At 42.8% G+C, this 71,450-nt stretch overlaps 3 protein-coding genes and 1 pseudogene across 6 annotated transcripts in view; 2 read left to right on the forward strand and 2 right to left on the reverse strand.

Annotated features, from left to right (window-relative positions):
- Window positions 1–8,759: 8,759 nt before the first annotated feature.
- On the reverse strand, window positions 8,760–18,047 carry DEFB123 (defensin beta 123). The gene is made up of 2 exons (XM_003273485.2): window positions 17,899–18,047; window positions 8,760–8,988 (listed from the first exon to the last, which is right to left on the reverse strand). Exons 1-2 carry the CDS (start codon window positions 17,954–17,956, stop codon window positions 8,843–8,845), a joined length of 204 nt encoding a protein of 67 aa, XP_003273533.1. The 5' UTR covers window positions 17,957–18,047; the 3' UTR covers window positions 8,760–8,842.
- Window positions 18,048–24,966: 6,919 nt separating this feature from the next.
- On the reverse strand, window positions 24,967–34,213 carry LOC100594983 (annotated as a pseudogene).
- Window positions 34,214–46,719: 12,506 nt separating this feature from the next.
- DEFB121 (defensin beta 121) lies at window positions 46,720–54,695 on the forward strand. Of its 2 annotated transcripts, none has more exons than XM_030826576.1 (2): window positions 46,720–46,936; window positions 54,455–54,695. In XM_030826576.1, exons 1-2 carry the CDS (start codon window positions 46,915–46,917, stop codon window positions 54,625–54,627), a joined length of 195 nt encoding a protein of 64 aa, XP_030682436.1. In that variant the 5' UTR covers window positions 46,720–46,914; the 3' UTR covers window positions 54,628–54,695. The 2 variants fall into 2 exon arrangements, with proteins under 2 accessions (XP_030682436.1, XP_003273532.1); XM_003273484.1 differs by lacking the exon at window positions 46,720–46,936 and adding an exon at window positions 53,289–53,460.
- A 14,193-nt stretch (window positions 54,696–68,888) lies between these two features.
- DEFB119 (defensin beta 119) overlaps window positions 68,889–71,450 on the forward strand; it is a 13,456-nt gene continuing 10,894 nt past the window's right edge. The window contains exons 1-2 of one of the 3 annotated variants that reach the window (XM_012511741.2): window positions 68,902–69,069; window positions 70,266–70,528. In XM_012511741.2, the coding sequence (XP_012367195.1) occupies window positions 69,009–69,069; window positions 70,266–70,471 (267 nt within the window). In that variant the 5' untranslated portion in view covers window positions 68,902–69,008 and the 3' untranslated portion in view covers window positions 70,472–70,528. Of the gene's footprint in view, window positions 69,070–70,265; window positions 70,529–71,450 lie in introns of those variants that run through there. The other 2 variants (XM_012511742.2, XM_012511743.2) reach the window with 2 other exon arrangements.

The following is a 71,450-nucleotide window of genomic DNA, read 5'->3' on the forward strand; positions in this document are numbered from 1 at the left end:
GATGTTGCCCAGGCTGGACTTGAACTCCTGGGCTCAAGTGGTCTTCTTGCCTCAGCCTCTCAAGTAGCTTGAATTATAGGTGCATACCACCATGCCTGGCAATTTTAAAATTTTTATTAAAAATGAAAAAAATATAATATTTATACATATTTATGGGGTACATATGATATCTTGATACATACAATGTGTAATGGTCAAATAAGGGTATTTAGCATATTCATCACCTTTATTATTTCTTTATATTGGGAATATGAAATTACTTTGTTGTTTCTTTTTTTTTTCTTTTTCTGAGACAGGGCCTCATTCTGTCATCCAGGCAGCTGGAGTGCACTGATGTGATCTCTGTTCACTGAAGCCTCAACCTCCTGGGCTCAAGCAGTCCAACTTCAGCCTCCCAAGTATCTGGGACCACAGGCACATGCCACAATGCCCGGGTAATTTTTTAATTATTATTATTATTTTTTTGGTAGAGATGAGGTCTGCCTATGTTGCCCAGGCTGGTCTGGAACTCCTGGGCTCAGGAAACTCTCCTGCCTCAGCCTGTCAAAGTGCTGCAATTACAGGCGTAAGCCACCACATATAGCCAAATTCATTTTCTTTAGTTACATTATTCCATGACTGAAGAAGTTAGTGGATGTTGAAACTGAGCATCTATTTAGTACAGCAAATAGCATCTATTTAGTACAGCATCTATTTAGTACAGCAACTCCTTCACTTCAAGACCAGCCTGGGCAACATAAAGAGACTTCATCTCTATTAAAAAAAATTAGCCAGGCATGGTGGCACATGCCTGTGGTCCCAGCTACTGTGGAGGCTGAAGTAGGAGTATTGCTTGAGCCCAGGAGGTTGAGGCCACAGTGAACTGAGATGAGCAGGGCAGTGACTGCAGGGGTAATTGTTCCTGCATTCTAATATTAAACCTTTAAAATGTGACTTCTAGAATTTGTAATAATTAATACTGATGATTGCTTTTTTGGGATGTTACTTCAGATTTATACTTACATCTCAGAAGTTAAATGGTGTGCCAGTGCGGCCTCAAGCCCAGCCCTCTATATTCTGCTCTGTGCTGCTGGGGCGGGGAGTCTGATATTACCATTTCCCAGACTCCTTCACCAGGTGGCTTCCTGCTAAGAGTATGCTAATTGCAGACAATGGTGGGAGGGGAGACAAAAGTGGGAGACAAAAGTGGGAGGGGAGGGGAGAAGGCATTCACTCTCTGCTTTGGATTCCATCTGTATCCTCCCAGCAGCTTAGGTAGCTATGGGTTTATTGCCAGAACTGCGATGTCCTTCAGAGGCACCAGCTCCAATCATAAGGTACCCCCCTCCCCAAGCACTAAACTGGCACATAGGTGCTCAGTAAATTTGTAGTTGAATAAACAAATGAATACATACATATTCATATATATGCATTCATCTGGGAAGGCAATATGTATTTATTCAATATATATGAATAAATCATGTTCCATGTACTGTATCAGTCATGATCTAGCTAGAAAACAAAAGCCATACTAGGTATTTCAATGGAGGGAATTTTACATGAGGAACCCCAAATTTATTTGGGAAGCTGGATCTCAAATTTATTTATATATATTGGATAAATATATGTTGAAATATATATTGTCTCCTCAGATATATATAAAAATATATATTCACACATATACATATATATATGCATCTGCGGAGGCAATATAATATATACTTATTCATATACATTGAATAATATGTTTATTCATAGATATTTATTCATATATATCAATACATCCAACATTAAATAAATCCGCAGCGGATGGGGAGACAAGAAACACAATCAAGAAAAAAATAGCATATTAGATGCTGATAAATACTATGGAGAAATGCAAGCAAAAAAGGAAGTAAGGGAGAGTAGATTTTTTTTTTTTTTTTCTGAGATGGAGTCTTGCTGTGTTGCCCAGGCTGGAGTGCATTGGTGCGATCTCGGCTCACTGCAAGCTCCGCCTCCCTGGTTCACGCCATTCTCCTGCTTCAGCCTCCCGAGTAGCTGGGAGTACAGGCGCCCACCACCACGCCTGGCTAATTTTTTGTATTTTTAGTAGAGATGGGGTTTCACCGTGTTAGCCAGGATGGTCTCGATCTCCTGACCTCGTGATCCGCCCGCCTTGGCCTCCCAAAGTGCTGGGATTACAGGCGTGAGCCAGCGCGCCTGGCCGAGAGTAGCTTTTTTTTTTTTTTTTTAAAGATTAAAAATCGCATATTCAGAGAAGTTTTCAGTGACGTGGAGATATTTGAACAAACCCAAAGAATGTTAGAGAGTGAGTCTTGCATATCGGAGGATGACAGTTCCAGACAGAATGAATAGCAAGTGCAAACGCCCTGAGGTGGAACCATGCTTGGTGTGTTTGACAAACGGCTAGGAGGCCAGCATAGTTTAAGTGGAGTGAGCCAGGGCAAGAATAGTTGGAGATGAGATTCAAGAATTAATGGGATCCAGGCCAGGCAGGTTGCTCATGCCTGTAATCCCAGCATTTTGGGAGGCTGAGTCAGGTGGATCACCTGAGGTCAGGAGTTAAAGACCAGCCTGGCCAACATGGTGAAATCCCATCTCCACTAATAATACAAAAAAATTAGCCAGGCATGGTGGTGCATGGCTGTAATCCCAGCTATTCAGAGGCTGAGGCAGGAGAATCGCTTGAACCCGGGAGGCAGAAGTTGCAGTGAGCCGAGATCACGCCATTGAACTCCAGCCTGGGTGACAACAGCGAAACTCTGTCTCAAAAAAAAAAAAAAAAAGGAAAAGAGAAAAAGTAAAACATAAATGAGCTAGATGATCCAACCATTCCACACCTAGGTATTTATCCAGGAGAAACATATGTCCACAAAAACATGTGTATGTGAGTGTTTATAGCAGCTTTATTTGTAATAGCCAAAAACTGGAAACACCCAAATGTCCACCAACAGGTGAATGGACTAACAAATGGACTATTACAATGAAATATCAGTCAGAGATAAAAAGCAATGAACTATTGATAATCACAACAAGGATGACTCTCCAATTTTGCTGAGTGACAGAAGTCACACAAAAAAAGAGTACAGACAGTATGATTCCATTTGTTAAACATTCTAGAAAATGTAAACTAATCTATGGTAGAGTTCATCAGTGCAGTGAGAGTTCATCAGTGCTCGGGACAGTATGCAGAGGGAAAACAGAAAGCAGTATTAAGAAAGGATTACAGGCTGGGTGCGGTGGCTCATGCCTGTAATCCCAGCACTTTGGGAGGTCGAGGGGGACAGATCACCTGAGGTGAGTTCGAGACCAGCCTGACCAACATGGAGAAACCCTGTATCTACTAAAAATACAAAATTAGCCGGGTGTGGTGGCGCATGCCTGTAATCCCAGCTACTCGGGAGGCAGCAGGAGAATCGCTTGAATCTGGAAGGTGGAGGTTGCAGTGAGCTGAGATTGTGCCATTGCACTCCAGCCTGGGCAAAAAAAATCTCAAAAAAAAAAAAAAAAAGAAAGAAAGGATTACAAAGAAGCAGAAGAAAACTTTTGAGGGGGACAGATATGTTTATTATCTTGATTTTGGTGATAATTTCATGGGTGCACACATGACAAAACTTAGAAACTTTTACACTTTAAATATGTGCAGTTTACTGAATGTTAATTATACCTTGAAAGACTGCATGGGGTGGCTCATGCCTGTGATCCCAACACTTTGGGAGATCGAGGCAGGAGGATCATTTGAAGCCAGGAATTCAAGACTAGCCTATGCAACATGGAGAAACCCTGTCTCGATAAAAAATACAAAAAAGTTAGCTGGGTGTGGTGGTGCACGCCTGTATTCCCAGGTACTTGGGAAGCTGAGGTGGGAGGATCACTCGAGCTCAGAAGGCTGATGCTGCAGTGAGTTATGATTGCAACACTGCACCCTAGTCTGGGCAACAGAGCAAGATCCCTCTCAAAAAAAATTATACCTCAATAAAGCTATTAAATAAAGAACCTAGGAGGTGAAAAATAAACTATGTTTTTCTTTTTTTGGGGGGCGGAAGCTAAAGGAAAACAGAAATTAAAGGGAAGAGATGGAGTAACTGAGTTGTGTGTGATGAAACCAAAGAGGCTGGGCGTGGTGACTCATGCCTGTAATCCCAGCACTTTGGGAGGCTGAGGTGGGCAGATGACGAGGTCAGGAGATGGAGACCATCCTGGCTAACACGGTGAAACCCCGTCTCTACTAAACATACAAAAAAAAGAAAAAAAACAAATTAGCCGGGAGTGGTGGTGGGCGCCTGTAGTCCCAGCTACTCAGGGGGCTGAGGCAGGAGAATGACATGAACCCGGGAGGCGGAGCTTGCAGTCAGCCGAGATCGCGCCACTGCACTCCAGCGTGGGCGACAGAGCGAGACTCTGTGTCAAAAAAAGGAAAAAAAAGGCAACCAAAGAGATGGACAAGGGCTAGATCTCAGAGGAACTCCCAGATTAACAAATCCTTTTGCACGTGGAGATAGCAGATCCATCCCCAAGTCCTCAATGTTCTCACAGGCCAATCTCCCATGCATCTTTTGCCCATTTAGTTATTGGGTGCCATTAACTGGAAGACTCCAGGAATCACTGCTGACATCCTGGAAGATTCATCCAGCCCTTCCCTCCCACCTCCCCATCCAGGATCCTAAATATTTAAACTGCAGCACTATTGCCTCCAGGTGGCTCAATAATACTAGCTATCACAAAGACAAATTTGAACCTTACATCCAGAACACTTCACTGTCTACTGTGCAGATAAAAAAATCACCATTACCCCTTCCTATTGCTATATTCTTAGAGGTAACTGTCATCTTAAATTTGTATTTAATATCTCCTTAGCTTTCACTGAAAGTTTTATTATATATGTTTAGGTCCCTAACAAAATATTTGTTTACATATACACAATTTTGAACAAGTTATGAACAAATCTTATTGGAATTTTATAGAATCTAGGGAATAATTAGTATAGAATTGACATCTTTAAGATATCGAGACTTCTAATTCATAAGCATGATATGTTTCTCTGTTAATTTAGGCTTTCTATATTGTATTTCAATAAGGTTTTCTAACTTTTTCCACAAATTCTTGAACATGTTTTGTATGAAATGTTCATAGGTACTGAGAAGCACTTTTTCTTTTAATTGTTAGCAGTTTGACTATGATCTGTTTAGGTTTGATTTCTTTCCTTTCCTTTTTTTTGAGACAGAGTTTCATTCTGGAGTGCAGTGGCAGGATCTCGCCTCACAGCAACCTCCGGCCTCCCAGGTTCAAGCGATTCTCCTGCCACAGCCTCCTTAGTAGCTGGGTTTATAGGCAGGTGCCACCACGCCCAGCTAATTTTTGTATTATTAGTAGAGCTGAGGTTTCACCATGTTGGCCAGGCTGGTGTTGAACTCTTAACCTCAGGTGATCAGCCAGCCTCGGCCTCCCAAAGTGCTGGGATTACACACTTGAGCCACCATGCCTAGCAGGTTTGATTTTCTTTGTGTCTATGCTGCTTTGGAGTTCACTGAATTTCTTGTGGATTGATGTCTTTCAACAATTTTGGAAAATTTTCAGCTATTATCTTTTCAAAATATTTCTTCTTCCTCATTCCCCTCTTTAATTTTTTTTTAATAGAGGTGGGTGGGGGTTGGGCATGGTGGCTCATTCCTGTAATCCCAGCATTTTAGGAGGCTGAGGCAGGCCAAATTGCTTGAGCCCAGGAGCTCACGACCAACATGGTGAGACCCCATCTGGAAAAAAAAAAAAAAATAGACAGGAGGTCTCATTATGATGTCCAGGCTGGTCGTGAACTCTTGGATTCATGTGATCCTCCTGCCTCAGCCTCCCAAAGTGCTGAGATTACATGTGTGAGCCACTGTGCCTGGTCTCCCATCTCTTCTTCTGGGACTTAATTATATATATGTTAGATTATTTGATATTGTCCCATAAGTCTCTCATGCTCTGTTATGCTTGTTTTGCATTTTTTCTCTCTGTGCTTTGGTTTGTATATTTTCTAATCTGTCTCTGAGTTGACTGATTCATTCTTCTACAATGCCCTGTCTTCTGCTGTTAAACCCATCCAATAGATTCCTTTTTTTAAGAAGTGGAGTCTCGCTATGTTGCTGAGGCTGGAGTGCACATGTGGCTATTCACAGGCATGATCATAGCATACTACAGACTTAAACTCCTGGCCGTAAGTGATCCTCTTGCCTCAGCCTACCAAGTAGCTGGGGCTACAGGCATGTGCCACCACGCCTGGCTTACCATCCAATAAATTCTTAATTTTAGTATGTCTCAGTTTAGAAGGCCCAATTTATTCTTAGAGTTTCCATCATGCAATGAATCATCCTCTTAGTATTCATGCCCTTATGTAGTCCTCTTTCACAGTGACTGGCATATGATTTACCAGTGGGACTTCAGCAAATGTAATACAAACAGAAATTTGAGAAATGCTGGATGTCGAGATTTACCCATATATGTCAGAAATTGTATTTAAGAGAACTATAAGACTAAAATAGGTGTTATTTTTTCCCTAAGGGAGAGCATGTCCTTTCTTCTGTTAGGCAGTTAGGACTGTTGTTAATATACCTCTGCAAGGCCAGGAATGGCGGCTCATTCCTGTATTCCTAGCACTTTGGCAGGCTCTTGGCCCCAGCCATCATAGAGGAAGCCAAGGTTAACTTCTTTGAGGTGGAGAGGCTACGTGAAGAGAGATGTAGCAACATGAATGACCTCGTGAGAATATCAGAAGAACCACTTAATCAATGAGCAGAATTGTGAAAAATAACAAATAGTTGTTATTTTAGTCTACTAAGTTCTGGAGTGGTTTTGTAATGCAGCAGTGGAAAACAATACACTATTTTTCTGTGTATTTAAATTCTTCATCCTTTCATTCATTTTATCAATCTTCTAATTTCTTTAACATATTTATAATAGCTATTTTAAGTTTGTCTGTTAATTCCAACAACTGCTCCATCTGTATTAGTTTGTTCTCATACTGCTATTAAAAAATACCCTGAGACCAGGTAATTTATAAAGAAAAGAGGTTTAGGCCAGGCATGGTGGCTCACGCCTGTAATCCTAGCACTTTGGGAGGTCAAGGAGGGTGGATCACCTGAGGTCAGGAGTTCAAGACCAGCCTGGCCAACATGATGAAACCCTGTCTGTACTAAAAATATGAAAATTAGCTGGGCATGGTGGTGCACGCCTATAATCCCAACTACACAGGAGGCTGAGGAAGGAGAATCGCTTGAACCCGGGAGGTGGAGGTTGCAGTGAGCCAAGATCGTGCCACTGCACTCCAGCCTGGGCAACAGGAGCGAGACTTCATCTCAAAAAAAAAAAAAAAGAGGTTTAATTGGCTCATGGTTCTGCAGGCTGTACAAGGAGCATGAAGGCTTCTGAGGAGGCCTCAGGAAACTTTTGAGCATGGCAGAAGGTGAAGGAGAAGCAGGCCTGTCTTACATGGTCAGAGCAGAGGGAAGTGAAGAGCGAGGTGGTGCCACATACTTTTAAACAACCAGATCTTGTGAGAACTCTATCATAAGAACAGTACCAAAGGGATGGTGCTAAACCATTCATGAAGGATCTACCTCCATGATCCAATCGCCTCCCACCAGGCCGCACCTCCAACACTGGGGATTACAATTCAACATGAGATTTGGGCGGGGACACAGATCCAAACTGTATCACCATCTTTGAGTCTGCTTCTAATTGATTATTTTTATTCTTGATTATGGGTCATATTTTCCTGCTTCTGTGCATGTCTTATAATTTTAAAATTGTATATATGTCAGAAATTGTATTTAAGAGAACTATAGAGATTAGAATAGGTGTTATTTTTTCCTTAAGGGAGAGCTTGTCGTTTCTTCTGTTAGACAGCTAGGACTGTTGTTAATATACCTCTGCAAGGCCTCGTGGGAGTGTGGCTCATTCCTGTATTCCTAACACTTTGGAAGGCTGAGGCGGGCCAGGAGTTCAAAACCAGGCTAGGTAACAAAGTGAGACCCCATCTCTATAAAAAATAAAAAATTAGAACAAAATACTTCTGCAAACCAAGACGACAAAAGTGTTCTTATTTCTTGTGGTACAAGGTAAGTTGTGGGATTTCAAAGCAACGACTTATTAGATAATAATGAAGGTATAGAGATTAATTATTACAGTTAATAATATAACCAAAGATAGTTTGTAAGAGGACAGTAGAATTACTGAGAACAAATTGCATGAATCTCTGAAAATGAGCATACTTATACCTTAAGCCTTCTACCTTAAAAAATTCTACACAAGAGCACATAAGCACATCTTTGGTCAGCTGCCAGAACAATTATGTCATTATATGTCATGGAGATTCCAGAAAATTCCACTATACACCTGTGAAAGAGAGATCTTAAAAAAGTGAAAAATGTTGGGAGGCCGAGGCAGTCAGATCACGAGGTCAGGAGATCAAGACCATCCTGGCTAACACAGTGAAACCCCATCTCTACTTAAAAAAAAAAAAAAAAAATTAGCCAGGCGTGGTGGTGGGCACCTGTACTCCCAGCTACTTGGGAGGCTCAGGCAGGAGAATGGCATGAACCTGGGAGGCGGAGCTTGCAGTGAGCTGAGATCGCGCCACTGCACTCCAGCCTGGGTGACAGAGCAAGACTCCGTCTCAAAAAAAGAAAAAAAAGTAAAAAAAAGTCTTATTATTATTGCGAAAACAGTTTTGACATCCCAAACCACCCGAAAGGCACTCCTGGGAGCTGCTGGGGTTCACTAACAGGCAAACGCAGGGATCAGCCAGAGGTGTTTATTGATAGAGTGTGGGAATCCACTGGGAGCTTCATCTGCATTTTCATGGCTTCAGGCTTCAAAGCACTTAAAATGACCACCACCTTTCTTTTGGCTGGTACTTGGGCTTCACGCAGCACATTTTATTATTTATGCAGTAAACATAGACTCTTTCCTTCTTGGAGCATCTGTGACGGCATTTGCCATAAAGATTCCAGCATCTTTGGGTGTCACCTGACACAAAGCAGAAAGAAGGGAGACAGTGTCAGTCCTAAGAAGTAGGCTCTGGATTTGAAAGGTCTGTAAAAGGATGGAAACAGATGAGATAGAAGGTTCCTTGTTTCCTTTGCCTTTGACTCTTTTCGTCTATCACTGTGTTTCCTTTACTCTGTTTTTTTGCTCCCCACCTTTGACTGAGAGAGTGACCTTGGTACATCAGCTGAATAAAGCCTTTATGTGTGTGGGTTGTCTTTTTTTTATTTTTATTTTTGATTTTTGAGATGAGTCTTGCTCTGTCACTCAGGCTGAAGTACAGTGGAATGATTTTGCCTCAATGCAAACCTCCTCCTACCGGTTCAAGGGACTCTCCCACCTGAGATTCCCCGAGGAGCTAGGACCACAGACATGTGCCACCATGCCTGGCCCGCCCTCTAGTCTTTAAGTGCCTTTCTGTGCATGTGCAAGAGGAAACTACCAAAGGCCTGGGGGGAAAAAATGCCAAACACCAAAAAGAAGTAAGCAGAACAATTGCCAGTGATTGCACAGGACTGGGAATAGCTTGTGTTTCCACCTGCCTGAGTGGAAAGACTCTGTAAAATCTGCAGCATTTGGTACTCGGAACGCTCTTGCCTTAGTAGCGGGGGCTAAATTAACCCTAGACTAAAGAATACCCTGTACCCATCCTAACAAAGCTTAAATGTCAGTCTTGAAAATATTCATCTGATTCCCACTAACTTAGCTGCATGCCAGAAAAATATCTAACACTCTTTAATGGAGTGTAACAAAATACAGAAACCGAAAGTGTAAAAATATTTTTCGGGCATACAAAAAAAAAAAGCAAGAAAATATGACCCATAACCAGGAGAAAAACAAATCAACCAACACAGAAATGACAATGATGATGAAGCTAGCAGACAGGGATGATAAAACAGCTGTGATAAATATGCTCCAAGTAGTAAAAAAGGTAGAGGAAGCCATGAGCATGATGAGAAGAAATAAAGATGTAAAAAATATTCATGGCCAGGCACGGTGGGTCAAGCCCGTGATCCCAGCACTTTGGGAGGCCAAGGCGGGTGGATCACCTGAGGTCAGGAGTTCGAGACCAGCCTGATCAATACGGAGAAACCCCATCTCTACTAAAAACACACACAAAAATTAGCTGGGCATGGTTGCACATGCCTGTAATCCCAGCTACTCAGGAGACTGAGGCAGGAGAGTCGCTTGAACCCGGGAGGTGGAGGTTGCAGTGAGCCGAGATCGTGCCATTGCACTTCAACCTAGGCAACAAGAGCAAAACTCTGTCTCAAAGAAAAAAAAAACATATATATGCATATATTCACATGGAATAGTTGAGATGAAACATTAAATATTAAATGAAAAACATACTTAGTGAGATTAATAGCAGGTTAGACTGAAGAAGAAAAGATAAATGAACTTGAAGACATAGCAACAGAAATCATCCAAAATGAAACATGGAAAGAAAAAAGATGAGGGGAAAAAGAGCAGAGTGTCAGTGACCCATGGGACAATAACAAGTAGTCCAACATGCATGTAATTGGAATACCAAAAGGAGAGGAGAGGGGAGGGGCAGAAAAAGTATTTGAAGAAATAATGGCTGAAAAATTTCAAGTTTGATGAAAACTCTAAGCCAATAGAACCATGACCCTCGGTGAACTATAAGCTGAATAAAACCAAAAGAGAAGCATGCAAAGGCATATCATAACCAAATTGCAAAATCAAGTGAAAGAAAAAAATCTTTAAAAAGCCAGAAGAAAAGACACATTATGTACATAGGAGAAAACGTAAAAATACTGGAAGAGGCTGGGTGTGGTGGCACACACTTGAAATCCCAGCACTTTGGGAGGCTGAGGTGGGAGGATTGCTTGAGCCTAAGAGTTTGAGACCAGCCTAGGTGAGACCCTGTCTCTCCAAAAAAATAAAAATAAAAAAATTAGCTGGGTGTGTTGGTGTGCACCTGTAGTCCCAGCTACCAGGGAGGCTGAGGTGGGAGGATCACTTGAGCCTGGGAGGTCGAGGCTGCAGTGAGCTGTGGTCACGCCACTGCACTCCAGCCTAAGTGACAGAGTGAGACTGTCTCAAAGAAAAAAAAAACAAAAACAGAAGACTTATTGTCAGAAACTGCACACTAGAAGATGGCAGAGAGAGATCTTTAGAGTAATAAAAGGAAAAAGCCCAAAATTCTTTGCAGAGCAAAAATATTCTAAAAGTGGAGAAATAAAGACTTTTTCAGGTATTTGAAAACAGAGAACATTGATCACTGAAAGCTTTCACTACAAGAAATGTTAAAGGAAGTTATTCAGGCAGAAGAAAATGGTACCAGAGGGAAATCTGGATGTTTACATAAAGGAGTAAAGAGAATCAGAACTGATACCTATGTGGGTAAATGTAAACAACTTTTGTTCTCAATTAAACATTTATTTATTTATTTTTTTATTATTATTTTTTTGAGACGGAGTCTTGCTCTGTTGCCCAGGCTGGAGTGCAATGGAGCAATCTCAGCTCACCGCAACCTCCGCCGCCCGGGTTCAAATGATTCTCCTGTCTCCGCCTCCCAAGTAGCTGGGATTACAGGCATGTGCCACCACGCCTGGCTAATTTTGTATTTTTAGTAGAGACGGGGTTTCTCCATGTTGGTCAGGCTGGTCTCGAACTCCTGATCTGAGGTGATCCACCCGCCTCGGCCTCCCAAAGTGCTGGGATTACAGGTGTGAGCCACCGCGCCAGGCCTATTTTTATTTTTTCTTGAGATGGAGTCTCACTCTGTCGCCCAGGCTGGAGCACAGTGGCGTGATCTCGGCTCACTGCAGACTCTGCCTCCGAGACATTTCTTTAAAAGATAATTGTTTAAAGTAAAATAACAGCATTGTACTGCGGAGTTCATGGCATATGTAGAAGTGAAATGTATGACAATAGCACAAAGGCTGGGAGAGGTGAAATGGAAGTACCGTGTACTGTTTTAAGGTTCTTACACAATGTGCGAATTGGCATGTTTTTATTTGAGGTGAGATTGGGGTGAAGATGTCTGCTGTAAAACTCAGAACGAATTCAAGACCTGGCGCAGGAACTGCACAGGACCAGCCTAGACTATCTCGTCACTCCAGATAGCCAATGTGAACCTGTGAAACTGCGTTTGTTAATTAACAAAAGAACAAAGTACTGAGAAACCCTCTTTTCTCTAATCACAACTCTCGGAAACTTTGTATTTGAAGTCATATCAGCAAGAAGGAAACGATATATTCTTCCCCCAGGAACTGAGCCTTTCAGTACAGAAAAGCATCCTTGATTTCAGAGCCAGGTGCTGGTGTCAGATAAGGGGTTTTGGAATACAAAATTCCACAACTCTCCTCATTTTGTACTTTCTGTGGAAACGGGATCCTGAATCCGTTTCTCAGCCTAGGCCTGATGTTAATTCCTTTATACTTTGCCCTGTGGCCCTGCCTTGCTTTGAAGTCTATCAGACCCTGCTTCATTTACATTATACCGGAATCTGCCCTTTCCCGTCATCCTACAGTAACCCTATTTGTTTCCTGGTTTGGTGACTCCTCCTGCACCCCCAACCACCCACAGGCCCTTTGGTTTGCAGTTTCCTTTGCTGTGGTAAGTTAATAGATCTGTCAGACTGCTAGTGTGTCCTTGTGGTCTTTATTAGATGGACTTGATCACAAGTAAGCTATCAAAGGTTACCAGGGTTATGTAAAATAAGGCTCAAGGATCATATTAAAGAGGCTCCCCCTAGCCACGGATGGGGCAATTTCAGTTTCCGTAAGAATAAAGATCGTAATGAATGCAAATTCATTAAGTATAGTTAAATCCATGCATTTTTAATGATATAAAAATTATTTTGTCGGCTGGGTGTGGTGGTTCACGCCTGTAATCCCAGCACTTTGGGAGGCCGAGGGGAGTGGATCACCTGAGGTCAGGAGTTCAAGACCAGCCTGACCAATATGGTGAAACCCCTGTCTTTACTAAAATTACAAAAATTAACCAGGCGTGGTGGCGTGCGCCTGTAATCCCAGCTACTTGGGAGGCTGAGGCAGGAGAATTGCTTGAACCTGGGAGGCGGAGGTTGCAGTGAGTCAAGATCGTGCCACTGCACTCCAGACTGGGGCGACAGAGTTAGACTCCATCTAAACAGAACAACAAAAAAAATTATTTGATCACAATTTGGGGAGATAGGACAATAGATCGTTATCGTGCAGATTCATAAATAAAGAAAAATCATCAAGCATTTATTGTCTTTCCTATATGAACTGTACTGCTAAGAAATCAAATAGTAGACAATGAGGAGTATCTTTTTCATATGACTGTTCCAGCTAAATAAAGAATATCACTTAATAGAATATTATCATTTTGAAATGGCCAAAAAATTAATGGATCTAGGCTTTGAGCATCATTGATTCCTATTGTCCTAAAAGACAGACAACCAGATATTATGTGCCTCCTAATGAAGGAACGTATCACCACTGAAAGTTTTGCCAAAATGGGAGAACTTGAGCCTGATCAAACCTCTGGATACAGGTGCCAATTTGCAGGAAATGCAGAGGTCAGAGGAACACATTGAATTTTACCTTGAGTATGCAATCAGCAAAATTGTGGAAAGTTATAGATCAAATGACTTATTTTTTTCAACAGATAACTTGTAAAGATAAGAAAGAGATGAAAATGGAACCAGTAAATTAAAAAATTCAAGGAATCTAAAGAGATATCAGATTTTAACAGTATAAATAGGGTGTCTAGGGATGCACCCCTAGCAATGAGACTGTAAAGGAATGCAAAGAACTGATTGCTATGAAAGTCAGGAGAGTGCTTAACTTGGGAGATGAAGACAATTGTGATGGATGGAATAGGTGGAGACGTTTTTGGGGTGACTGTCAATGCTCTGTCCATTGACCTGCATGGTGGTTATAAAGACGTGCACTTATAACCTCCATTAAGCTGCACACTTGTATTATGTGGTGTGTGGCATCTGTGATTCTGTGTTTTAGTTTACTAAAAGATAAGGAAAAAGCCACCATTTAACAACAAAATCTCAATTTTTAATTTAAGAGTGTCAAGAGGAATTATTGGTGAGTGAGAGGAATGACATTCATACACTTTTTTTTAGCATCTGTGGAGCCTACTGAGCAATAACTTACACATTTTAAAACTGTACACAGTCTTTACCTAGCAATTCCTTTCCAGATGTCTACACCAGGGAAATACTCACATGTACACACTGAGAGGCCTATACACTGGAGATAAAACTATAAACGAGTGAGACACCTACCCTCAGAGAACTTCCAGTCTAATGAGCGGAGAAAGAGCCATTAAAAAATAGATACCCAGATATTTGATTAACTAGAGTATGATGAAAATTATAAAGAAAGAACTCAGGGTGCTGTGACGATGTATAATGGAAGGGCAGGTGTCCCACCTAAATCTCATCTCTGCTGGGTTTCTGGGCTTTACGTATGTCTTCTGAATTCCCACAATTAACCTAACAGTGAGTATGACAATATTTTGAAAATATTAAAGTGATGCATATTTCAATCCCCTTTAATCATAAAATCCATTGGTTGTCAAAAAGCAGAACTGGGCAGAGTTTCTGGGTTTTGGGGGAATGGTGAACAACAGAACAACAAACTCATTGCTCAGCTTAGATGAGATAAGGGTTGTGCATAGAAAGACACTTTTAAGGACCAACATTTGTTAAGGAAGTTCAGGGATTTCCAAATTTCAAAGAGCTCCTTTATACATTATTAGGTGAGCCTGGGGGGTTCAGACAATACCACTTCACCATTAGCTGTAGGAGGCTAAGGCTGAGGGTCCGGCTAAAGTAGCCTCCATTTAACCTCTGTCACCACTACCATACCCAACAGGAAGTAGAGGGGAAATACTCTGCCCATAATTTCCAGGGAAGCTGGAAGTTTAAATCTGGCTCCCGCAGCAGCAGCAGTGGGCCTGACAGCCCCGCTAGAACCCATGCCTCATTCTGCCAGCCTGATGGTGGACCCACCAACAAGCTAGGGACAAACGCCTTTCGTGTGTCTCCTGCTAGCAGTCTACTGGTTGACCTGAACACTCAGGAAGTAGAGATAATGTGAGAAAGGTAGGGGCAAGAGAGTCTCTTGCTATGAATGCCCAGATTGGTCGAAAGAAATTGCCAACGCAGAGGACACTTACTCTCTGCCTCTTAGAGCATAGCTCAGGGAAACTGGTAGCTCTGTAGAGAAATTCTTATCTTTAGCATGGATATAGCACCACATGGTGCTACCTGAAGGGGGATTAGAAATGGCTGAGGGAAGTGGCTGAACATCGCTGTCAGCTCTCTGTTGAATGAAATAGACCCAGAAGGTCCCCAGGTTCCCTTATCTCTGGCTGAGATAGGAAAACCAGTGGGGAACCTGCCAAGAGTACACCCCTAGTGCAGAAGGCAGTAAGGGAGGGTGTGAACAGCCTTAACTTGGGGACCAGATGGAAGATCTGGCTGAGACGAAGGGTCGAGTCAGTGGGGACCCCAAAAGGGCTGAGAGATTTCATCAGTCATGAAATCCAGTAGTAAGCGCTAGCAGGACACTCACTGACCACATCCAGTGAGGGACGTGATCCCAGAAGTCAGTAAGGGTCCAGCACAGGACCTGACCCCACCTCCTTATGTTCCTATCCCAGGGCCCTTGCACTTGCTGTTTTCCCCAGCTTGAATTTCCTTCCCTCCATATCCACATGCTCACCCCAGTTGTTCCCTCAGGTCACAGTGAGACATTCCATGAACACCCCCTTAAAAATGGCAAAGACCGGCATGGTGGCTCAAGCCTGTAATCCCAGCACTTTGTGAGGCTGAGGCAAGCAGATGGCTTGAGGTCAGGGATTCAAGACCAGACTGGGCAACATGGCCAAACCGTATCTCTACTAAAAATGCAAAAATTTGCCAGGCCTGGTTGCAGGCGCCTGTAATCCCAGTTACTCAGGAGGCTGAGGCATGAAAACTGCTTGAATCTGGGAGCTGGAGGTTGCAGTGAGCTAAGATCGTGCCTCTACACTCCAGCCTGGGTGACAGAGCAAGACTCTGTCTCCAAAAAAAAAAAAGCAAATCACCTTCCCCTTCCCCTGGTGTTCACTATTTCCTTTCCTGCCTATTCTGCTCACTGTACTCATTATCTGACATACCATATTTTTCATTTAATTTTCAAATTCTTTGGGTCCTCCAGTAGAAGGTAAGCTCCAAGAGGACAGAGATTTTGCTTATCTTGTTTTGTTCACAATTCTACCTCTAGCACCCACCACAGTGCTTGGAACAAGAAATCCATTCAACTGTATTTACTGAATGAAGCAATTAATTATTTGATGACATATCAAGTTACTTTTCCTGCAACCAGATACTATCCCAGGAAAGAGAAGGGGTGATGGAAGAAAGAGACATGCTGAAAGACTCAACACTTATTCAAAAGAGATTGAATTAGCTTAGAAATCATTTTAAACCAGAAAAGACAAATATTGAACTGCTGAGTTCAGGCCCAGCCCCTGTGTGCCTTGTCACCCTGGGTTGTGAGTGCTATTTAACTGTCTCCCCTAGTTTGCTCCCCTGGTGCCATGTCATTTATCTCTGTAGTCCTGCTCCTCCCACCACTAACTCCCACAGTCAGGATGGAAGTTCCTGGGAAAGTTTGGTGAGTTATGGAAAATAAAGAAGCCGTATTTCTTTTGCAGACCAAAATTTCAGCGTGTTCAATGTTGTTCCCTCAACCTGATATTATTACACACTTGATGTTATTGCAGTTTGAGAAATGAGGAAATTGATATTCTGAGCAGCTGAGCTTCTTGTTGGGGGTCACAGAGTCAGAAAATGATGGCGCAGGTTTTAACCCAGGGTCTGGGCTTTCCTCTCTACTCCAGGTGAGTGGTGTTTTAGGGCCTCAGGAAGACACAAGGACTGAGGTCAGCTTGTTTAGGAAATTCACACGTTTCTGACACTGTAGAAAGGTTAGCCGGCAGCCTCAGGGTGGCTAGAAACTTCTACCAGATGAGCAGGAAGGGATAGGTGGCTCATGCTGAAATTGGTGGGTGGTAGGTCTGACCAGGGTCCTTCTCTGTTTAAACCTTCCCATGAGTCCCTCACCTGGTATTTGAGGCCCACTGAGACCTGGAGCTTGAATGCTTCCTCAGCTTTACCCCCACCTCTCTCCTAACCCACCCCTCCATGTTATGCAGGTCCCCGACGCTCCCATGCTCTCTCCCGCATGCAGACCTTTGCATAGGCTGACCTCTCTGCCTGGGACACCCTTCTGCTTTCCCCTCTCCTTCCTCTTCTATTTTCGACTCAATTTTTAGGACTCAGGATATCCCTGCAGGAGGACTCTCCTTTCCCTCAGCCTGGGCTGGACCATGTGTACCCAGCCCCATGGTTTCCCACTGTCACAGCCGTGTCACCCTGGGTTGTAAATGCTATTTAACTGTCTCCCCCAGTTACCTCCTCTGGTGCCGTGTCATTTATCTCCGTAGTCCTAGCTTCCAGTGCAGAGTCTGGCCCAGAGACAGCTACAGTACAAATGAGCTTTCTCTCCCATTAAGGTGGCTGTGATCTTCACAAAGCTTCGTTCATTCTGGGGATTATTTTGCAAAAGGGCCATATCTGCCTCTCCTCTTTCCTGCTTCTCTTGCTCACCCCTCCCACTCCTCCTCACACACTAGGCCACCCCCACATACTCCCTGGAGCTGGGCAGGAAGAGGAGGGATGGAGCCACTGAGAGCAGCTCTGGATGTCGTAGTTGTCATCTATCAGCTGGCACCTGCTGCTGGTGAGGCGCCTCCTGCCTCCTATACGTGGTGCCAGATGCCAACCTGCAGCCCATCCTTCTAGCCCTTGGGATTCCCTGACCAGGACTTAGTCTCTAAGCCCTGCCCCTTCCTTAAGGCGGTTCAGGTTACCTGGAGTCAGCTGGGATAAGAGCAGCAGCACAGTCAAAGTCAGCAAAAGGAGCTTCATGGCTAAGGCAGCCCCAAGTGAAGCTGCAAGTCCGATGCCACGGCTGAGCTAATGGGAGAGGGAGAGTGCCTGGCCTGTGGCTCGCACTCCCTCAGCTGCCCACGGGTACAGCCCTCACACTCTGACTGGGCACGCCTTCCTTTGTCATTTAGGTCAGCAGGGAGAGGTCAGCCAACAGGGTCCAGGGCCCAAGACTTAATATACTACCCGTCCTTCCACCCAGCTCCAAACTGCCTGAACCCAGTGACCAGCAGGAGGCGCCACAAACACTGGCTCCAGAAGGTCAGGGAAGATGGCAGAGTTTTGAAGAATAAATACAAAGCAACAGGTAGATGAGCTGAAATGGGGTTCCAGGTGGAGGAATGTCCGTGGAAAGGCTCATGTTGGTGTTGAAAATGAGAAATATGACATAACCGGAGCAAAAACGGAGAGGAAAATGGCAGAAAGAGATGAAGATCCGAGCACCAGCCTGTCTGTCACAGCCCCCTGCTGGGTTCTAACATGCAGTGGACCTCCCCCTAGGGCCATCCTTCCCCTTCCTCAGAGATCTGAGAACCAACCACTCAGAATCCCTCTTCTGAACTCGGGTTTTGAAAACTCATTCTTGTCCGGGCACGGTGGCTCACGCCTGTAATCCCAGCAGTTTGGGAGGCCAAGGTGGGCGGATCACTTGAGGTCAGGAGTTCGAGACCAGCCTGGCCAACATGGTGAAACCCCATCTCTACTGAAAATACAAAAATTAGCCATGCATGGTGGTGCACACCTATAATCCCAGCTACTCGGGAGGCTGAGGCAAGATAATCGCTTGAACCTGGGGAGGCTGCAGTGAGCTGAGATCGTGCCACTGCACTCCAGACTGGGCGACAGAGCGAGACTCCATCTCAGAAAAGAAAAGAAAAGGCATTCTCTTTCCTTTAGTTCCCTCAGCCCTCGGGTGGTAGCTGCATCCTGTAGTTACTGTTTCTCTGACTGGAAACAGATGTCAAGGGTATAAAAGCATACAGAGGGATTATAAGGGAAAAACAACAACAACAGTGAAAGCCATTTCTGTAGGGGCAGAAAACAGTCAATGGGGTTGAAAACTGAAAGGTAAGTGAAAGAGTGAGGTCAGCAAGTGTAAATAATTCTTTCTAAAACCCTTACAATGAAGAGAAGAAGAGACACTGGCTAGGAAGGGACTCAGTGGAAAGCCTAGAAGTCCACCTTTTCTGTGCTGTTCATTTTTGGTAAGGAGGCTCATTTCATTTCTTTTTTTTTTCTTAATTTTAAAAACTATTTTTTGTTTTTTTGTTTTTGTTGTTGTTTTGGAGACAGGGTCTTGCTCTGTTGCCCAGGCCTGGAGAAATAATGTATCTGTTGGATTCTTTTCTCCCTAAAAGAAGAGATTCTCCTACTGCCTGAAATGCCAGGATATATGGAGGATTTTTGTATTGAGAGTGACAGCAGAGTTGAAAATATTGGGTAACTAGTCCTGACTTTGCCACTAGCTTTCTATGTGACCTTGGAAGAATTACTTTTTTTTTTTTTTGTGGGTCTCAATCTCTTCAATTAAGGATTTGGGGCAGATGTGCAGTAGGGATCAATATATCCATCATATTATATGGTTCTCTATATAAAAGACACAGAAGTAAAAGAATGCAGCAGTCCAGGTTTTCAACACCAAAACAGGGCAGGGTAATTGGGTTTTCACATAAAGATTCTCTAGGCTGCCGTTATCAGCCCCCAAGTCTCTGAACCACTTATATCACAGGTCTTTTCTCTTGACCCCAACTCCCAAGTGCACTGTGTGGGTCTTGCAAAATCATTGTCCATCTCTGGGCCTGCTCCTTGCATAGTCAGTATAGCAGTTTTGCTCTTGTTTTGAAGCCTTTGTAGTCCTCCTGAGGACTCTGGAGTAGCTGTGTGACCACAATGGGCAGGGGATAAGGGAGATGTCAAGGGAGCAGAGGCAGACTTATATGTGCACCTCCAGGCACACCTCAGACATCATAGCCTATTCATGGTAAGTCAGAAAGGCCTACTTCTCAACCTCACCAGGAATCAAGGAAAAACAAATTCAGATGACGGTGAGGTATCATTTCTCCAATCAAATTGGCAAGAAAAAAAATATATATAGTTTTGAGATGGAATCTTGCTCTGTTTCCCAGCCTAGAGTTCAGTGGTGCAATCCCAGTTCACTACAACCTTTGCCTCCCGGGTTCAAGCAATTCTTGTCCCTCAGCCTCCTGAGTAGCTGGGACTACAGGCGCTCACACCACCATGCCCGTCTAATTTTTGTATTTTTAGGCCAGGTGTAGTGGCTCATGCCTGTAATCCCAGCACTTTGGGAAGCCAAGGCAGGTGGATCACTTGAGGTCAGGAGTTTGAGACCAGCCTGGCAGATATGGTGAAACCCCATCTCTACTAAAAATACAAAAATTAGCCAGGCGTGGTGGCATGTGCCCGTAATCCCAGCTGCTCAGGAGGCTGAGGCAGGAGAATTGCTTGAACTCAGGAGGCGGAGGTTGCAGTGAGACAAGATCGCACTGCTGCACTCCAGCATGGGAGACAGAGCGAAACTCCATCTCAAAAAAAAAAAGAAAAAAGTTATTTTCGTATTTTTAGTACAGACGGGGTTTCACCACATTGGCCACGCTGGTCTCAAACTCCTGACATCAAGTGATCTGCCTGCCTAAGCCTCTCAAAGTGTTGGGATTATAGGTGTGAACCACCACACTAGCCAAGAGTATTATTTTATTGATGATCCTAGATTTTTCTAGGATGCAGGGAAAGAACAATATCTTGATCATGGAAATCCAAATCCAAATCCAAACTTTTTGGAGGTTGTTTGTCAATATCAAAATCCTTAAAACATGCAGGCCCTGCAATCCAGAAACTTTACTTCTAAGGCTTTGCAGTGGACCCTTGTATGCTCAGCAGTGATTTCCTTTTCTTCTAGTGACAGCCCCTTGATTTTCCTTTGGGGAGCCAAATCGCCTTCACTCTCAGCTCAAGATATTCAGGTAGGGTTTCCATCTTGCTTTCAGATTTTGCATTCTCTACTGAGCTACTAGACTTACCTTTTATTTTTTATTATTTATTTAACTATTATTATTATTTTTTGAGACAGAGTCTCGCTCTTTTGCCCAGGCTGGAGTGCAGTGGTGCGATCTTGGCTCACTGCAACCTCTGCCTCCCAGGTTCAAACAATTCTCGTGCGTCAGCCTCCTGAGTAGCTGGGACTTCAGGCACACGCCACCATGCCAGCTAATTTTTTTTTGTATTTTTAGGAGAGATGGGGTTTTGCCATGTTGGCCAGGCTGGTCTCAAACCCTCGGCCTCAAGTGATCCTCCTGCCTTGTCCTCCCAAAGTGCTGGGAGTCCTCGCGTGAGCCACAGGCATGAGCCACTGCACCTTTTAAAGATATGAATTTTTAAAGACTCACCTTTTAAAAATGTGAATTAGATGTTGATTTATCTGATGGCTATCCTTTGCACTAGGATACATTCCTACTCTTCCTCCTAGTCTACATGATCTGGTTGCTGCATACTTCTCTGACCTCATCTCATAGCAATTGCTCCTCTCCCACTACTCTTCAGCCACACTGGCTCTCCTTCTTTCCTTTAAATGCACGAATCGTGTTCCTACTTCAGGACATTTGTGCTTGCTATTTCCTTTATGTGCAATGTTCTTCCTGATTTTCTTGTGACTGGTTCATTCCTCCCACTCATGTTTTAGCTCAAATAGGAACCTCCTGGGAGAGTTTTTCCTAACCACTAATTCTGATGTCACAAATTGTCACTCTATATTGACTTTATAGAGCCCCTATTGGATGCTTGTTCTGAAGAATAAACTTTGAAGTCAAGACAGACTTGGGTTAAGTGCTTGATCTTCCATTTGTGAACTTTCTGACACTGTATAAGTTGCTTAACCTCTATGGACTTAAAGTTTTCATAAATAAAAAGAGATCTTAAAGTTACCTATTTCACTGAATTGTCACAGGGAATAATGCGTGTAAAAGGCTTAGGACAATACATGAATTGTTTATGATTAATACACTATAACATCATCATAATCATTTAATAAATCTGACATGTAGAAATAGTACAGAAAGCATTATCTAATGACAGTACCTGAGAGTTCACCTGAGAAGACTTGAATGTTTAGGGTGGTGGGATCTGGAAGCTTTTTCACTCATGTGTGGCACCTGAAGGCTGGGTTTATCTGGGGCTGTCAACCAAAGCACCCACATGATCCTTCCATGTGGCTTGGGCTTCATGCAGAGTGGGAAGACTTCTTACATGGGATCTCAGGGGTCCAAGAGTGAGGGTTACAGCAAACAAACAGGAGATTGTATGACCCTTTTAGACCAAGCCTTGAAAGCATCACTTCTGCTGAACTCGATTGGTCAAAGCAGTCACAAGCATGCCTGGATTCAAGGAGAGGGAAATTTCTTCCCTTGATGGAGGCATATCAAATAATTGTCAATTATGGCTTTTTTTTTTTTTTTTTAAATAGACTCTCCCTCTGTCTTTCAGGCTGGAGTACAGTGGCACAATCTCGGCTCACTGCAACCTCCGCCTCCCAGGTTCAAGCAATTCTCCTGCCTCAGCCTCCGCAGTAGCTGGGATTACAGGCATGCCCCAACACACCCAGCAATTTTTGTATTTTTAGTAGAGATGGGGTTTCACCATGTTTGCTGGGCTGGTCTCGAACTCCTGACCTCAGGTGATCCTTCTGCCTCAGCCTCCCAAAGTGCTGGTATTACAGGCGTGAGCCACTGCACCCGGCCATTTTCAGTTATGTTTTAAAACCACCTCAGACATGTTAGACATTCAAATGGAGGTATCATGTTAGATATGTCATGAGTCAGAAAAACTTGGAGAGGAGCTTCAGGCTATCAATATAAATTTTGGAGTTTTCAGGGTATAGAGGTATTTAGAACCATATGGCTGGGTAAGATCCAGTAGGTGTGGTCATGCAAGTCAGCTCTAACAAGCGGGATGTGAACTGGAGTGATGTGTATGGCTTCCTGGTCATATTCTTACAAAAGGTACCTGCTTGCCCTACATTTCTTTTTCCTTTCCTATTGTTTTGGGGAATCAAGAAAACTGGAGTAGTCACTTATTAAAAAATGGGATGAAAGTTAGCTGTGGAGAATGCTAAGCTGTCTCATTATCCCTGGGCTACTTACCTCTGAACCATCATGCGAGAAGAAAATATACTTTCTTCTTATTTAAGTCATTGTATTTTGATTTTTTAAAAATTATAGCAACTTAACCCACACTCTATTGGTTTTTATAACATTAAGTGATGCAACAAGCAGAAAAGAAAGCTAAATTGGGGAACCTTTAGTGGAGACCCCTCTGTGTAAATCTTGGACTTCAAAAGGCTATGACATCAGTGTGAAGGTGAATTAGAAATAAGAATACATGCCCCATTGAGAGAATCATAGAGAAAATGGCCTATCTTGAGTCTCAACACTGAATGGAGATGGGGGAAGGACTTGTAAATATAATTAAACCCTCACATGGGCTTGCAGACAAAATTCACACTGCCTAGATGATACCCAAATCCTTTCTTTTTGAGACGGAGTGTCGCTCTGTCACCCAGTCTGCAGTGCAGTGGTGCAATCTCCGCTCACTGAAACCTCTGCCTCCTGGGTTCAAGCGATTCTCCTGCCTCAGCCTGCTGAGTAGCTGTGATTACAGGCATGCGCCATGATGCTTGGCTAATTTTTGTATTTTTAGTAGAGACGGAGTTTCGCCATGTTGGCCAGGCTGGTGTCGAACTTCTGACCTGCTCAGGTGATCTGCCTGCCTCGGCCTCTCAAAGTGCTAGGATTACAGGCGTGAGTCACCGTGCCTGCCTTTTTTTTGAATGCTGTTACTATTTATTGACATCAAAACAAAACAAGCTGAGACTAAAAGTTGCTATTTATTTATTTTAGATGGACTTTCGCTCTTGTTGCCCAGGCTGGAGTGCAATGGTGCCATCTCGGCTCACGGCAACCTCCACCTCCCAGGTTCAAGCGATTCTCCTGCCTCAGTCTCCTGAGTAGCTGGGATTACAGGTAAGTGCCACCACACCCAGCTAATTTGGTATTTTTAATAGAGACAGAGTTTCTCCATATTGGTCAGGCTGGTCTCGAACTCCCGACCTCAGGTGATCCTCCTGCCTCGGCCTCCCAAAGTGCTGGGATTACAGGCATGAGCCACTGTGCCCAGCCCTAAAAATTGCCATTTAACAAGAACAGACATTGGTGCAGTTTCCTTCCTGGAGAAGAGATGCACTCAGGTCATGAGATCTAAGATCAAACATACACTGGATTGTCAAGAGTCAAGCAAGGCCTACATTTTACCTCTTAATAGAAAAAATGCTGAAGACAAAACGAGATGTTTAAAATATTCTTTATACTAAGCTCATGTAAGCAAACACAAAACTAAAACTAATCCTAAAACTTTAAGACACTGGATACAGAAGTAACGTCACTACTTAAATTTTTGCATCAATGAAAGTTTGTTTTACTCTTCACTGTACTTGTACTAAAAGGACATGCTCGTTGCTTCTACACTACACAAAGTCAACAGTTATCATCAACAATGCAATAGAACTAGATCAGAACAAGGCTTCAAAACGACTCTGTTCCACCCAAATTAAGAAAATTCAATTCAGGATGAACAACAGCTTTTGATTTTAGAACCAGCTCTTATTTTCCTCTCATGTGATACATAATGGAGTCCTCACTTGACATTTTCCTCTGCAAATTGCAATGCATGTCCCAGCCATCACCTTTTTCTGACACTTTAAAATTAATTTGTAGAGACTGCAAAAACAATGAAATTATACTTTCAATTCTGAACCACCAATCAGATTCCTGCTTTGATGTAAAAGTTACTCCTCTGCAGTGTACCCCACCAGTACAGAGATCCCCTTTCTCTCTATTCCTTTGCCCTGAAGGAACCTCCCGATTGCTTAACATGTGCTCCTTGGCTGCCTAGACAGTAAGGACACCTAAGGCCATCTGGACTTACCACTCCTCTCCTCCTTCTTTTCTATGGCTAATACCACCTTCCTGCTTTTTTTCTATTGCTGAATCTCCAGACTTGGTGCTGTCTTCAGGGGAGAGACTTGATTTTGGCTTCGAGCTCCTGGTTGGTAAAGCTGTGTCGCTGGATCCTTGTTTTTTATGCAATCTTTCTTGACCACTTATTTCTTTTCAGTTTTTTTCTTAGCTGCCTATTGATTTTGCGCTTTCAGCCTTCTTTTCCTTTATCCCGAAGTACTTCTTTCTCTTTTTTCATTTCTTCTTTTCTCTTAAAAGTCTTCTCTTTCTCATAGAGCTCCTTCTGCCTACGGCACTCTTCTTGCTGCTTCAGCCTCTCTCTCTCTCAAAGTATGTGCTCCTGATCTCTTTCATAATCCCGTCCCCTCTCCCTGTAGTCTCTGCTGCTCTCACCTTCAGGTCTCTTTGGCTTATCTATTTATTTATTTATGACGGAGTCTTGCTCTGTAGTGCAGTGGTGCGATCTCGGCTCACTCTGCAACCTCTGCCTCCTGGGTTCAAGTGATTTTCTTGCCTCAGCCTCCCAAGTAGCTGGGATTACAGGCATCCGCCACCATGCCCGGCTAATTTTTGTATTTTTAGTAGAGACGGGGTTTTACTATGTTGGCCAGGCTGGTCTCTAACTTCTGACCTTAAGTGATCCGCCCGCCTTGGCCTCCCAAAGTGCTGGGATTACAGGCATGAGTTACCTCGCCCAGCCTTAGTGTTTCATCTTTAAGTTCTGTATCAGAACGCTTGGGCAATGTACAACTTTGCCCTCTGACTCTTTCATCATTCAGATTCTCTTTGTCCAATTTCTTGGCTTTGTCTCTTTTGTCCAATTCTTTTTTTTTTTTTTTTTTTTTTGAGACGGAGTCTTGCTCTGTTGCCCAGGCTGGAGTGCAGTGGCGCAATCTCGGCTCACTGCAAGCTCCGCCTCCCGGGTTCACGCCATTCTCCTGCCTCAGCCTCTCCGAGTAGCTGGGACTACAGGTGCCCGCCACCACGCCTGGCTAATTTTTTTTGTATTTTTAGTAGAGACGGGGTTTCACCGTGGTCTCGATCTCCTGACCTCGTGATCTGCCCACCTCGGCCTCCCAAAGTGCTGGGATTACAAGCGTGAGCCACCACACCCGGCCTGTCCAATTCTTTTCATCTCCTTTTTCTGGCTTCTTGACCAGCTTAATCTTTGGTTCATCCTTTAACTTGTCCCTTTCTGAAATTCTGTCTATCTTCTTTAGCTTTTCTATATTTTTCATTTTTCATTTCTCTTCTTCTTTCCATTTCCTCCTCTCTTCTTCTTCTTTTTTCTTTCTATTTCTTGCCTTCTCTTTTCTTCTCTCATTCTCTGCTTGTTATTCAGGAAGCTCAAAAGTGGGGTTGTCTTTTTAGCTATGAATTCTCTATGTTTTGCTTCTATTTCCTCTAGCAGTGTCTCTGGAGTAGATGTTATTTTCTCATTATCTGTGGCATAACTTTCCAAAAACTTTCTACATTCTGGATCATCATTGATAGTCCCAGCTTTGGTATCTCTTTTCTTAGTCTTCTTTTTTGCAGGTTTTTGAAAAGGTGCAAATTCTACTATAGCAGGATATTCCTGACCTTTATTGTCAAGGAATACATAACCATCAAAGCAATCCCTGAACAAAATAACGTCCTCTTGGTTTTTAGAGTTGATGTATGCGCTGGCGTAGGTTATAGGCTAGTATCATTAGAAAAAAACTCAAAATAATCATGCTCAGGCATGGGTTGAAGATGTTGCTGAAGCTGCTCCTTGGTCAAAGTGAGAGGTGATCTTTGAATTACCACCTTGCTCAGTGCCTCTTTCTTCTCCTTGTTGTGATCCTGCTTATCATGCCCCTTGGAGCTGTGCCCCGAAGTCCCACCTCCACTGCCTATGGCCTCGGGGGGTGTGGTACAGGGGGTTAACGGTTAACAGGGTTACTCACTTCTCCTTAGGCCTATGCTCCTTCTCTTCCTTGATGGCCACAGATACCTTCCTCGTGACAGCAGCTCAGCTGGAACGGCGCTCCTTTTTTTTTTTCTTTTTTTTGTGACGGAGTCTTACTGTGTTGCCCAGGCTGGTGTGCAATGTTGAGGCCCTGGCTCACCGCGACCTCCACCTCCCAGGTTCAAGTGATTCTCCTGTCTCAGTCTCCCGAGTAGCTGGGACTAAAGGCATGCACCACAACGCCCGGGGTAATTTTTTTTGTATTTTTAGTAGAGACAGGGTTTCACCATGTTTGCCAGGCTGGTCTTGAACTCCTGACCTCAAGTGATCCTTCTGCCTCAGCCTCCCAAAGTGCTGGGATTACAGGTGTGAGTCAGTGCACCTGGCCCCAAATCCTTAGTTAAGGACTTGATTTAAATTACTTGATGTGCCTGGTAGAAAAAACACAGAGACCTTGAAAGAACCTTTTTCAACTCAGGCTACAAAGACTTTCTTTCTTTCTTTCTTTTTTTTTTTTTTGAGATGGAGTTTCGCTCTTGTTGCCCAGGCTGGAGTGCAGTGGCACCATCTGGGCTCACTGCAACCTCCGCCTCCTAGGTTCAAGCGATTCTCCTGCCTCAGCCTCCTGAGTAGCTGGGATTATAGGAGCAAGCCACCATGCCCAGCTAATTTTTGTATTTTTAGTAGAGATGGGGTTTCTCTATGTTGGGAGGCTGGTCTTGAACTCTTGACCTCAGCCTCCCAAAGTGCTGGGATTACAGGCATGAACCACCGCTCTGGCCTGTTTTTAAAATAGTTTGTTTCTCTGCTGACATTCACTGTGAACACATTTTTATTTATGTCAAACAGCAAAGTTATAATAGCTATTTTAAAATCCCGGTCTGCTAATTCTAACCTTTGAGTCATCTTGAGGTTGATCTTGGTTGGTTTTCTCTTGAGAATGGGTCACCTTTTTCTCTTTCTTTGTATACTGAGTAATTTTGGATTGTAACTTAGATATTATGAAAGCCATGTTATGGAGACTTTCAATTCTCTCATATTTCCTGAAAGAACGCTGACATTTTTGGCATACAGTTAATTTGGTTGGACTGCAACGGCAAACTCTGTCTCTTGGGTAGCAGCTCAAACCTTAGTTCAGGTCTTTTATTCTTAGCTGGACTGCATGAGGTCTGCTCTGTGTTTATGAGATTCAGGGGTCAGCCAGAGATTTAGTCAAAGTTTATACATAGAAATTGTGCTTCCCTTTCTCTGACTTTTTGGGATTCCCCCCTCACTTTGCAATGTCTGTGGTGGTTTCAAACTCTGCCCTCTGTTTTTTAGGCCATAAAGACTGAAGGTTTTCTGTGAGTTTTAGCTGTCTCGTATGGTGCCAGCTGTGGCCTGCTCTGAGACTAAAAGCTGAAAAAAGTGGCAGACTTACCCCATGCTATCTCCTTTCAAGTGTCAGCTTCCTTTCTGAATCTGTCTGCTTTTGTTCTGTGAACAGTTCCTTCAAGTAATTTGTTTTGTATTTTATTGAGAGTTTATAGTTGTTATCTGTGGGAGGTTAGGTACATTAGAAACTTACTCAGACATATTAGAAGCCCATTTCAAGTCATTAACTTTAAACAATGGCAAGTTAATTATGTGTGCTAAAGTATTTAACATACCCATAAAGAGAGTTTAAAAAAAAAACAAAACAAATGGGGAGTGACAACCAATTAAAGAATCATTATATCATTCCAAATTTTTACAAGTGTAACAACTTAAAATAACATATATTTATTATTTCACAGTTTCTGTGGGTCAGGAGTCACCCAGTTAGCCAAGTCTTCTATTTTAGGGTCTCACAAGACTGCAATCAAGATGTTGTTGAGGGCTGCAATCTCATATGAGGCTTAACTGGGGAAGGATATGTTTCTTTTTTTTTTTTTTTGAGACGGAGTCTTGCTCTGTCGCCCAGGCTGGAGTGCAGTGGCACGATCTCTGTTCACTGAAAGCTCCACCTCCCAGGTTCACGCCATTCTCCTGCCTCGGCCTCCTGAGTAGCTGGGACTACAGGCGCCCGCCACCACGCCCGCTGATTTTTTGTATTTTTAGTATAGACCGGGTTTCACCGTGTTAGCCAGGATGGTCTTGATCTCCTGACCTTGTGATCCGCCTGCCTTGGCCTCCCAAAGTGCTGGGATTACAGGCATGAGCCACTATGCCCGGCTGGGGAAGAATATGTTTCTATGCTCATGTGGTTGTTGGCAGCCTGCAAGTCATTATAGGTTGTAAAACCCAGCGTCTCAGTTTCTTGCCAGATGTTGGCTGGGAGTGTCCTCAGTTTCTTGTCATGTGTGCCTCCCTAACATGGAACATGGTCACTTGCTGCATCAACGTCAGCAAGGGAGAGGAACTTCTAGCAAGATAGATTATAATCTTATGCAATGTAATCACAGACATTACATTCCATCAGCTTTGCCACCTGTATTCTGTTGGTTAACAGCAAGTCACGGGTCCTACCTACACTCAATGGAAGGAGATCTCAAATGCATGAGTAACAGGAGGCAGGGATAAGGGGAAAGACTCCTAGAGTCTTTCCATCACAGTCAAGAAATCATTTTAGAAAGTGATAAACAGGATAGAGTAGGATAAAATAGACAAGAAGACATTGCTTTCAGTAAAAGCAACTACTGTCTCATAGAACTTTTGATTCAATCAATAATTGAATTCAATGATAATAATTCAATATATGTATATCATATATATTATGATTCTATGTCATTATATATATCATAATATATATATCTTGATCACTATATAAAATATACTGTGTCATGGTCAAAAAGATTTGAAAAACATACCATCAGATATATAAATAGAAGGCGTAACTTTTAAAATAGCAGAAAGGAAAAGTGGAATGAGAAAAACAATTCAAATATGAGATCAAGAAAGGAGAAAAAAAGAAACACAAAAACATGACTTTTCCCGCCTCCTGTCTTCCTGTCTTAGAGTCTGAAATTTCTCTCAAGGCAATAAGGTGGGGCAATCACAGAGCTCAACGCTGTTTATTTATCATATCTCAAGAAACACTGTCCTCCATTCCTCAATGTCTAATGTTTTAGAAAGTATCGATTTATATTTTCTGCCTGATTGTTTAGTTGTTTCAGGTGGAAAGATCAATATAGTCCCTGTCACTCCATCTTGGTCAAGAGTGAAAGTCCCAGTCCCAGATAGTTTACCCACAAGTTCTACCAAACATTCGTGGGACAAATAATAAATAATAATAACAAAAATTTCAGTTCACACAAATTTTCCGAGAGAAGATGAAAAGGAGTATTTCCCCTAAGAAAAATCCTGTTTGCTGTCCTGGTTCTTCCAGTGGTTTGAGACACTGGTATACACTTTATGCCAGATGTACTTTTCTGCAATATCAGTGCTCAAGACACAGTGAAGCAAATTAAAAAAAAAAAAAAATCCTTGAATGGTGATTAGAGACATCACCGCTAAAAAAACTACATTTATAAGCTAGGATTTGTTGTATGCAAATACTTTCTGCCTCTTCTTTTGTTCTGTTTAAAACAATAAAATGCATTTGTATAAATAATGCTTTAAAAAAAAAAAGAAAAGGAGTATTTCCCCATTCATTTTATGAGGCCAGCATAACTTGACTGTAAAACCGGAAGAATACAGAATTAGGAAAGCCAATCTCACTTAGAAACATAGATGTGGAAATCTTAGATGGAACACTGGCACAGCAAGTCCAGAAATATGTAAAAATGTCAATACTTTGTGACTAAGTTGGGTTTATCCTAGGCATGCAAGTTGGATTTAAAATTAGAAAATCAGTTAATATAATATGCCAAATTAACACTCTCTGGTTAAAAATAAAAAACAATGTTAATAGCATTTTAAATTTAAATTTAATTTAATTTAATTTATTTCGAGACAGAGTCCCGCTCTGTCGCCTAGGCTTGAGTGCAGTGGTGTGATCTTGGCTCACTGCAACCTCCGCCTCCCAGGCTTAAGTGATTCTCCTGCCTCAGCCTCCTGAATAACTGGGATTACAGGTGCCCACCACCACCACACCTGGCTAATTTTTGTATTTTTAGTAGAGATGAGGTTTCACCATGTTGGCCAGGATGGTCTCGAACTCCTGACCTCAGGTGATCCACCCGCCTCGGCCTCCCAAAGTGCTGGGATGACAGGTGTGAGCCACCGCGCCCAGCCAATAGCATTTTTAAACATCACAAATTAAAATAAAATACAATTTATAAAAGCACACCATTGACTTTTGGGTAAAAATAGTGGATTGAATACAAATATTTTTAGTTATTCGCTCCCCAAACCCCACTTAAGCGACAGCAATTATAGCGACATTTTTTTTAAAGTCATAAACCAATAAATATGAGGAGAATGAAATAGAGGACACAACAATTTAGAAGATAGAAGGTAGCTGGATGAGCTGGAAATGAGTAAGCAGTCTAAAGAAAACTGAATTAAAGCTGGAAGTGGGGAAAACAAAGGACCAACCCAATTTAAACCACAAGATTAATAAGAGCTCAAGATCTAGTGGCACCATAAACATCTAGAAATAGGGAGAAATGTGGAGGAGTTAAAATAAAGAGGTTTGGTTGAAATAGTGTTTAAGAATCAAATCCTTAGATACTCTTTTCCTTCTCCTTTTCATGCAGCCAGCCATCACTCTGTACCTATCACACTATACTACCCCAATCCTGAAAAAAAAAGACTTAACGGCTTTCTATAGCAAGGGTGAAACAGAGGCTCTCTGAACCTGGGGATTCCAAGCATCACTGAAGATAAACTGAGTAAGCAGAAAATGGGAGGATTAGCTGAAGCATGTATATTGGTTGTTGAGAAACTATTTAGCCCTCAGGCTTCATTCTCCACTTAGCTCTCAGAATTCCCAGCAGGAGATTAGTAGAGAAGAAGAAAAGATCCTAAAAAAACTGACACTGGCATTTCTCCACTAAATGACCCAGTCAAATTACCTTACTGTCAATGTCACAATTGGTAAGCCCCATTCATGTGCTTAATCAGCATTTTAATCTCTCACTCTTAAAAATTAACAAATATCGGCCAGTTGCAGTGGCTCATACCTGTAATTCCAGCATTTTGGGAGGCCGAGGCCAGCAGATTACTTGAGGTAAGGAGTTTGAGACCAGCCTGGCCACCATGGCAAAACCCTGTCTCTACTAAATATACAAAAATTAGCCGGGCAGAATGGTGGACACCTATAATTTCAGCTACTCAAGAGGCTGAGGCAGGAGAATCACTTGAACACAGGAGACGGAGGTTGCAGTGAGCACCACTGCACTCCAGCCTGGGTGACAGAGCAAGACTGTCTCAAAAAGCAAAGCAAAACAAAACAAACAAACAAAGGAACCACAAATATTGCCATTAAAGTATCTATTATGAAAATTAGATACTAAAACCAAACAGAACAAAATCATTCATTGAGTTTCTAATAAGCTTTGCAGTGGCACACTTTTATATGTAAGTACACAATTAAGGATCATTAGCCATATGATCACTGATGAGAGGCAAACATCTAATGTAAAACAGATCAACCATCCAACCAACCAACAAACAAGTTATAGGAAATAGATTATGCAGAGAGGAAAACATTATTAAAAGCCTCAAGAGAAATTAGAGATGCTACTACAACCATGAAAGAAGAATAAGATATTATAAAAAGGAAAAGTTAGGGAGTAAATAAGAACTCTTAGAAATAAAAAAATATAATAGCAGAAGATGGAAAAGAAAGATTAATAGAAAAGCTGGAAGACAAATTTGATTAAAATTTTTGAGAAACTAGAGGGAAAAAGCCAAATGGATGGAAATCAGGAGAGAAAATATATAAAGTTAGAGAATCAGTCCAGAGAGCCCAATATCTGAAAAATAAGAATTCTAGAAACAGGGAACAAAAAAATACAAAGAGGAGGAAGATACTACTAAAAATTATTTGAACATAGACAAAAATAAGAACAGACAGTCCACAAGAAAAGGTGAAAAAGGGTGTTAAACATATGAAAATATGTTCAGTTTCACTCATAATAAGAATTAAAAAAAAAAAATCTGTCGTGGGTTGAAGTGTGTCTTTCCAAAATATATGTTCTAGTCCTAACCCCAAGTGCCTGTGAATGTGACTTATCTGGAAATAGGATATTTGGGCCGGGTGCAGTGGCTCACGCCTGTAATCCCAGCACATTGGGAGGCCGAGACGGGCGGATCACGAGGTCAAGAGATCGAGACCATCCTGGCTAACAAGGTGAAACCCCGTCTCTACTAAAAAAATACAAAAAAATTAGCTGGGCGTGGTGGCAGGCGCCTGTAGTCCCAGCTACTCGGGAGGCTGAGGCAGGAGAATGGCATGAACCCGGGAGGCGGAGCTTGCAGTGAGCCAAGATCATACCACTGCACTCCAGTCTGGGCGACAGAGAGAGACTCCATCTCAAAAAAAAAAAAAAAAAAGAAAAGGATATTTGCAGATGTAATAAAGTTAAGATGAAGTCATGTTGGATAAGGGTGAGCTCTAATCCAGTGGCTGGTATCCTTATAAGAAAAAAGAAATTTCAGCCGGGGGCAGTGGCCCATGCCTGTAATCCCAGCACTTTGGGAGGCTGAGGCCGGTGGATCATTTGAGGTCAGGAGTCTGAGACCAGCCTGGCCAACAGTGTGAAACCCCATTTCTACTAAAAATACAAAAATTAGCCTGGTGTGGGGCAGGTGCCTGTAATCCCAGCTACTTGGGAGGCTGAGACAGGAGAATTATTTGAACTCAGGAGGTGGAGGTTGCAGTGAGCTGACATCTCACCACTGCACTATAGCTTGGGCAACAGAGTGAGACCCTGTTTCAAAAAAAAAAAAAGAAAAAGAAAAAAAGAGAAATTTGGACAGAGACACACAGGGAGAATGCTGTATGACCACAGAGGCAGAGATTGGAGTTACGCCACTACAAGCCAATGATCATTTAGCAATCACCATGGACTAGGAGAGAAGCATGGAACAGATTCTCCCTCTGTGCCCTAAAGAGGAAGCAACACTGCCAACACTTTGATTTTGGACTTCTGACCTCCAGAACTTTGAGAGAAAATAATTTTTATTACTTTAAGCCACTCAGTTTGTTATGGCAAGTGTACTTTGTTATGGCAGTGCTAGGAAACTAACACTTCATGATAACAAATTTATTATGACAAAGGCATTAGTATATCTTTAGATGCTCACGATGCAATGAACAAGAGTGTCGTTGTTTCTGTTCAAATAGAAACACCTATATCTTTGTTCTTTCCCCATTTCTGAGGAAAGAAAAATCCACCATAGGCTATTTAGGCAAGCAAATTCTTAATGCATTCTCTTGCCTCTTTTTGGACACTGAGTTTACCTCTGAGCAATGAAAAAGAAACAAAATGTATTGAGTGTCCCATCCCATTTAACCCCATCTCCAACTACAGCCAAATAAGTCATTGGAAAGAAGGCATTTCTGTTGCATCTTTAAAATCTTGAATAAATATTGAAAAAAGATACATTAAGAGTTAATGTTGAGTGATGCTACGAAGCAGGCCCCTATCATGCTCTGGACAACACAGAAACCCCTAAGGCTGAATATCCCTGTGGTCTGGACAGCATCAAGAGTCTATGAAACCAACTGGAAGGAGAGATTCTGGGCTACTGATGGGAATGGCACTGAGGGACCATCTACACTTTGTCCAGAAGCATATCCAGGCTGGAGTACCTTTATCTGGGTCTCCACCACATCCTAGTTGAAGGTGCTGGTGTTGTCAAAGGTAGGATCTGCCAGTGGCCACACATGAACTGGGGGAAGGCGTGACAGCCCCTGTAACACCTAAGATGACAATAAACCCAAAGGACTCACTGATAGGTAGGCTGGCCTTTGCCACAAACATGGGAGAGACAGCTCCTGAGACTCCTCCTGTGGTATCCTGAGGCTTCCTATTCAGGATACCACAGATGACCCCTACCATTTATTCTGGACATTGCATTCTGGGCAAAAGTGAAAAGACAAGGATACCATTTGTTGAGAAACTAGGTCCTTGATCCTATGAAACTCTGAGATTATCATTATAAAAAAAGAGCTTCTTGTCAATTTGATAGGTGAAGAATATAGCTTGATGTCACTTTAATTTGTTGTTGCTGTTGTTTTTAATTCCTGATGAGATTTGGCCCTAAGGAGTTTTGGTCCACCATGAACAGGTTGTGATGTCTGAGATGTGCCCAGAGGTACACAGACAGAACAAGGTCTTCCCTCCTCTTTCATCAGTATCTAATGGATCTCACGTCCAAAACAGCCTGGTGTGATGAGACCCCTTCAAGGGCTCTAGGGAGAATATTAAGCTTTTATAATAATCAGAGTAAAGTTTTGCGCTTTGACTATACAAGAAGCAGGCCCAAAGAGGGACTGTGTTTTGCAAGGACCATATAGCATATTGGGTGTAGATATCGGGGGAAGAGGCCTCTGACCCCATTATGTAAAGAGAATTGGAGTCTGATGAGGGCAGCCCTGAGAATCCTAAGGTGTAAACCCAATGAGTGTTGCCTAGGCTGGGGATGAAAACCTAGAGTTCTAGGCATTCCATTTCATGGCTTTTCACACCCAAAGAACCATAGTATATGAGGATTGAGTTAATCCCTACAGCCCATCTGCTCCAATCTGCTCATTTGTGAGATTAAAGCCCGGAGAGGGGAAGTGACTCTCCCAAGGTCACACAGCCACTAACTGGCACAGCCAGGACAATGAGCTGAATATTTCAGCTTGTCCTCTCTCACCCTCCATGCCAAAATGCTTCCTGAAACTGAAGATTTTAGGTACTGGGGCTTTCTTTCTTAGGAAATAATCCAATAGACACATTCTCCCTAAGATATGAATGATCGTCCTTTCTTCTTTACTCCTCAGCTCTCAAACTGGGAATTGCATTTGAAAAAAGGAGCTTGCTTAATTTACATTAGAACCATGATAATGGTGGATTTCTAAGCCAGAGAATATAGGGTTTTGTAGGGCATAGTAAAGATTGTGGATTTTTTTTTTCTAGTTGTGATGTGGAGTCTTGGAGGATTTTTAAGCTGGATTATAACAAGGGCTGACATACATTTTAAAAAGAATCCTTCTGGGTGTTGTATGACTTATTTTTGCTGGTCCCTAAAAGATGATGGTGGACAAAGGGAGGCGTGTGAGCTCAGGGGTATGGGGTCCACACTGTGGGTGCGGGGGTGTTGGGATGGTGACTGAGCATGAAAAAGGCAGGCTGTCCCAGAGCAAACTGTGCCCGTGGGCAGATAGTGGCACGTGTGAGTGACACACTTCCCAGCTGATTAGAGGCAGCAGAGAGTCCTGAGTTTGCCTCCATTTCCTGCCACTTCACCAGAGCTGAGCCTACTCTGTGGGCTACTTGAAGTCATGAAGACTTTTTTGGTAACTTTGGCTGTGCTGCTGCTCTTCCTCCAAGTCATTCCAGGTAACCTAGACCTCTCTAGGGGAGGGGCTGGGAGTAGACAGTGAGTCTTGGTCAGGGCACACCAGGGCCTGGGAGGATGGGTTGACAGGGAGTAATGTGAAATATTAATTGTCTGGAGGAAGAGGAAAGAGTCCCCAGATCCTGGTTTAGAAACTGCCTCACCATTTTCAAGTTCTGTGATGCCCCCAGCAAACTACTTGGTGCCTATGAATTTCAGTTTATTCTTTTCTCAATTTAAAATAATAAATTAGGTTGAGGGATCAACATTGAGGACACTGAAATTTTGATGTACAACAAATATAGCTTTTAAAATTTTCTGTAATTCATTTGAATGTTTCCAGGAACTCCCATCCTGCTGGTAGGAAAAGTGGGAGTTAGAAAGGGCACAGGGATGTACGCAACTTCAGAAGACAATTGTATTCATCTTTTTTGATTTAAAAGAGCCTCTCAGATTAGCTCATTCTGCTTTAAAATGTTCAGTCTTTTAGCATTTCTACTTTCACCTCGCCCCCTTCTTCTTCTTAGGATGGCAGCTGGATTTAGGGGATAGTGGACATGTCATTCTTAGTTAAATAACTAGAAGGTTATTCTTGGCCAATAGGAGTCTCTTTAATTTGGCTCGTAAGTCTTTTAGATATATCCCTATTAATCTTTGATGGCTTTCTTGGTATCTGGTACAACAGAATGTTTCAAGATCATCTTTTAATTTACTGCCCAAGAACTGGAATCCACCATATCTCCAAGAAGTGCTGTTTTTTAAAAAAAGTTTACTGGGAGATAGTATTTTAAGATTACAACATGCATACTAGGGATACTAATTTCTACTAGTTAGTCATTGTTTCTAGACTTTCTCCGTGACCAGAGCTGGAAAAATTTCAATCTATCTATCTATCCATCTGTCAATCATCTATTTTATCTATTTAAATATAAAATACTTGTGAGTTCATATTGGCATTTTGAATTCAAATTCAGAACTCAAATTCAGAATCAACTTTTATATTACATCAGTATTTTCTTTTCTGTATTGAGAATTCTGGTTCTCAAGGTCACAGGGGACGATAGAATACCCCATGATTTACTCATTTGATTGATCTCTCATTACATATGCAATAGTCTTAGTAAAATAATATCAATTCTACCATAATGTCATGATTACTCAAACTAGTTAAGATGTCTGCATATGCTCTCACCATTAGTCTCTCATTTTTATGTTGTGTTCTATTTATATTGTTAGAACATATAGCCATTATGTACTTACTACCTCTTTTAAAATCCTCATTTTGGTTCTACAAGTATCTTTATATTTAATATTTAGTTCTGTGTCAATGCTCCTCTCATTTGCTTGTCTACAGCTCTTTTTCTAGTAGATTCTTTAGAAAGGGCTCATGGGTTTCACTGGATATTTCCTGAGTTTCAATATGGTAATAGACTATATCACCACCCTAGATACCTAGAGGGAATGCCTCCTTCTTCTACAGCTCCCTTCTTCTGTCTGGCCCTCTGTTAGTCTTCTCAGTCCAGGACCCATTTCCCCTCATAATTGATATCAGCTCCTTTCTTTTTTCTTTTTGTAATAGGCAGCATTGAAAAATGTTGGAATTTTCGTGGCTCCTGCCGTGACGAATGCCTGAAGAACGAAAAGTTCTATGTTTTCTGTGTGAGTGGTAAACTGTGCTGTTTGAAGCCCAAGGACCAGCCACATTTACCACACCATACAAAGAATTAGTGCTTTAAACTCTGAGGCCACAAAAATGAAGATAAACTTGCCCCGAGTCTGATGTCAGTAGATTTCTGAGCTTTATTAAAACATCTTTGGCTGACTTCTGTGTTTGTCTCTTAGTATACCTAATCAAACTCAAGCAGAAAAGGTGTGGGTAAAGTTGTATATACATGAGAGGAAACTGGACCTACTGTGTGCTAGGTATTTTGGATAATTTTCCTTTTTATTTATTTATTTTTGTTTTAGAGATGGAGTCTCGCTGTCTCACCCAGGCTGGAGTGCAGTAACATGATCATGAATCACTGCAGCCTTGAACTCCTGGGCTCAAGCAGTCCTCCTGACTCAGCCTCCTGAGTAGCTGGGACTAATGCCTGGTTAATTTTGTTTTTTTGTAGAGATGAGGTCTTGCTCTGTTGCCCATGCTGGTCTCAAACTTCTGGCCTCAAGCTTTCCTCCTGCCTCAGTCTCCTGAAGTGCTGGGATTATAGGCGGGAGCTGCCACACCCAGAGCTTTTCCTTTTTTATGAAAAAGGAAATCTCATCTATTCCTTAAATTTTTTTTTACAGCTTTATTGAGGTATAACTGAGAAATAAAAATTATGTATATTTAAGGTATGCAACATCATGATTTGATATGCAAATACATTGTGAAATGATTACCACAGTCAAGTTAATTAATACATCCATCACCTCACATGGTTACCAATTTTCTTTTTTAAACAATGTATTGAAACACTTAAGATCTACTCTCTTAGCAACTCTCAAGTATCCCGTATAGTACTGTTAATTGTAGTCACTGCTGTGGTTTGGACGTTTTTGTTCCCTCCAAAATTCATGTTGAAACACAATGCCCAATGCAACAGTATTAAGAGGTATGATCTTTAGGAGGTGATTGGGTCAGGAGGGCTCCACCCTCATGAAAAGGATTAGGTGACCTCATAAAAGGGCTTGACAGAAGGAATTTACCCCTTTTCACCCCGTGTGTCCCTTCCCCCATGTGAGGACACAGCGTTCCTACCCTCTGGGAGATGCAGCAACAAGGAACCATCTTGGAACCAGAGAAACCAGGCCCTCACAAGCTGTGATCTTGGACTTCCCAGTCTCCAGAATTGTGAAAGATAAATTTCTGTTCTTTATAAGTCATTCAGCCTCAGGTATTTTGTTATGGCAGCACAAATGATCACAGACAATCACCATGCGTAACAGTTGATCTCCAGCACTTACTCATAACAGAAAGTTTGTATCCTTTGACCAACATCTCCCCATTTCCCACATCTCTCAGCCCTTGGAAACCATCATTTTATTCTCTGTGTCTGCAAATTCAACGTTTTTAGATTCCACATCTAAGTGAGATCATGCAGTATTTGTCGTTTGGTAATTGGCTTATTTCCCTTAAGATAATATCCTCCAGGTTCATCTGTGTTGTCATAAATGGCAGGATTTTCTTCTTTTTTATGGCTGAATAATACCTCATTGTATAATATACTACATTTTCTTTATCCATCCATCCATCCATAAACAGACATTTAGGTTGATTCCATATTTTGGCTAGCATGAATAATGCTGCAATGAGCATAGGAGTGCAGGTATCTCTTCAACATACTGAATTCATTTCCTTTGGATATCTACCCATGCATTTGTCTGTTCTCACTGTGCTATAAAGAAATACCCGAGACTCGATAATTTATAAACAGAAGAGGTTTAATTGACTCACAGTTCTGCATGGCTGGGAAGGCTTCAGGAAACTTATAATCACGGCAGAAGATGAAGAGGAAGCAAGGCACATCTTCCATGGCAGCAGGTGAGAGAGAGGGCCCCAGGCGGAACTGCCAAACACTTTAAAAAACCATCAGATCTTGTACGAACTCATTATCACAAGAACAGCATGGGGGAAACTGCCCCCATAATCCAATCACCTCCCACCAAGTCCTTCCCTTGACAAGTTGAACAGTTAAGCAGGAAAATTAAATTTATCCACAGATCTAATTCTTACTCCATTGCTTTCTCTCTATATTTGTTATTTTAATTTTCATATTTAGTTTAAATGTTTATCAAAACCATACATGTACATAATTTTAAAAATCAACTTTGAGTAAGAGACTATAATAGTATATGATAGTATTACATAAGACTATAATAAAACATAAGAGTCATCTGTCTCTCTTTCCTTATTTCTTGCTTTTCAAAAAACTACTTTCACATCTTTTGTTTTTTTCCTTTGGATTTCACTTCCATCTCTTCCGTCATTATTTACTCATATGCTTATATGGTTGCTTCTTAATTTTTTAGTTTTAGGCACTTTCCATTGGATTTCTGCTATGGAAAATGAGGATTTAGCTGTCTGCCATGTCCTTTGAATATGTTCAGAACCTTTAGGTATTTTATCAATTTTGTCTTCCTGGGGACTTCTCTCCTTGGGCATTCAGACCTGCTTCACTCTGAACTGGTTGACATTACACCTGGTGACCTGATACTATCCTGGATCTCTATTTGTATCATCCTGTGGATTCTTTTTGACTTTCTCCTGAGATCAATGCCTTGCCTTCTGGATCCTAGATCTTTCTTAATTTACTCTTATTTGGACAGAGCACCTCCTGATAGCTTCCTGAAAATGTCTGACTTCAATGTACTATCCTTATACTTGGTTAGTGGTTTGGTTGGTCAATCCATATTGGAAATTATTTTACTTTAGACTTTCGAAGGCATTGCCTCATTGTCCTTTCCAATATCTAGTGTTACCCATGCTGGGCAAATTCTTAGGAAGGAATTCAAGAGTGAGCGGTGGTAGAAGAAACCAGCTTTATGGAGGCAGTGGCAGAGGTAGAAGAAACCAGCTTTATGGAGGCATAAGCCGTGTGGGCTTCTGCAGAACAGGGCTACCCCACAGGCAGTGTGTTGAGAGTAGCAGCTCAGGGGCACTTCTGCAGTCATATTTATATCCATTTTTAATTCCATGCAAATTAAGGGATGGGTTATTTAGAAATTTTTAGAAAAGGGGTGGTAACTTCCAGGTGTTGCCATGGCAATGGTAAACTGTCATGACATTGGTGGGCGAGTCTTATGATAAGGTGCTTTTGGTGCCTCTTCCCTGTTTCAGCCAGTTTTCTGTCTAGAGTTGAGTCCTGCCTCTTACCTCTTTACTGTGGAGAAATCCGAAGCCATTCGGGTTCTTCTCTTTGTCTGTGACTTGTTATTTCTCACTGAAAGCTCTTAAGGTCTTCTCTCTAGGATTTTGACGTTTCACGTTGATGTGCCTAAATTTCTTTTTTCCCTTTTTGTGAGACGGAGTTTTGCTCTTGTCGCCCAGGCTGAAGTGCAATGGCACAATCTTGGCTCACTGCAACCTCCTTCCCCTGGGTTCAAGCGATTCTCCTGCCTCAACCTCCCAAGTAGTTGGGATTACAGGCGCCCACCACCACGCCTGGCTAATTTTTGTATTTTTAGTAGAGACTGGGTTTCACCATGTTGGCCAGGCTGGTCTCAAACTCCTGACCTCAGGTGATTGGCCTGCCTCGGTCTCCCAAAGTGCTGGGATTACAGGCGTGAGCCACCGTGCCCAGCTGTTGTGCCTAAATTTCATGTAGGATTACTGAAATCAATTTTTCTGAGCACTCGGTGGGCCCTGTCAATCTGCAAACTCATGTCTTTCAATTTTAGGACAATCTTCCTTTACTTATTTCTTTGATAATTTCCTGGTCTTTGTTTTTCCTGTTCGCTATTTCTGGTCTACTTATTTTTCATATGTTGGACTCCTTGACTGATTTGCTGATTTTCTTATATTTTCTCTAATGCTTTTATTTTATCTCTGTCATTTTATTATAATTTCTGGAAATTTCATCTTTGTACTTTTAATTTCTAAGTTTTTATCATTACTGGCTTTTCTTCTTTCTTTCTTTTTGAGACAGAGTCTGGCTGTGTTGTCCAGGCTGGAATGCAGGGGTGTGACCTGCACTCACTGCAACCTTCACCTACCAGGTTCAAGCAATTCTTCTGCCTCAGCCTCCCAAGTACCTGAGATTACAGGCACACACCACCACACCTGGCTAGTTTTTGCATTGTTAGTACAGATGGCGTTTCACCATGTTGCCCAGGCTGGTCTTGAACTCCTGACCTCAAGTGATCTGCCTGCTTCGGCCTCCCAAAGTGCTGGGATTATAGATATGAGCCACTGCACTCGGCCTTCTTTCTTTTCTAATGTGAAGGGAGGCCTATATAGACAAGCTACTGGGCCTTATCCGTCTTAAAACACCCCCTTTCAGGTTTTTGCTTGAGGTCAGTCTCCCTGCTTTAAGAAAGGGAGAGGACTCAGATAAACAGAGTATACTGAGAGGCCTCACCAGTATAAGAGAATATGCTGCTCTACTTTGTAGGGAGAGGAAACTTGGGATAACGAGCCTAGAAAAAAAGACCAAACAGACCCATGATAGCTGTCTTCAAGTGCTCGACATGGAATTATTTTTGAACTTATTCTCTGGAACTGTTAAAGGTCAGAATTAGGAATAATAGGTAGATGTTACAGAAAGGTAAATTCTGGCTTAATTGATATAATCTCCTAAAAATTAGAAGCGTCCAGTGATGGAATGCATTATCTTGACATGTATTGATTTTTCCATTGCTGGAAGAGCTTTAAGAGAGAAGGCAAGGGTTGTTTAGAGGGTGTTCTTGCTTTTGATACACGTCAGATGCAACAACTTCTGAGGTCTGAATTCTGAGATTCTATGCTCAAAAACTTAAAGAAAAAATGGCTCTGTATTTCCAAAACCAAGGTTTTTCAAATATTATTTTTAAAGGAGCAGAAAACTTTTTAAAACCAAAAAATTTACATGAAACTCAATGTATCAAACAGATCAAAATAGAGCTGCTCAGTTTAAAGTGGGAAGAAGGCTGGGCGCAGTGGCTTATGCCTGTAATCTCAGCACTTTGGGAGGCCAACGTGGGCGAATCACTTGAGGTCAGGAGTTCAAGACCAGCCTGGCTAACATGGTGGAACCCCATCTCTACTAAAAATACAAAAATTAACTGGGCGTGGTGGCGCACACCTGTAGTCCCAGCTGCTTGGGAGACTGAGGCAGGAGAATTGCTTGAACCCCGGAGGTGGAGGTTGCAGTGAGCCGAGATTGTGCCACTGAACTCCAGCCTGTGTGACAGAGTGAGATTCTGTCTAGAAACAAACAAACGAACAAAAAAGTGAGAAGAAGGGCGCAGATCGCTGCCTTTTCAACCTCCCTCAGTTCCCTGATTTTGACCTGAGAACCAAGTCTAAGTATTTTACATTTGCATTCAAAGACTATAAAAATCTCATTTCTATGCAGTTTTCCCACATTATATGGTACAGGAGCTGGCAGCTGCAGCCAGGCAGTATCTTCATTATTTCCAGATGGCTTGCAAATGTTCCTGCCACCACTCCTCAGTTCACACTGCTCCCTTGCCTGAAGTACTCTTTTGCACCCTCTCCTTCTCCACCGTTCTCTGAAACCTATTCTCCTTCAAGCCTTGGAGAAGCAGAAGGTCCTCCACGAACCCCTCCCTGAATGCCCTGGCCCTTGGGTAGTTGTTCCCATGCTCTGTTCTACTGTAATATATATATTTTTATTTTGATTAGACATAGCCTACTTTGCAGTATTTTTATGTATGTGGACATTCTGCCTGACCACTGTGATGATATATTTGGTAGTCATTAAGAGTGTTCATCGCCGGCACGGTAGCTCACGCCTGTAATCCCAGCACTTTGGGAGGCTGAGGCTAGCGGATCACCTGAGGTCAAGAGTTTGGGACCAGCCTGGCCAACATGGTGAAACCCTGTCTCTAATAAAAATAGAAAAATTAGCCAGGCATGGTGGCTGGTGCCTGTGATCCCACCTACTCGGGAGGCTGAGGCATGAGAATCGCTTGAACCTGGGAGGCGGAGGTTACAGTGAGCCGAGATTGTACCACTCCACTCCAGCCTGGGGGATAAAGTGAGACTCTGTCTCCAGCAGAAAAAAAAACCAAAAACAAAAAACGACTGTTCATCAAATATTCTGGCTTTCTAAGTTTTTCAAAGATTTTACTTTGTTGTGGTAAGAACACTTAACATGTTGAGATCTGTTTTAACAATTTTTTTGCGTTCAATACATTATTATTGACTCTAGGTACAATGTAGTACAGCAGATTTCTAAAACTTTAAACATCTTTTAAAATTTTTTTAGACAGGGTCTGACTCTGTCACCCAGGCTGGAGTGCAGTGACACAATCACGGCTCACTGTAGCCTCCACCTTTTAGGCTCGAGAGATCCTCTCCCATCTCAGCACCACCTCCCCACTGTCCCTGAGTAGCTGGGACTACAGGTGCATGCCACCATGCCCAGATAATGTTTTATTTTTAATAGAGACAAGGTCTCACTATGTTGCTTAGGCTGATCTTGAACTCCTGGGCTCAAGGGATCCTCCTGCCTCAGCCTCCCAAAGTGCTGGGATTACAGGCATGAGCTACTGTGCCTGGCCTCTAGAATTTATTCATCTTGTTTAACAGAAACTTTCTGCTCATTGATTAGTAATTCCTAATTTCCCTCACTCCCCAGCTCCTGACAATCATCATGCCACTCTTTTTGATATAAGTTTGACTGCTTTAGACACTTCATATAACTGGAATAATTCAGCATTTGTCTTTCCGTGACTGGTTTATTTCACTTAGCATAATGCCCTCAAGGCTCATTCATGTCATCGCATATTGCAGAATTCCCTCATTTTTAAAGGCTGATTAGTATTCTGCTGTGTGTATACACCACATTTTCTTTATCCATTCGTTTGTCAATGGATGGATCCATCGACATCCATAACAAGATGTAGCTTGTTTCCACATCTTGGCTATGGTCAATAATGCCAATGAACGTGGGTGTGCAGATATCTCTTTGAGATACTGATTCAGTTTATTTGGATATATATCCAGAAATGGAATGGCTGGGTCGTATGGTCTCTTTCTTTCCTTCCTTTTTCCTTTTCCTTCCTTTCCTTCCTTTTTCCTTCCTTTCCTTCCTTTCCTCCCCTTCCCCTTCCTTCCTTCCTTCCTTCCTTCCTTCCTTCCTTCCTTCCTTCCTTCCTTCCTTCCTTCTTCCTTCCTTCCTTCCTTCCTTCTTTCCCTTTCTTTCTTTCTTTCTTTCTTTCTTTCTTTCTTTCTTTCTTTCTTTCTTTCTTTCTCTTTCTTTCTTTCTTTCCTTTCTTTCTTTCTTTCTTTCTTTTCTTTCTTTCTTTCTTTCTTCCTTTTGATGGAGTTTCACTCTTGTTGCCCAGGCTGGAGGGCAATGGCGTGATCTCAGCCCACCGCAACCTCTACCTCCCATGTTTGAGCAATTCTCCTGCCTCAGCCTCCTGAGTAGCTGGGATTACAGGCATGTGCCACCACAGCCGGCTAATTTTGTATTTTTAGTTGAGGCAGGGTTTCTCCATGTTGGTCAGGCTGGTCTCGAACTCCTGACCTCAGGTGATCTGCCTGCCTCAGCCTCCCAAAGTGCTGGAATTACAGGTGTGAGCCACCTTACCTGGCCTATCTTTCATTTGTTGAAGAACCTCCATACCGTTTTCCATAGTGGCCACACCATTTTACATTCCCACCCAAAGTATGCAAGGGTTCCATTTTCTCCACAGCCTCGCCCACAATTGTCTTTCGTTGTTTCGATAATTCTGGCTTTCTGCATTCTAAGCCCATTGTAGGATTGTACTTCTGGCCCTCTTGTGGTTGGATGGAGCCATGTCACTGTCGTAGCCAGTGAGTTATGAGGTGGTTACATTTTACTTCCAAGGCCAGGGCATATAATGGCCAGTTGAAGACTCTCTAGAGCTCTCTTTTCCTCTGCCATGGTGATCAGCACCAAATGAGTGGCTACCTAGTCAGCCTGGGTTCCACACTCAGATATGGGGCAGTGTCCCCAGCAACCCTTCAGTGGATATGCAGCATGTATGGGAAATAGACAAACAGACCTTTGTTCTTAGAAGCCACCAAGATTCTTCTTTTTTTGGTTACTGCGGCATACCATAGTTTATCCTAACACAGCTGGCTGTTAGATGACAGTATCCTTACTGCTCTGAATTCCTGGTGCTCAGGAGAGTGCTCTGTACATAATAGATACTTAATCAAGATTTAATTTATTTAGAAAACATTTCTTGTGTGTGCTTTTGAGGGATATGAAGCTCATTTAAAAATACTTGTTTTCCATTTTCCTCAATAAGTGGTAAGCATGTTAGGGACAGAAACCCTCTTGAACATTTCTGGCCTCATCTCCCGGCACCTTTGTCCTTAGTCCACAGGAAACCTAAAATGGCCTGGGTAGCTTTGGATGTGGAGTAGTTAAAGGCCCTTGAGGAGGGATGAGAAGCTGATCTGACAAGAAGAGAGCAGTGGTTCGTTCCTGGACAAGAAGACAAATGAACAATTGAGGGAAAGAGCAACTTCTGGAAAGATTTGGTAACAGTAAAGAGAAGAGGCCAGTGAAGAGATCTTGGGAGGGACAAGGAGAGCTGGGAAAAGCGATAAGCTTGGAAACATGCTCTGATAAAAAGCCAGGCTTTTCCTCTGTTATCTTTCACCAGTGCCCGAACACAGTTACATCGTATACACTGTGGACACAGAGGAGAGCTGTCCTTGAGCCTCGACTCTGGGTGAGCCCTCTGGGTCTTAGAATTGAGATGCAATTTTCAAACCTGAAGATCACGGTGAGCAGAGAGATCTCTGAGCTACTGCCAATCCTAATGTCCCTTGTATTGAACGTTGACTGTGTTGGCAATGAAAAGCCAGAAGAGCCTCAAGGAGGAAAGAGGTCAATAGCCAAATGTTTCAAGAAGTCAAGGAAGGTGAGAATTCATAGTAAATAACAGTAACTACCAGTTATCAGAGGCTTTCCTCTGTGCCAGGCACTATTCCGTGAGCTTTACAAGCATCACCTAATTTAATCTTCACAGCAAACCTCTGCTGTCAGTAGTATCATCTCCATATTACAGATAGTTAAACTGAAGTTCAGAGACATTAACTAACTTGTTCAAAGTCACTTGGCTAATATGTGGCAAAATGAGGATTTGAACCCAGGTTTATCTGGCTCCAAAGCTTGTATTCTTTCCATTTCCCCACATTACCCCTATGGATAGATTGTCAAACATCATTTCAAATAAATCGAAGAAAAAAGCCCAACCTATCCATTACCATTGCTAGTTACACATAGCACCAGGAACCAGAGAACTGGAATATAATAGAACCCCAGAAAATCTCCAAGCCTTATTTGGGCCTGAAGTTTCATCTTCTTTGCCCACTACCCTCCTCCAATGCTTCCTATCCCCAAAGATTACAAAGAAGTGATATGTAGATATATTTCCTTTCCCTGCTGCAGGGCTGGGAGCAAGGAACTATCCAGAAGTGAGTGGAAGAAATCTGAGAAGGGAGTAGAAGGGTGCTGGGCAAACTCTTTGATTAGGGTCACTTATGACTTATGGGTCAAAGCAAGAGTCAATGGCCAGGCAGAACCAAACAGGTTCTGAATTTTCTGAATTTCAGATACCACCCTATCTTCTACTAAGCCAGAGATGGCAGTGGTACCCACTTGAGGCTCAAAAAGAGGGGAATGATGTTGAATTAAGGACCACAGCACTGCAGAAACCTACCTAAAGGGGTTGAGTACACTGAATTGGACTTAGGTCCAGGTAACTGTGTATATCTTTAATATGTGGACTCCAGGCTCCTGGACACTTCACAGCACCGTCCACTCATCAGTACCAACCTTTCTCTGCTGAGTGCCTCCTACCTTTCTTCATCCTCAGGTAATTTTCCTAACGTACCATTTGCAGATTCATCTGTAGTTCTGTAATCTTTGGAAAACACATATTCTCTCCTCAGATCTTTATCGCTTTCTTATTTTTTTGCTCTGCTTTCATACATTCTTTTCTCCTTTTCTTTTTTTACTGAAGTGCATTCACCCCATCTATTGAGAGCATATGATATCACTTCATGTGTGGCAACAAAGAAAAGCTGAAATTTGCAGATATCAGTAAGGGAGGTTGTTCCACAGTTTTCTATCCTTTTAAAATGGTTTATCTCTATTAGATAATGAATAAGATTATGTTTAGCCAATCAGATTATTTCCTTGGAGAGCTTGGAATGGGAGTCTTGGCAACATGGTTGGATATCAGTAGTTAAGATGTGGAATCTTAAGCAGAATCTAAGAATGGTGGGCACTCCAGAACTGTAGATGTATATAGTTCAGCTGTGGGGAGTCCTCTTTAGCTCACGAAGCAATCAAGGCATTTTGTTTCACAGTCTTTTGTGACAGATAGGAAAAGGCTCTTTTATGAGAGTCTTCTCTACTGCTGAAAACTACTATTAATTCTGATAAATCTTGCACATAATGGATTCAGGTCATCCCTTTATTAGGCAGCCTTATTCTGCTTATCAGTGTTCACAAGAGCAAACTTGCAGGGCTGTGATGGAGTTCTTTAAAGAAGGGAATTAGATCTCAAAACCATTCAGTGTAGATGAAACTCTGTGCCACTGGGGGTTCCTTGGATGCATAAAGAAAGTACCTTCTAGACTAAGACTTCTGCAAGGATGGTGCTCCCATGAGTTGCTCTCTCTTCTCTCTCTCTCTTATTTTTCAAGGCTCTCAGCCCAGTATCTTACCCTTCCAACCGGAAACAATCCCCTTTCTCAAGAGTGGAGGAAGTTGTGCCATTTGCTTGAATGGCATCTCAGGTTTCCTCTCTGCAGCCCCTTCTGGAAGGAGAGGAAATGGGTTCCAGTCCAGGGGGCTGATACCTTACTAACGATCTTTAGAAGTAAGCCCCTTGTAAATATAGCACTTTATTTTAGTCCTCTGTTGCAGAGGGTTATGTATTTATGGCAGATTTATCATAGTTGGCCTTATACAAAGTCGTTCTCTTATTTTATTTTACTGATTTATTAACTTTTATCCCCATAATCAACTCCTATCCATCTCTCACATAGGCAACTCCTACAATGTTTAACTCCTATGATGTATCTTGTTACCCAGGTAGTGAGCATAGTATATAATAGGTAGTTTCTCAGCCCTTGCCTCCCTCCCTCTCTCCTGACTCTAGTAGTCCCCAGTGTCTATGGTTCCCATCTTTATGTTCACATGTACCCAAGGTTTGTCTCCAACTTGTAAGTGAGAACATGTGGTATTTGGTTTTCTGTTTCTGCATCAGTTGGCTTAGGATAATGACCTCCAGCTGCATCCATGTTGCTGCAAAGGATGTGATTTCATTCTTTTTGATGGCTGCATAGTATTCCATGGTATATGTGTACCACATTAAATGTGTATATATTTTAAGTGGTTTTATGTTATTTATCTGATTCTGTTGCTTATTTAAAAAACTAGCACAGGTTTTTTTTAAAGTCAACATTTTTGAAGTATAATTTATATAAAATATAATTGTGTAAATTTTGATGAGTTTTGACATCTGCGTATAGAAAATTTTCATCACTCTGAAAGTTCCCCCATGCCCCATCTCAGTCAATGCCCTCTTCCTCCCATCAGCCCCAGGCAACCACTGATCTGTTTTTTTGTCACTGTAGATTAGGTTTGTGTTTTCTGGAGTTTCATGTGAATAAGCTGGTTCAGTATGTTCTTTTTTGGTCTGGCTTTTTCCACTCAGGCTAATGCTTTTAAAAAAATATTTATTATTATTTTTATTATTATTATTTTTTGAGACAGTGTTTCGCTCTTGTCCAGGCTGGAGTGCAGTGGCACGATCTTGGCTCAGGTTCACTGCAACCTCCGCCTCCCGGGTTCAAGCAATTCTCCTGCCTCAGCCTACCGAGTAGCTGGGATTACAGGCGCCTGCCACCATGCCCAGCTAATTTTGGTATTTTTAGTAGGGACAGGGTTTCACCATGTTGGACAGGCTAGTCTCGAACTCCTGACCTCAGATGATCCACCCACCTTGGCCTCTCAAAGTGCTGGGATTACAGGCATGAGCCACCGCACCCAGCCTGCTCTTTAGGTTCATCCATATGTTGCATAGCAGTGGTTAATTCTTTGTTGCTGAATAGTATTCTATTACATGGAGATATCAGAATTTCTCTGTTTACTAATTAATGGACTTTTGGGTTGTTTTCTCTTATGCTGAAATAAGTTACTATGACAATTCAAGTTTTGGCATGGACATATGTCTTCATTTATCTTTGATAAATACCAAGGAGTGGAGTTGTTTGGTTGTATGATAAGTGTATGTTTAACTTTATAAGAAACTGTTAAACTGTTTTTCCAAAGTGGAGATACCAAGAAAATCAGCAATAATTTTGTTTATTTAATTTTTTTTAACAAATTTTTTTAAAATAGAGGAGGGACCTTGCTATGTCATCCAGGCTGGTCTCAAACTCCTGGCCTCAAGCGATCTGTTTGCCTTGGTACTTTTTTTTTTTTTTTTGAGATGGAGTTTCACTCCTGTTGTCCAGGCTGGAGTGCAATGGCACCATCTCGGCTCACTGCAACCTCTGCCTCCCAGGTTCAAGCAATTCTCCTGCCTCAACCTCCCGAATAGCTGGGGTTACAGTCGCTCACTACCACACATGGCTAATTTTTGTAGTTTTAGTAGAGATGAGGTTTCACCATGTTGGCCAGGCTGGTCTCGAATTCCTGGCTTCAGGTGATTCACCTGTCTCAGTCTCCCAAAGTGCTGGAATTACAGGCGTGAGCTACCATGCCCAGCCAGTACATTTTTAAATAGTTGAAAATAATCAAATTTCATTTAGAGATGTGAAAATTATACAAAATTTAAACTTGAGTGTCTATAAATAAGTTTTATTGGAATACAGCCACACTCATTTGCTTATATATTGTCTGTGAGTACTTTTGTCCTATAACTGTAGAGTTGAGTAGTTGTGATAGTTGTGGCCAGCAAATCCTAAAGTATTTACCATCTGGCCTTTATAGAAAAAGTCTGGTGACCTCTGGAGCATCAATTTTTCTTCAGACAACAAGAAAATTTACCTTGTCTTTTTTTTGTTTTTGGAGACAGGGTCTCTGTTGAGCTGGCTGGAGTGCAGTGGTGCAATTTTAGCTCATTGTAGCTTCGACCTCCTGGGCTCAAATGATTTTCCTGCCTCAGTCTCCCTAGTAGGTAGGATTACAGCTTTGCCCCACCATGCCCGGCTATTTAAAACTTTTTTTGTGTGTGTGTAGAGATGGAGTCTCGTTATGTTGCCGAGGCTGGTTTCAAACTCTTGGCTTCAAGCAATCCTCCTGCCTTAGCCTCCCGAATTGTGGGGATTACAGGCAGGAGCCTCTGCTCTTGGCTTGTTGTTTTCTTCCATGTTAGAAAGAAGATATTCCTCTTGTTAGTATGTCTTTATTTCTGTCCATTTTGAAATGACAGACCTAGGCCAGGTGCAGTGGCTCACACCTGTAATCCCAGCACTTTGGGAGGCTGAGATGGGTGGATCACCTGAGATCAGGAGTTTGAGACCAGCCTGGCCAACATGGTGAAACCTCGTCTCTACTAAAAATACAAAAATTAGCTGGGTGTGGTGGTGTGTGCCTATAGTCCTAGCTACATGGGGGGCTGAGGCAGGAGAACTGCTTGAACCCGGGGGGCAGAGGTTGCAATGAGCTGAGATGGTGCCACGGCACTCCAGCCTGGGCAAAAGAGCAAGACTTTGTCTTAAAAAAAAAAAAGAAAAGAAAAAGAAAAGAAAGATAGACCTTACCATTATTGTCCTAAAAAGCACTTGGCTCTTTCCTGATTTATCTGCTGGCCTTGTGTATAAGTTAGCCATTACTATGTAATGTTCCACTCCAGAACTCAGTGGCTTAATACGGCAATCCTTTATATTTGGCTAGATTGCCCTGCTTGAGGCTGGAGTGCCCAGGGCAGCTCTGTTTCTCACTGCAGATCTGTGAGTCACCAGGAGTAGCTCCGCCCCACATGTCTCTCATCCTCCTTGAACCACTGGGGCATGTTCTTCTCATAGTGACGGCAGGCACAGAAGGGCAAATGAAAACATTCATCATCTCTTAAAACCTAGGCTCACAACTGGCACACCGTCACTTCTGCCCACATATCACTAGCCAAAGCAAATCACATGCCAAGGCCAAAGTGAAGGGAAAACCAAATAGAGTTCTCCTAGGATGAGACCTTGACAAATGTGTGAATTCAAGTAGGGGTGAAGAAGCAGGGCCAAGATTGCAATCTACCATTTCTTTCTTTCTTTTTTGAGACAGAGTCTCGCTCTGTTGCCCAGGCTGGAGTGCAGTGGCACAATCTCGGCTCACTGCAAACTCCGCCTCCCAGATTCAAGCTATTCTCCTGCCTTAGCCTGAATAGCTGGGACTACAGTGGCCCGCCACCACGCCTGGCTAATTTCTTTGTATTTTTTTGTAGAGACAGGATTTCACTGTGTTAGCCAGGATGGTCTCGACCTCCTGAACTTGTGATCTGCCCGCCTCAGGCTCCCAAAGTGCTGGGGCAATCTACCAGTTCGTATAAGAAAGACCAAGCTGGGCATGATGGCTCACGCCTTTAATCCTAGCACTTTGGGAGGCCAAGGCAGGAGAATTGCTTGAGACCAGGAATTCGAGGTTCCAGTGAGCTATGATTGTGCCACTGCACTCCAGCCTGGGCAACAGAACAAGAGTGTCTCAAAAAAAAAGTAATAATAATAAAAAAAAAGACCACAACAATAATAAATGGCTTTTCTTTTGCTACCTATGAGGGTGCTACTTGTTCCTATTAAATACATACTGTTAAAAGTAAGGGCTATGGCTTTCCTGCTCGTTCTACTCCATGAATACTGACATTCTGGTTTCCAGTGGTGATGGCCATGGAGCTATTAAGGTATTTTCCCCTGCTCTGCCCTTCATTTGGTATTACAATGAATCATCAACATATGGGACATCCTAAGATGTCCCTGTTGCTGGGAAGAACCCAAGGCGCACAGAAGTATCACTCCTTTTCTGTCTTATCTCTTTTTCTCTCTCTTTTTTTCTCATTAATGAAAAACAAATTAGTGATGAAAATATTTTTCCCCTTCTTGGTTCTCCAGCTGTATTATAAAATTCTTCAAAGGCAAGGCCGTATCTTCTCTTCGTTAATGTCCCCTCCCCCTCTCCCAGCCTCCGCAGTCAGTGTGGTTGATACCTTCCTTGCCTGCCTGTCTGATCTCTCAAATGACTGTTCCCGTACTGGTTCACTGATCTTGGCTCTGCCATGCTCCTCAAAGCAATAAATACCAGTCTGGACTGCCCAGAATGGAGTCCTCTGTCTGTTTTACCAGTTGAGAAGCCTCCTATCCCTCCCTGATCACTCGTCATTCATGAAGCTCCTTCTTCTGCTTTTGACTGTTACCCTGCTCCTGGCCCAGGTCACCCCAGGTAAACAGGATTTCCAGAAGGGGATGGGAGTCAGGGAACCTGATGAATGTTCAGAGAACTTTGGGGTCTCTGACAGGTTGGGCTGGGAGAATGGCCTGGTGGAGCTCATTGAGGCCTTTAGGTAGTCTCTCTAGTCATGGGGAAGTTTGAGTTCTCTGGTACCAAATGGTCTTCCCAGTGCCCAGTACTTGACCATTCCAACCTTATCTCTGGTTAGCTCTGGAAAAGCTGAACATGAGGGATAGGGTGTAAAGAGAGAGACTTGGGTATGGAGTGTAGAGAAAATGGGGACTTTTTCAAAAACATTCATTGAAAGGATTTGAATTTTGATGTATTGTTGCCTCTAGGAAAATGGTTCTCCAATTTCTGTTTGAGGATTCTGATTCCACTTTTTAATGCAACCTCAAATTATCTGGGTTACCTTAGGTTGTAGGTTCCCTGGAGTAGCTGTTCCTAATTCCCTTGACTGGTTGGGGCCAGAGAAAAGTCTCAGGATGTTGTGAAGAAGGCAGTATGATATTCTTGGGAGTTTTACAGGTGCCCTACAGCTCTTACAGATGTTCGAATGAGTTTATTTAATATTCCTGTCACCTTTCATTGATGTGGTCAGAGGGGGTACCAAAGAACAACGAGAAAAGGTGGCTAATTGCTACTGGGCACCTGGGTACATTATAATATGGGGGAGATAAAACCCTTGGGAGAAGGGTCCTCTTCCCCCCACCAAGGAGCTGGCCAAGGAGGGGAAGCTACCCAGTAGGTCCCATGCCACTGAGTTGGGGGGACTCTGGGAGTTCTAACAGGGGGCACAAGTGAAGGAAGAAAGCGTAGTGGTCTATAATCTCCCTTAAACTTGGGGGATCCTGTGTAAGAGCTTCTTCCCCACAGACCTCCTCATTTCCCTCCTATTCCTCTACTGGGCTTTAGTGTCTTCCGTTCCCACCCTTCTGCTTTCTTTCAAAACTGACCCTGTTCTCTTCTTCCCTTTTGTTTTCAGTCATGAAATGTTGGGGTAAGTCAGGCAGGTGCAGAGCAACATGTAAAGAAAGTGAAGTATACTATATATTATGCAAAACTGAGGCTAAGTGCTGTGTGGATCCCAAGTATGTACCTGTAAAACCAAAATTAACAGACACAAATACAAGCCTGGAATCAACTTCTGCAGTCTGACACCTCTCTTCCAACCTTGAGTCTCAACATCATGGAATCCTGCAGTTCTATTAAATCATTCTTGGCAATATCCTGTTTCTGTCTGATAGTTCCACCTACTTATATTTAGAAACAAGTAAATAAAGAAGAAAGGTTGTGTGTGTGTGTGTGTGTGTCTGTGTGTGTGTGGTGTGCACTTTAGGAAGAACAGGACGGACCAGTAGGTGGTAATAATCTAAACCTTGCAAATAGCTCCTAGTCTGCTGACCCATAGCTGGTCCCAGAGGATATGAATTAAAGAATATTCATTATATCTACTTGATTCCTGTTTTCTTCTGGACAAGCACTGCCAATAGAACATTCTGCCATGATGGAAATATTTCCTATCTGTGTTGTTCAATATGGTAGCTACTAGCCACATGTGGCTACTGAGCACTTGAAATGTGCCCAGTGTGAATGTGGACCCGAAGTTTTAATTTGATTCAATCTAGCTTTAAGTTTATATAGCTAAATGTGGCTAGTGGTGATTGTATTGTACGGCAATGGCTTTAGAGTCTAGGCTGAGCCAGGCTGTGGGTCTCAATCTATGAGGATTTTAGGGGAGTCCAGGTGGCAAGTAAGAGCCCATGATGAACACAAGAACCCATTCTTGGCCCATGGCTTCTCTCTACTCCCACACCAAAGGTTATAACTTTCCCTTGATCATACCTGCAGTTCTGCCCCTCAGGGGATCTTGGGCAATGCCTCTTATGAGTCTTCCTTGTGGTGGACAGTGCTGGCATCAGGCCGTCTGTGGATCCTTGCTCCATCTCTTTCCATTCCCTCTAGTTGTGGCCATGGGACATTAAACTGCTGGCCAATCATTTTCCAGGACTGACCCTGAACTGAGACGACAGGAATTTTACCACATTCAGCCCCATGATCCCAAATATCCCCAACTCTTGCTGCTTATCTGACTAATCTAAAAGAATTTGATTCTTTATCTTGAGTTGAAAAGTTCTATTTGGAGTCGCCTGCCTCCTATTCAGCCCTTTCATATTGGAGTCCTGACCTGGCTTCAGCCTTATGTCCCCAGTTTGCCTTCCTGATGACAAACTTCAGCCTCAGTGTCAGTGCCTAAGTATCACCAAAGCTGTCTAAGGAAGAGCGTTCGACGCAGGATCAGAAGATCTGGGATCAAATCCTTGCTTAATCACATGTCAGCTGCATGACCCTAGGCAAGCCATTTAACCCTTTCTGCTCTATTTCTCGTCTCTAAAATGGGGAACTTTCCTACTCAAGTCATAGGGATGTCATGAGAATTAAATGAGATCACAGACAGGAAAGTGCCCAGCACAGAATCTAGCACACATTCAGTTCTTGATAAATGTAAGTAGAATCTAGGTAGATCTCATTTTGTAATTTTCTACTTTTAGGCTCTGCATAGCAATTCTTTGCCTGGAAAAAGTTAAATCCTCCTTCGCTACGTTGCCACCAACTCCTACTTCTCAGAGTTAATAACTCTTAAAGTTGAAGTAAAGCCCTGTACCCTACCATTTTTTTCACTAATTGTCTTACCCTCCTGACTCAATTTCCGTCCAGTTTAACCCTGTAATATTTCTCTTGCAGACTCAGCTCCCTTGCTCTACTCTGCATGGTATCAATGCCAAACTCCCAACCATGGTAGAATACAACCACCTACTTGCCTTCTCTATAGGTAAACTTTATTTTTCAGGACAAGATCTTACTCTGTTACCCAGGCTGGAGTGCGGTGGTGTGATCATAGCTCATTACAGCCTTAACCTCCTGGACTCAAGGGATTATCCTGCCTCAGCTTCCCAAGTAGCTGGGACTACAGGTGTGTGCTACCACTCTTGGCAGTTAAATTTTTTTTTTTTTTGTAGAGATGGGGGTCTTGCTATGTTGCCCAGGCTGGTCTCGAACTCCTGGACTTAAGTGATCATCCTCCTGCCTTGGTCTCCTTAAGGGTTGGGATTACAGGCGTAAGCCACTGTGCCTGACCTATAGGTCAGCAGCTGATTGTTCTTAGAAAAAAATAATCCAACTGGTCTCACTGATTTCACTGGAAATTCACGGCCTCCAACCTCAAAGACCACTCAGCACTGCCCAGCTAATCTGTTTTTCCCTAAGAGGCTTGATTTCTCATTCTTTGAAATGACCAGTCCATGATTTTTCCTCTCTCCTCAATCTTCTACCGTTCCCTGTCCCCACCAAAATATCACTTCTTGCCTCATATTTCAAGAAAATAGAAGCCATCAGAAGCAACTCCTTCATCTTCTTTCTACTAAGTCTAGACACTCCGGTATTGGGTCCTACAGCTCCTGTCTTCCTTTTGTTTACAGTGGAAGAATGATGTCTACACCTGAGAAACTGGCCCCTTTACTTGTCCACATTTGTCTCCTCTCCCCTACTCAAGAACTTCATATTCATTTATTCTCCTTATTCTCTCCTTCTCTGCCAGATCATTTCTATCATAAAAAGAAGTTCGAGTACCTCCCAGATTAAAAAAAAAAAGATCCCTGAGTCCCACATTCCTCTCTGGACGATGCCTCATTTATTTGCAGTGCTTAAAAAAATACTTCTCAAAATGTTGCCTGCCTTCACTTTATCCATTTTTTCTCATTCACCTTTCAACTCAGTTCAATTTGGCTTTGACTGTGCCATTGAACCTTTTCTAGTAAAGATTACCAACTATCTTCGGTGTTGCCAAACCCAACAGAGGCACCCCTGTTTTCCTCTTATTGACCCCTGAAGAGGTGTTTGACATAGAGGCCATGACATCCTCATTGAAATGCTTTCTTCTCTTGCCTTCTAAGATGGCAGACTCTCCTGGTTTTCCTCCGATCACCTGGGCCATTCATTTTCAGTCTTCTGCCCTGGCTCCTCCTTCCCTTTCCAAAGGCCAGGGACTTGTTTCTAGGCTCCTTTTGTCTTTTCTCTCTGCTCTTTTTCACTGGGTACTTTGACTACCCTCTATATGCTGATCACTCTCAAATTCATAGCTCCTACCCTAAACTTTCTCTAATGTCTAAACTGGTATATCTTCCCCCCTAAATGACATCTCCATCTGGTTACCTAACATATCAGAATGGAACTCCCAATGGGGACCTCACCTCACCAGGCCCTGTTAGTACCCTATTATTTCCCTTCTTAGTAAATGGTAACAACATGTGCCCAGATGCACCAAACCTACAAGTCATGTGTGATTCCTCACTTCACCTCTCTGCATTCAATTTCTCAGAAAGTGCTGTGGATCTACCTTCAAAACACATATCAAAATTATCCATTTCTCTCCATCTAGTTCAGGCCACTGTCATCTTCATCTGATTTTTACAATAGTCTCCTAAGTGTTTTCTCTAATTAACTTTCCACATAGCAGCCAAATGGTAAATTATTTTCATTTTTTTCAGATCTAGTCCTAAATCCAGAAAGGTAAATGATATCCTATCACTACTCTGTTTTGCACCAAACAATGGCTTCCCATTTCATTAAGAATAAAATCCAGACTCTGCCATGGACTGGGAGGCCCTGCCCTACCAGGCCTTGTTCACCTCTTTGGCCTCCTCCTTATACTCAGGTCACCCAGGTTTCCTTTCTGTTCCTTGATGTCAATAAGCTCTTTTCTTGTCTCAGGGCCTTGCTACATGCTGTTCCCTCTTCCCAAGAAGGCTCTGCCTCTGATGTTTATATGACTGTTTTTGTCCCATCCTCCAGGCCTTAATTTAAATGTCATTCTTGACTATTATATCTAATGAAGTCCTTTATATCACTATGCAAATGTATGTCCTAGCACTTCTCACAAATTAGTAATTATTTTGTTCATTTACTTGCTTCTTGTCTCTCTTCCAGGAGAATTTGGGTTTTATGATTGCAGGGACCTTGTTGGTTTTGCTCACCATTCCATGGTGCCTGGCACACTATCAGAACACAATAAGTATTTGCTACCTATATGAATAGTTAAACTCCAAGGATGGTCACTTTCCCACTCAAACAGGTTTTTCTTTTCAAGTTCTTGTGTTTTACCATTGCCTGAAACTCAAGCCTTCTTTTTCCACCCACGTTTTACTCTCCATGATTTAGTAAAACTCCTCTTTCCTTGATGTGGATGTCCTGAGGAGTGGTGCAGCGTGAGTTTATGGGAGCGTACGGAAGGGGGCAGTCTAAAATATCCAAGTGCTTCTTTTTGAGGTTCTGATGAACATTAGATTCAAGAAGAAAGGACTTTCTTCAATCTGGGCATTCAGGGGTTTGAGTACATTATAGAACATATCCAGCAATGGGGAGTTGGTGGGAAGGGAGGGGTAGAAAATACTGTTTGTGCCCAAACTGGAGTTATCTAAATTCTGGTTACATTTACATGAAGCCTTTGTTCTATATTTTGAGTACACAAAGATCTGTCTGTGTATGAACAGTCATTCAAGAATCTGAAGGCCAGCTGGGCGTGGTGGCTCACACCTGTAATCCCTGCACTTTGGGAGGCCGGGGCAGGTGGATCACTTGAGGTCAAGAGTTCAAGACCAGCCTGGCCAACATGGTGAAACCCCGTCTCTAGTAAAAATACAAAAAATTCGCCGGGCGTGGTGGCGGTCACTTGTAGTCCCAGCTACTTGGGCGGCTGAGGCAAGAGAATCATATGAACCCAGGAGGTGGAGGTGGAGGTTGCAATGAGCTGAGGTCACGCCACTGCACTCTAGCCTGGACAATAGAGCGAGAGTCTGTCTCAAAAAAAAAAAAACGAAAAAAAAAAAAAGAATCTGATGGCAGCTCTATGCTATCTTGAGACTGACTTTGTATGTTCATTTCTTGACTTGTCACATCAAGTCAGCCATCGAGGCCCCTTGATTCTTCCCCTGTGATATTTTGGTGCAAACCTTACTCTCCTCACTGTTTTTGGGACTGCTATCTCAGCTCAGTCCCTCATTAGCAGTCTCCCTCCTCTTTCCCATATTTGAGGCCTTCTACACTGAGTTTTGCTGCTGTCCCTCTAATCTCTCTGCCAGGTCAGATTGTCCCATGTTCTGGCACCCAATCTCACAAGAGGTCCTTACTGAATATAGCAACGTTCCCTCAACATATTTGAAGATGAAACACCTTACGTTTATTATTGGATGTAATGTAAGAGTTCATTAGAAAGCAATTTAAGCAAAAAGGATAATTTCTTGGAAGGATAACATGTAGCTCATAGAATTGACCAGAAGTCTGGACAATCAGGCTTGAAAAGACCGAGACAGAGTGGGCAGCAGAAATAGCCTGCCAAGATCTTACCACGAGCATTGCTGCCAGAGCACTGGGCATCAGTATCACACCTGGACTTTTGCCATTGCTGCTGCCACTGTGTATTTCCTCCATCTTCCCTGTGGTTTGGATTTAGTCCTTTAAGATTCAAGTCCTTTGTTGGAGCACCCAGTTGGCTGAGCCTGGCTCATGCACCTGTCTGCTAACTCTCAAGGTGGCAAAAGAGAATATTTGCCTTTAGGGTATTCTGTAGTTGAAGATCAGCCTTCCTTTCCACCAAGACCACAAAAATAGAGACTAGCTTCCCTAATGGAAAGGAGCTCAGATACTGAGTGTCCAAAGATGCAGTAAATGACAACTGTCAGAGAATGTTACCCCAAATATTACACCAGAATATTTTCCACCCCACCTTCGCTTTTCCGATAGCCAGGGTCAGGACTAGGGTGAGGAGAGGGAGGTGCCTAGGGTGTGACACGTAAGGAGGCACTCACTCTCAGGCTCATGCAAATGCCTCCTTAAATGTCACCCTTTAGGTACCTGTTGCACTTCTCACTTCACCCTGGACCCAGACCTGCCAATTGCATCCTGCACGTCACCTTTGCAGCACCCACTGCACCTGTACTTGACCTTTGCTTAGTGTTCATCTTCATGATAGACTGTAACCTCCATGAAGACACAGACCATGACAGATTGATTTTCTGTACCTGGAACAGAATCTGGCATAAATTGCATAGTCAACCAATATTAGTTGAGCAATTGATGGGCTAAATGAGATATATAACTAGTGTAAAATAGACAGCAGAAATGGCCTCACAAGAAAATTCCTTCTTTCAGGTTTATTCACATTAGAAGAGTGCTTGATACGCAATGAGCACAGAATGATACTAAAATATATATTAAAAATACAAGACGAGAAACTTAACAGAAATATGTGGTGGTCACGTCCATCACTGTGATGGTCACCAGTCAATGATTTCATTATCAATGAGTAGATTGAGAGTTGTGCCAGATGTGGTAGCTCATGTCCGTACTCCCAGCATTTTGGGAGGCCAAGGTGGGCAGATCACTTGAGGTCAGGAGTCCGAGACCAGACTGGCCAGCACGGTGAAATACTGTCTCTATTTAAAAAATACAAAAATTAGGCTGGGCACGGTGGCTCCCACCTGTAATCCCAGCATTTTGGGAGGCTGAGGCAGGCGGATCATAAGGTCAGGAGTTCCAGACTAGCCTGACCAATATGGTGAAACCCCGTCTCTACTAAAAATACAAAAATTAGCCGAGTATGGTGGCATGCACCTGTAATCCCAGCTACTCAGGAGGCTGAGGCAGGATAATTGCTTGAATCTGGGAGGCGGAGGTTGCAGTGAGCCAAGATCGTGCCACTGCACTCCAGCCTGGGTGACAGAGCGAGACTTTGTCTTAAAAACAAAAACCAAAACCAAAAATTAGCCAGGAGTGGTGACGTGTGCTTGTATCCCAGCTACTTGAGAGGGTAAGGCAGGAGAATTGCTTGAACCCAGGAGGCAGAGGTTGCAGTGAGCCAAGATCATGCCACTGCACTACAGCCTGGGTGAGAGAACAAGACTTCATCTCAAAAAAAAAAAAAAAGTTGTGCTTTCATAAATTAGGCAACATTTTCCTTCACTGTCTAGTATTCTCATTTAAAAGCAAGGATACGGCTGGGCATGGTGGCTTACGCCTGTAATCCTAGCACTTTGGGAAGCTGAGGCGGGCAGATCACTTGAGGTCAGGCGTTCGAGACCAGCCTGGCAAACATGGTGAAACCCCATCTGCACTAAAATACAAAAAAATTAGGCAGGCGTGGTTGCAGGAGCCTGTAATCCCTGCTACTCGGGAGGCTGAAGCAGGAGAATCGCTTGAACCCACGAGGTGGAGGTTTTAGCGAGTGGAGATCAGGCCACTGCGCTCCAGCCTGGGCAACAGAGTGAGACTGCATCTCAAAAAACAAAAAACAAACAAAAAAAGCAAGGACACATGGTAAGTTGCTCAGTCTTGTGTATTAATCAGATCAACTACACGTATTTAATGATTTTTAAATAAATATTTTGGCAGGGTGATGTATCAAGAATTTAGTGTAGCAATTACCTCATAATTTTTCCTCATTTTATTTGAACAGACATCAGCAAAAAGAATGAAAAGATATTTTTCTATTCTATTTTTGGAAAGTAAGTCAGGACTTTGTGTTCTAAATCCTGGCCTTCCTTTTCTACTGGGGAATTGAAACTGTGTGTGTGTGTGTGTGTGTGTGTGTGTGTGTAGGTCAGGGATTGCCCTGAAGACAACCCTTACCATTTTTTATTCGGGAGGACTAGGCACAAAGAGGGCAATTAAATTGTGTGGTTTCCAAACACTGCATGCTCTTGCTCATAAATGGGAGTTGAACAATGGGAACACATGGACACAGGGACGGGAACATCATACACCCGGGCTTATTGGGAGGTGGGGGGCAAGGGGAGGGAGAATATTAGGACAAATACCTAATGCATGCAGGGCTTAAAACCTAGATGACAGGTTGATGGGTGCAGGAAACCACCATGGCACATGTATACCTATGTAATATCTGCACATGTAATTCTGCACATGTATCCCAGAACTTGAAGTAAAATAAAATTTTAAAAAGCATAAAACTTTTGGAAGAAAAAAAATTGTATCATTTCAGGAGAAGTGAGATGAGGAATTTTAGCTTCAAGGGCAAGAGAGAGGAATGTCATGGCATCTAAGGGTGTTGAATTTCCTCAGAGCTGGGAGAGGAGACGGGGGTTTGGCTCCAAGGGAGTTTGACGAAGCACCCCGAGGTAGCAGGTGCTGGCTGGAGTTGCCTGCATGGAAGGCAGTCACTGTGAAGGCAGCCACTGTGGCCATAGTCCTGGCAGGAGCAGCAAAGGTCTCGATGGCTGTGCTGGTGGTTGGTGGAGATAGCCACGGTGAAGAGCAATTTTCCAGCTGCCCAGAACTACCCAGAGGGCTGGGCGCGGTGGCTCATGCCTGTAATTCCAGCACTTTGGGAGGCCGAGGAGGGCAGATCACCTGAGGTCAGGAGTTCGAGACCAGCCTGGCTAACATGGTGAAATCCCATTTCTACTAAAAATACAAAATATTAGCTGGGCGTGGTGGTGCGTGCCTGTAATCTCAGCTACTCGGGAGGCTGAGGCAGGAGAATTGCTTGAACCTGGGAGGTGAAGGTTGCAGTGAGCCAAGATCATGCCATTGCACTCCAGCTTGGGCAACAAGAGTGAAACTCTGTCTCAAAAAAACCCAAAAACCAAAAAACAAAACAATAACAACAACAACAACAACAACAACACACACACACACACAAACTACTCAATGAACAGCCAATGGAGTCCATCAGCAATATCCCAACCATGAAGAGCAAGGAAATAAAGATCATCATCATGGAATAAGGACCAGATCCTTCCCCATTTCCCAGAACCTTGGGGTCTTAGTGGGATCAAGTGGAGGATGGCATGAAATCCCAATAATAACTGACATTGGACATCTCACTAACTTTGGCAAGTAGTGTCTTGGAGCTGCACTTAAAATAAACAAGTAATTACAGCATTTCCTGAGGCTCGAGTGTGTGGGGCATTCATAGCTGGTATGTGACTGTTAATATTTTAATACATTGTAGGATAAATATTCTCATTAGCATTTATTTTTTCCATGGAACACTGTTTGAAACAGGACACAGTTGGGGATATGCTGGCGTAGAGGATTTCTCTGAAATCCGGCCGCTCTAAAATAGCTGCATCACACTTTTATGCCAACATGGTCCTCATATTTTCTTTCTCTGAGCCACCTACCCTTGCCTGGAAACTTTTCCTACCTCACTGGCAAAGGAAGGAGATGGTGTAAATGGATGGAAGTGAAAGATGTCCATAAAAGGCTGTGACTTTATGACTCTTATTTCTTTCATCTTTTTGTCCTATTATTAACCTAATAGGTTAGTGGGAGGAGTAAACGAGATAAGGTAAAAATACCTGGCCCGTGTGAACTCCTTCCTGGGAACTTGATAACTAGTATGAATAGTTCCCTACTCTCCCTACTGTGGAATTTAGGCTGCAGGGAGTGGGTGGCTTTTCAAGGACTTACAAAAGCAACTGCACAGATTCGAGGGAGTGGGTGGTGTCCAGTCTTCAGAACTGGCCAGGCCAGGCTGTACCCATGTGGGAGGCATTACAAAGGCTGAGGCTACAGTCTGTTCTAGTCTTGGTGGGCCCCAGGAGATACCAGGCAGCAATTATGGGCCAAGTTGGCTCTCTGACTAAGACTCCCCTCATCCCTTATCTTCTGGCCTCTTTTCCCCTAGTGGCCTCTGCTTCTTGGCCACGATGCTCCCCATACTTCCCTTAGCCTTGGCCCAGATCTCTTAGCTGAATAGAAGAATCATCAAGCAACTGTCATGTTCCAGAGTCACAGGATGTAGAGACCTGAGAGGAACAAAGGGATTGAGCTCACTGGAGCTCAGGCTATGGCATTTGGAGATCTGAGAACAGATGCACATGTACACAGGTACTAAACAACACAGAAACACATGTCCTACATGTCTACATGCAAACTAATGCAAGAATCAATGTATGTACACATACACATTCAAGTACTCACACAAAATACATATAAACACACATAAAATATGCATAAATACATAAAATGTGAGTATATAAACACATGCACAAATCTACACATATACACATAAGTACACATAAACAAAATACAACACAAATATAAAATCAGATACTGAAATACAAATGTTCTATAGCAATTAAATCATCTTTTTCAGTTTCTCCTTACGTTGGTCAAGGCCATTTTTCTGAGTCATCACAGTACTCCCTGGGCAGTCCTTTGCAAACAGGGATTCCTAAGAGGGCTTATGAAATATTGCAAAGAGCTATAGTGAGGAAATGCCTGGAACCTCCATGTTGGGAACTTCTGGTCTAGTACAATAATAACACCACATACTTATATTGAAGTCAAGTATCAGGTATTGTTCTAAGTGCCTAATGTGTAATCACTCATTTAATCCTAACATCAACCCTATGAAATATTATTACCTCCATTTTATAGCAGAGGAAACTGAAGTTCAGAGAGGTTAACTAACTTTTTTTTTTTGTTTTGAGACAGAGTCTCACACTTTTGCCCAGGCTGGAGTGCAGTAGTGTGATCTCGGCTCACTACAACTTCTGCCTCTAGAATTCAAGCGATTTTCCTGCCTCAGCTTCCTGAATAGCTGGGATTACAGGCGTGTCCCACCACACCTGGATAATTTTTGTATTTTTTAGTAGAGATTGGGTTTTGCCATGTTGGCCAGGTTGGTCTCAAACTCCTGGCCTCAAATGATCCACCTACCTCAGCCTTTCAAATTACTAGTATTACAGGCGTGAGCCACCATGCCCGGCCTTAAGTAATTTTTATAAGGTAACACAGCCAGGAGACTAACTCCAGAATATAGGCTTGTAACCCCTCTGCTATAATGTCTCATTTCAATACTGAGCCCTGTAGATGTTGCATGACACGCTAAGGACACATGGTAAGTTGCTCAGTCTTGGACCAAATTGTATGCCTGGCATGTTCATCACACTGCTGGATAGCACCCCCAAATTCAGTCATCCTGGTCAGCTCCATTACACACCAAGCAAGTCCTCATGAACACCTTTAGTGACGTTAAACACCAAGAAGTTTACAGCGCTCCGAGTGGAATTCAAAATAAAACAACACTCAACTCTGAAATAAAATTTTACTTCTGTGAAATGATACAAAACATTCCTGTCTGCTGAAATTAAAGGGGGTTCTTTAGATTTTCTGACTTTGTTTTGGCCCATGCCTTGCCGGTGCCCTGAGCCTGGGCAGGTGCCCAGTCCTCCTACTGGGCCGTCCAGCCCTGATCGCAGGTGCCCCCTCGCAGCTTTCTGCCCAGTGTATCTCCTCCATGCCCAACAGGGGCTTCTCGAGATCTTGCCCATTTTCTCCAAGCCCTAATCCCTGACACAACAGAGAAACTTGGCTTCGTTTTCACTGAGGCTGTAGAGGTCAAACGCGCTCAAGCCTCTAAATTCCCTCCTCCCTTACCTGGAAACAAAGAGATTGTAACTAAAATGTATCGAACACTTACTACCTGCCAGGCACTGTTTTGAACCCTGGATAGGCACTTATCACTTAAAGGTCACAACAAACAATGAGCCAGTAATATTATCTCCAAAATTGGTTAAACAACTTGCCCATGGTCACTGCATCCATAAGGGTGTTTAGCAAAGGGAATCTTTTGGCTGTTTGGAAGTTCAGAGAATTCCTAGAGCGAGGCTTAGAAAATGGATAGGAACCAGGGAGGAAGGGCAGGAGGAGCCAGAATGAAAAATCACCCCATGGACCTGGTCTAGTGAGGACACAGCTGCCACCAAAAGCCGTTGCTCAGGACCCTAAACTCTACCCCTATTTGCCCTGCTTCCCTATTGCCCCTGGAAACTGGATATCATAATGGGCTCCTTTGTTAAGATAAATTATCTACTGTTCCTTCTTCCTGGAATCTTGAGCACCTGATTCAAAAAAATAGGATGGAGTCATCTGATTGGCTGAACCTACCCACGTGTCCATATTCTAGTTGCAGGGAAGGCAGAAAAACAACAATTGAATGCTTTGCAGCCTTGAACTCCAAGACTCAATCGATCCTCCCATCTTGGCCCCCTGAGTAGCAGGGACTACAGGTGTGTACCACCACACTTGGCTAATTAAAAAAATTTTTTGTAGTGATGAGGTCACATATGTTGCCCAGGCTGGTCTGGAACTCCTGGGCTCAATCTGGTTCCCCCCTTGGCCTCCCAAAGCCCTGGAGTTACAGGGACTTGGGTTGCCTCCCCACTAGATCACTTCTCATAGCCTTACTCAATGTATAAATTATTTCTTATCTATAATTATTTATTAAAGTAAGTTATATTTATTTATTGTCTACAGATATTTATTAAATGTTATTTAATATTTAATGTCAGGTATGTTAGAGATTGCTAGAACTCCACCCCCCCATGTATCTCTTTCCCTTCTTAATAAGACAACCCCTATATTTTAGCTAGAAATGGTTGCCTAGAATAAAGAAAATATTTCCAGCCTCCCTTGCAGCTGCGCATGATGGTCTGAATGAGCTCTGGGAGGTGGACAGGATTGGAAGCAAAGGGTGCAACTTATTATTATTATTTTGTGGAGGGACGGTGTCTCACCCTGTTGCCTAGGCTGGAGTACAGTGGTGCGATCTCAGCTCACTGCAACTTCCACCTCCTGGGTTCAAGCCATTCTCCTGTCTCAGGCGCCTGAGTAGCTGGGATTATGGTGCTCACCACCATGCCTGGCTAATTTTTTTTTTGTTGTTGTTTTGTTTTGTATTTTTAGTAGAGACGAGGTTTCATCAGTTTGGCCAGGCTAGTCTCGAACTCCTACCTCAAATGATCCACTGAACTTGGCCTCCCAATGTGCTGGGATTACAGATGTGAGCCACTGTGCCAAGCCAAGGGGTGCAACTTCTGAGTGGTGTCCTTAAAGGGAAGGGTGTTGCATTTCACTTCCATTGCTCCTCCTTTCCTGATGGCTGGATGGGAACTTGATGGTGGGAACTGGAGCAGCTCATGGTCATCACATGATGCAGCCTCTTGAGGATGGCAGAGCATCAAGCCAAAAGGAACCTAGCTCCCTGCTGAATGGTGAAGCTGTCACACTTAACTGCATATCCAGACTTTTACATAAAAAAGAAATCCATGTCTGTCTTTTGGAATCATTCTTGACTGGGGGGAATATCAGTTAAAACAGCTGAATAAGTATCTTAATACCCCAGGTGATGTTATGGGTACTGGGGTTATAAGCCAGGTTTCTGACATTCTAAGTGGAGAGACAAAGATCAAACATGTAAAATAAAATTTAAAAGAATAGATACATATATGAAGATCATAAACCAAGTTATTACAGTCCAGAGTGACTGCGGGTTGGAGTTACCGTTATCTAAGGTGGCCAGGGAGAGCCTCTACAAGGAGGTGACATTTGGGATGATATGGAATGATGAGCAGGAGATTTTCATGGGAAGATTTGGAGAAAGAGCTTTACTGGGAGAACAGATGACAACTGCTAAGGCCCTGAAATGGAAACAAGATTGGAAAGTTCAAAGTTCTGAAAGACATTACACATGTGTATCCTTCTGTTAGAAAGCTGAGACACGTGTATCCTTCTGTTAGAAAGCTGAGAATAAGTAATTCTCATTTAATTTATTTTTAAAAATTTTTTAATTTTTATTCTCTAGGTGGAGTTTTGCTCTGTCACCTAGGCTAGAGTGCAATAGCGTGATCTCAGCTCACTGCAACCTCTGCCTCCCAGGTTCAAGCAATTCTCCTGCCTCAGCCTCCCTAGTAGCTGGGATTACAGGCGCCTGGCTAATTTTCGTATTTTTAGTAGAGACGGGGTTTCACCATGTTGGCCAGGCTGGTCTCGAACTCCTGACCTTGTGATCTCCCCGTCTTCGCCTCCCAAAGTGCTGGGATTACAGGTGTGAGCCGCCGCGCCCGGCCTGTTTAATTTAGTTTTTAAGATTTAAATATGTTTTAAACATTTATAGGCAAAAAATATATTTTAAAACAGAACGTAATCATGGAGAACAATATTGTCACCAAGTATGACAAGACAGTTAATATAATAACAGCACTGAAGATCTCTTGCAAATCAGCAAGTACCCAACAACACCCCAATAGAATTGTCCAGATATCTGACTAAATAATTCAAAAGGAAGAAATAAAAAGACAAATACATGTGTTGAATAAATGTTCTTACTATTTATCAGAGAAATGCAAAGTAATTTTTAAGTTAAATATTTCTTGATATGTATTTATTATGTATTAATTAATTCCTTTGTGGGTCTCACAAGCCAAATGGCTTTAATTGGCCTGTCCCTTTACTGGCACTGGTACTGGCCAGTTTCCCACACTCTCATCTTGTGCTTTGCTGAGACATCTGCTACACACTGTCCTTTGGCCTGGATGACCTCATATAAATCCCCTCCTGTTCTAATTCGCTGCCCACAGCCCTGCTGATAAAAGCAAAGCTCATCTCTGCCCTGCTACAGGGAACCCTATTTCCTTCCCCTGCAGCTCAGCCGCCTCCTCCTCTCAGGTCTGCCAGCCATGAAACTTCTTTACCTGTTTCTTGCCATCCTTCTGGCCATAGAAGAACCAGTGATATCAGGTAACATGAGCCTCTCTCGGGGGTCTGGGCTCCTGGTCATGGGCTTCCCGTCTTTCCCTTCCCTCTCACTGTGGGCATCATCTGAAGCCTTTCCTTCTCTCCTGCAGCTTTGGGAGGTTTCCCAAGATCATCTCAAGTCAATATCTCTCTCTGATTCTTTTTTGCTAGAGTGGTGGGATGATAGATGTTTGGAGCATCTGGCGCTTGAGGGCCAGGGTGGTATCCTGGTGGGAGCTTGGGAGAGGTTTGAGGGGCAAAGCATGGGTGCAGGTTGGGGACTTGTTGAGGACTTCGGGAAACTAGAGTGGAGGTTGGGGTGAGTTGTGATATGGAGGAAAAACCTTGGGATCGGAGTGATAGAAGGAATATTAGGATGAGCTGGAGGTGAGGAGCTGGGCTTCCCTGATGGTTTAGGGCAGAGTTGGAGACAGGATGGGATTTGGGATTGAGTGGAGGTGGTGTTGGGGATTAGGCTGGGGCTTGGGCTGAGGCTAGGAGTCGGTGCTGGATGCTGCAGGGTGTTTGGGTTCAGCTTGTTGATGGGATACTGCTGGGAATTGAGGTTAGTGACTTGATTAGATTAGGGTTAGATTAGATTAGATTAGATTAGGGTTTGGCTTGGAGTTGGGGCTTGGGGGCATTGAGTTGAGTAAGGCTGGGAGTTCTAATTAAGGTAGGCCTGAATAAGTTTGAGTTTGAATTGGGTTAATATAGGGTCAAGGAAGATTGGAGATTGGGATGCGGCTGGAGCTGAGGCTTGTTTGGCTTATGTTAAATAGGGTCAGGCTATTGATAAGAAACAGTGTCTGTGTAATGTGAGTGAATCCTCTTTGTTCCCTAATATTACAGGCTATCACGTCCTTTTCCCTTCATTCCTAGCTCTGCTAGGTGGGACATTAATTAGCTTCAGCTGATTCCAAAGTAAGGCGTAGGAAGTTGGGGGATAGGAAGACAGAAAGGTGAGAAGTCCAAAAAAGGCTCTCCCGAAAACTTCGGAGTTCTTGTTTGGAACCATTGTCTCAGTTCTCTTCCCTCTCAAGGTCTCTTCTCTCTTTTCCTGGGACTGGGTCTAGCATTACTCACTCAGCTGGCTTTCTTCTCTTCTTCCCTGTCCTGCTGTTCCTCCTCTGCCTTCTCTTTTCTCTCCACTTGAGGGATACTAACATCTGCTTAATTGTTGTTTGTATGCCCCAAAGTAGAGTGTTGGATGGATGGACACTGCCGGTTGTTGTGCAAAGATGGTGAAGACAGCATCATACGCTGCCGAAATCGTAAACGGTGCTGTGTTCCTAGTCGTTATTTAACAATCCAACCAGTAACAATTCATGGAATCCTTGGCTGGACCACTCCTCAGATGTCCACAACAGCTCCAAAAATGAAGAGAAATATAACTAATAGATAGAAATGACTTTGTTTCAGGTTGCTTAGGGTCCACATTTCATTAAAACTCACAAATTTGTTTCTGGTGTCTGTCAATCATAAGGAATGATACTTCAAATGGATTGAGGGTGGGGGGATGGCAGGGGGAGGTGAAGAGGTAGTCGAGAGAAGTCACTAGGGCTGGGTCATAGTGATGGTGTGATCATTACAGTCTTGAAGATGATTTCTCCATCTACCAGCTGCTGGAAAGGCTATTGAGTCAGGAGTGGACTGGGGAGAACATGGTGGGAGCTGAGAGATTTAAAGGCATAGCAGATGCCTAGAGAGTTGGAGAATCCTTAGGCTGGGAGAGTTGGTCTATCTTGAGAGTGAATGGGCTGAGGGTGGGTAGGGCTGGATATAATCCAAATCCTTGGGGTTCTAGAGAAACCAGCTGATGCTTTCTGGTGCTCAAGAGGCCCAGCACCAGGGGTTAGAAGGTGTCTAAGTACTAAAAAAAGATAAAGCACATGATTTGCTTATTTATATATGAATTTGTTCATTATTCATTTTTTCCATTCTTTCATCGATTCATTCATTCATATTCACCTCAGCTCTGCCACTTACTACTGGCAGACTCTGCATATAAACCTCCCAGAACTTCATCTTCCTCCTCTGTAAATTAGAGCAATAGTAGAATTTATTTCAGGATTGCAGTAAGGATGAAATGACATAATAATGCAAAGGTAAGCACTCAACAAATGTCATCAGCTATTGTTCATTGCTTTATTCAAGGATTTATGAAATATGAGCTGTGTGCCTTCCAACTGTGTTAGACTCTGAGGGAGACAGAAGCCTGTCTCATTTGAATTGGTACTTCAGCCGGGGAGAAGACTCACTCGTGGGGAATATTTAAGAATCCTGATTGGGAATCTAGAGGATCTGGGTGTCTTCCCAGGCTTTATTATCTCAAGTCCTATTCCCTGGGCCCCATTTAACCAACACAGTTAGTTGTTCACCCT

The sequence above is a fragment of the Nomascus leucogenys genome, chromosome 13, assembly GCF_006542625.1.
Source record: "Nomascus leucogenys isolate Asia chromosome 13, Asia_NLE_v1, whole genome shotgun sequence".
Classification (NCBI taxonomy): Eukaryota; Metazoa; Chordata; class Mammalia; order Primates; family Hylobatidae; genus Nomascus; species Nomascus leucogenys.

Bases quoted from the DNA above. Each gene is read 5' to 3' on its own strand.
- DEFB123 (XM_003273485.2), bottom strand. From the start codon at position 17,956: ATGAAGCTCCTTTTGCTGACTTTGACTGTGCTGCTGCTCTTATCCCAG. The intron at 8,989-17,898 runs GTAACCTGAACC...GCTTTGTGTCAG, and splicing joins CTTATCCCAGCTGACTCCAG to GTGACACCCAAAGATGCTGG.
- DEFB121 (XM_003273484.1), top strand. From the start codon at position 53,403: ATGAAGCTCCTTCTTCTGCTTTTGACTGTTACCCTGCTCCTGGCCCAG. The intron at 53,461-54,454 runs GTAAACAGGATT...TTTTGTTTTCAG, and splicing joins CCTGGCCCAGGTCACCCCAG to TCATGAAATGTTGGGGTAAG.